This window comes from Strongylocentrotus purpuratus, unplaced genomic scaffold (assembly GCF_000002235.5).
Source record: "Strongylocentrotus purpuratus isolate Spur 01 unplaced genomic scaffold, Spur_5.0 spur5_scaffold_3, whole genome shotgun sequence".
NCBI lineage: Eukaryota > Metazoa > Echinodermata > Echinoidea > Camarodonta > Strongylocentrotidae > Strongylocentrotus > Strongylocentrotus purpuratus.
This window is the reverse complement of record NW_022145609.1, coordinates 11,783,398-11,855,477: the sequence shown is the minus strand read 5'-3', so window position 1 is coordinate 11,855,477 and position 72,080 is coordinate 11,783,398. Positions and strand designations below refer to the sequence as shown.

At 37.7% G+C, this 72,080-nt stretch overlaps 2 protein-coding genes and 1 long non-coding RNA gene across 3 annotated transcripts; 2 read left to right on the top strand and 1 right to left on the bottom strand.

Annotated features, from left to right (window-relative positions):
* Positions 1–11,697: 11,697 nt before the first annotated feature.
* Positions 11,698–29,478, top strand: LOC100888443. The gene is made up of 13 exons (XM_030995724.1): positions 11,698–11,729; positions 12,441–12,656; positions 14,063–14,190; positions 18,193–18,322; positions 21,497–21,657; positions 22,103–22,165; positions 22,694–22,757; positions 23,582–23,836; positions 24,497–24,748; positions 26,460–26,732; positions 27,273–27,437; positions 28,054–28,217; positions 29,269–29,478. Exons 1-13 carry the CDS (start codon positions 11,711–11,713, stop codon positions 29,476–29,478), a joined length of 2,100 nt encoding a protein of 699 aa, XP_030851584.1. The 5' UTR covers positions 11,698–11,710.
* Positions 29,479–37,014: 7,536 nt separating this feature from the next.
* Positions 37,015–37,832, bottom strand: LOC115928902. The gene is made up of 2 exons (XR_004066278.1): positions 37,430–37,832; positions 37,015–37,382 (listed from the first exon to the last, which is right to left on the bottom strand). It is a non-coding gene; the product is annotated as an uncharacterized LOC115928902 (long non-coding RNA).
* Positions 37,833–43,181: 5,349 nt separating this feature from the next.
* Positions 43,182–48,360, top strand: LOC576363 (alpha-1B adrenergic receptor-like). Its single transcript, XM_776679.2, has 3 exons — positions 43,182–44,135; positions 48,170–48,186; positions 48,297–48,360. Exons 1-3 carry the CDS (start codon positions 43,182–43,184, stop codon positions 48,358–48,360), a joined length of 1,035 nt encoding a protein of 344 aa, XP_781772.2.
* The last annotated feature ends 23,720 nt before the right edge of the window (positions 48,361–72,080 follow it).

Here is a 72,080-nt window from a genome sequence, read left to right as displayed (position 1 = left end):
ATTGGTAAAGGTCAATGAAAAAAAATGCATAATTTTTGTATGAAGTATTACTTATTATATTCCTTCTACTGTACTAACCCTCTAACATGCTAACAACTCTGAAAAAAATTCTCAAACCACAAAGATATTTATGGTTTTCTTTCAAGGCGTCACTGTGCAACACCCTCTAACAGTACAATCTCCCAACCATTTTTGAATTTTCCTAACCGTTTTGCCATGAAAATAAGACATAAGACAGGCTTTAACAAATTTTTCAACATATAAATGTCTTGAATTGGTATAAAGAGCCAATTCATTGCTTTGTTACGATTTACATTCACCCAAAATGTATATAAATTGTAATAATATATTTTGGAGAATTAAGGAATCGATCAGATCAGTTTTTCCGAACTTGTATCATTATAATAATGGTTTGTTTTCACTCAAACTTTCAGGTTATCTTTAATTGTACATCTAGCATTGAAGTCACTACCTTAGCACCATTTTCTCTCATCTGAACAATGTAACAAACTCCCTTTAAATGAATAATGAAATGTGTTTCGTTTTCATGCGTGCAAAAGAAAGTCAGATTTTCAGAAAGGTGTTATCGTTTAATTTTTTTTTTTATTAAAGTCACTCTGAAGTTGTTTACATATTTCCTGTTTGTGTGAGTAAAAAATGATAGTTACATACACATGGCTGTATTAATGAAGTGCACATAAACTAACCTTTTCTCTGTATGTACTAAACAGTGCATTTTATGATTTGCAAAACCTGTAACGAAAAGTTATTGACTAGATTTGTGACAACATTATTTGAAAGTCGTCCTCGAAAAAAGAAAGAAGATACCATTGTATTATTAGTGCCCGTATGTGCTCACAAAGCATGTGTACATATTTATTTACTTTCAGTGTTTTCTTTTGTTTTGTTTGCTACTTTCAATCTATTTGTGTTCTCATTTAGCCCAAATGGAGAAATGTTTCAAACTAACGGCAAACTTTGAAACAATTTTGATATCAGTTGTAAAATGAAATTGTTATCCTACTCATTCCAATACTTTTCTTTCATTGTATTCTATAGCTGCTGTGTTGTACATGCTTGTTTGTGATACGAATTCTATCAGCTATTTATTAAATAAAACGTTTATGATCGCTATTATAGTGGCATAGTATGGACAAATAAAGACATGGTGAAGTTATTTATGTATAGTTAGTCATGTTATATGTGTTTCCATTGTCAAAAAGGGCAATCTGCTGTACTTTCTTACTTTTTTGAGAAAAAACAATTATATCATTTCATGAATATGATAATAGTGATTATAAGAAGAATGGTGATGATGATGATAGAAGTGGTAGTACATCGTAGTTGTAGTAATTAAAACAAAATAATTAATAACAGTTATAATAATAACGATGGTGATAATAATTATAATAAAAAGAATGATAATAATGATACGACTAATAATATTGTTAATATTACATATGAGTATTATTAGACCAGTTGCCTTATATGGTGCCAAAAGCTTTCAAAGGAATAAATTCCTACTAGGTATCCATTTAATACACCAAGGAGGAAAGTGACAAATGTCTTGCCAAATGGCATCAGTGCCGTCTACGGTCCGGTGTCTTATCCACTAAACCATGATACCTCTATACTTCAATCATTTCATAAGGGCAACATTACCAGAAAGGAGCTCTAAACAAGCATTACAAATTAAACAACATCTAAAGATCACACCTGAAACCAGTGGCGGCTTGGGGAGGGGGGCACTTCAATTTAAAATTCAATCTGTTTTCAAATTTTTCTTCAACGGCAAAATGTTCTCACTACATATTCTATGAGATTAAAGTTCACATCAAGACTACCCGTTTCTATCTAAGGACAAATACTTTACATTTTTTAAAGCAGGATTGCACTACTTGTAGCTAATTGCGCCCTCTATATAACAAACAACGCCTAAGCGGTACCCGTTGGTCCCCCATGGTCCCCTTTTTCTTGTGTTAATTGAGAGCTAGTTTGATGAGATAACCACCTGTCAGCTGGTGACCACGCACGGAGGTCTAATCCGTCCTGGCCAAACTAGTGCACATAAGCTTTAAAGAATAAACATTTTTCAACAGTCAAATTGTTTGGTCGGATGTTCCGCCCATGATATCATCTCCCTGTGGCTATCTAAATATCGTGTGAGTCAAAAAAAAAGTTTACACTTCGAAAATTATTTTAAAAGTCAGCTATGAACAGTAAATATTGGATAGTTGGAAAGAATTTTAAGTAATTCAATAACAAGACCTTAAATTTTAAATGAGAGAAAATGATAACGATGAAGGTAACAATTATATTTGGTGAAAAAATATTACAGGGAACAATGATTGTAACCCAATTATTATTAAAAAATACTAAAATACAGCAGTTGAAGCGCAGTTGACAAATCTATTTAATAATAATAATAATAATAGTTCGTTCTTTTATAGCGCATTTCAGGACCGAAGGCCCTCTCAAAGCGCTTTGCAATGTACAATGTACGTTTACATAATAATTGCTAGAAGCATTCATCAAAACGGTGGGTTTTCAGCGCTCTAAAACTACATCAATCATGGAGCGTAGCGACACTGGGAGAGCGTTCCCAAGTTTTGGTCCACCACATGCAAATGCCCTGTCACATAGGTTTTTGTGGCTCCATGAGTGAGGGTGAGAAGGTGTTGGGAAGATGACCGCAAACGCCTTGGTGGGATGTACGGTGTGAGCAAATCTCATTTAGGCGAAATCTACACCTCAGGAGAGCACCAAGTTCTTTATGCAATTCTTGTTCTGTCAACTGCAGTACAAAGGATAATAGCAGGAGAATATGAAACGCTTCCAGGGGCGTCGCCAAAGGGGGGGGGGGGTGCGACACCCCCCACCTGTCAGGATATTGTCGGTAAAATTGCGCTGCCGTCGGGAAAAAGAGAAAAGGGGGAGGGAAAAAAGAGAGGGAAAAAAAGAGAGGGAAAAAAGAGAGGGGAAGGGAAAGAAAAGAAAAAAAGAAAAGGAAAAGAAAAGAAAGAAAAGAAAGAAAGGAAAGAAAGGAAAAGAAAGGAAAGAAAGGAGAAGAAAGAAAGAGAAAAAAGAAAAGAGAGGGGGGGGGGGGGGGGGGAGAGGAAAGAAAGGAAAAGAAAGAAAAGAAATAAAAGGAAAAAAGAAGAAAACAGAGTGAAAGGGAAACAAAAGAAACGGGGAATGAAAGAGAGGAGAGAGAGGGGAGGTAAGAGTCTGAGAGTGGAGGAATGGGAGTAAAAGAGAAAAGGGGGTTGTTGGGTGGAGTCGTCTCGTCGAGGGAGCAAGAAAGACACGGGTAAATATGTTGGTGTGTCGGGTCAGCTGTGTCGGTATTCTTGCTCGATCCTCATCAATGCATAAGTTTGAAGTCGGTGAAATGTATATTGTCGGTCGGCCGACAAGTTTTTTTCCCTACGAACTGCGACTTCTTATCCGCTGTGACGACTTCGAGAGTGACTACAACTACAATACTTGTATTTTCTCGAAGTTTCACTTTCCTATAATATCAGCTAAAGAAATCAGAGGTTTAAATTTTCAGGGAAACTAAATTCAAACAAGGTTTAAGAGTCAACAACGGTACGACGAATCATTTTCCTTTCTTTATATTGTGATGAAACGCCAAAAATTCCGCGCTTCGCGCGGAAGGGGAAACTTCATTTAGACGAATCGAGAACGGTACAACGAATCGTCTTCTTTCTCTAATAATTTAAGGAAACGTCAAAGCTTCCGCGCTTCGCGCGAAAGTGGGAAACTGAATTCAGACAAATAGGGCTTACTAAAAGTCGAAAACGTTACAACGAATCGTGTTCTTTCTCTAATAATTTGAGGAAACGTCAAAGCTTTCGCGCTTCGCGCGAGAGGGGGAAACTGAATTCAGATGAATAGGGCTTAATAATAATAAGATTCGAAAAAACGGTATGAGGAATCGTCTTCCTTTCTTTATATTGTGATGAAACGCCAAAAATTTCGCGCTTCGCGCGGAAGGAGAAGGGGAGACGACGAATCGTCTTCTTTCTCTAATAATTTAAGGAAACGTCAAAGCTTCCGCGCTTCGCGCGAGAGGGGGAAACTGAATTCAGACAAAATTAATAGGGCTCATTTAGAGTCGAAAACGGTACAACGAATCGTGTTCTTTCTCTAATAAATTGAGGAAACATCAAAGCTTTCGCGCTTCGCGCGAGAGGGGTAAACTGAATTCAGATGAATAGGGCTTAATAAGATTCGAAAACGGTACGAGGAATCGTCTTCTTTCTCTAATAATTTAATGAAACGTCAAAACTTCCACGCTTCGCGCGGGAGGAGGAAGCTTCATTCAGATTAGGATTAAGAGTCGAGAACAGTACCCCGAATCGTCTGCTTTTTCTAATAATTTAATGAAACGTCAAAGCTTCCGCGCTTTGCGCGGGGGAATACTGAATTTAGAAAAGGATAAACAGTCGAGAATGGTACAGCAAATCGTCTTTTTTTTTTATAATAATTTAATGAAACGTCAAAGCTTTCGCGCTTCGTGCGGGAGGGGGGGGGGGACTTCTTTCAGCCTAGGATTACCAGTCGAAAACGGTACAGTTAATCGTCTTCTTTTTCCTAATAATTTAAGGAAACGTCTAAGCTTCCGCGCTTCGCGCGGGAGGCTCATCACCCACACCCCTTATGAGCGCGCTTTTAAGTGATTCTCTTGCTCACTACCGCCCCTCCCTAAAATAAGATCCTAGCTCCGCGCCTGCATTAAAATATATAGCTATGATGCTAGGAAAATGACCATTTTGCGCATATGCAAGTACTATAGATAGTCCATAGGAAAAACAATTTAGCCTTCGGCCCCAGGTTTATAGGGTTGACTTTGTAGATATTGGAAATTTAATTTTGTCGGTAATTGGTGGCTTCTTTTGTCGGTAACCGTTGGCCTCTACACACCCCCCCCCCCCCCCACCGAAAAAGGTCAAGCGACGCCCCTGAACGCTTCATCACCAAACACACACTGGGATGGAAGCATTCATAAAATGGCGATGCCCATATCTTGCAGAGAAATGTGTACATTTATTATTGCCTTATGGCTCTCCCATACACTTTGGAGGGGAATATTGTAGATTAATGTGCAATAATACAACAAATCTCTCATAAGAACTAACATTATTTCTTGGGGTGAGATTTCCTTTAAACATAAAATCACTCTAAGTGTCCTTTGGAAAGTGGAAACTATAGTATAACTAATACCAATGAACATAATTTTATACCAATGTTTTATTAGTCTCGTAAAGTGACATTTATCGGTCATTTGAGGACTCAATGCAATTGTAGAACATTTACGATTCTCAATGAAAAAAACGAAACAAAACAAAAGCAAAAGATTACAAAGATATAAATTTCCAGTAAACTATGATCCGCCGGGCCAAATCTTATCCAAAATTTAATTACACAGTATAGGAATATATTGAATACATAATCTTATCACTTTCATATTTCACTCTAAACGTTAACTCGAAAGCGTCAACTTAACAATTGATCATGCAACCATTATATTGAATTGAATTGAAATGGCGAGTTATTGGGAATCCACGTGGCAGCCCAAGGACTGAATTGCATGGAGTTTACAAAGTAAAATCAGAAAAACAACACTTCTTACAAATCTATACAATATATCATAGTCGTAAAATATGACAAAGGAGAGAAACAGAGAGAGGGAGAGAGAGAGAGAGAGAGAGAGAGAGAGAGAGAGAGTTGAATCTGGTCTCGTCGAAACGACTGGCCGTCTCCGTGGTCTTCAAAGTGGAGACATTTTTCAACCTTTGCAAAAAGGGAGGACAGCTATGGGTGACCTAGAGAGAGTTAACTACGCACCATTTCACCCATTTTAGTATTAAACAATAATATATATTTTACGCTTTAAAAAAAATTGTTTATCTGTTGATATATAACATTATATTTAATTTGCGTAATGTGTGCTTATCATTCTTAGTAATAAGCACGCGCAGATAGAGAGAGAGAGAGAGAGAAAGAAAGATAGATAGAGAGAGAGAGAGAGAGAGAGAGAGAGATGGGTGGGTTCTAATAATGATTTAGGCGGGAAATGCAATTTGCATGTGGCATGCATGTGGACCTGTGACTTTCGACCTTCCCATGTTCGAAATATAGAATAATAATGATAATATTAATAAATAATAATAATAATAATAATAATAATAACAATAATGATTATAATAATAATAATAATAATGACAAAATAATAGTAATAATAATACCTAAATTCAAATTGCGCACGTAGCCATAATAGGGATAATTATGTTCAAGGCGCCCACAAAGTAATATTTATAACCCCGACTTAAGGAGCCGAAAGCATTCAAGTAATACATTCCTATACCCATTAATGCACCTGACTTGTTTCTGTACCTGTATTAAATCTAAAGATATTCCACATTTGGTAGTAAATTGTTTTTATTTTGTACAGATCTCCTGATGCTGTCAGTCATTTACACACTAATTTAAGGTCAGTAAAGTAAAATATAATAGAACCGGTTACAAAACATATATAAATCATTATGATAACTAACCCACAATAATTTATAAGAGGTCTTAGGTCTGACGAGTTTCTATTTGAAATAAATCATTAATTAAACAAAAGTCAACCCATCTCAACAGAGTTTTGATGCATCGTTAATTACAATTTTTTATTGAGTTGGCCCTGAGTGGGTTTGCTACCATTTTGAAGTAGTCTCCTTTCCATGTATTTGCTTATTTTGCAGTTGTGACATTTTTTTTTGTCCCCCTTTACATTATAATATAAGGGCGCTCGACAGTATTTGCTGAGCAGGTTTTGAAATATATACGAACATTTGGAAATTAGACTTTATTCATTGTGACCTCCCATGATACACAATAAACAATGAAACTCTTATCATACATGAACAAACAAAGATATACAATGTTTACCTCCAATAAAAATAATTCTTTGTGATTCAACGATTATTTGTTATGATTGGCTCATCTTCATCAATAATAGTGTATTGAGCATAGCCAAACTTTACTAGCTTTTGCTAACTGTTGGCTACATTTCCCTAATGCATAACTATTTTAATGCTGAAATAAAATGTATTTGACATTTTGGTAATAACTGAGATGAATGAATGAACGAATGAATGATAATAGGTAGGCATTTTGCACAAGATATTAATTAATAAATAAATATGTTCTTTCTAAGCCCGATTCGCCCCCAAAATACAAATATTAAACATTGATTTTTAATAAATAATTGATATTCAAACATAAAAAAGTGTAAACCTTTCTATTGCATCATTTTTCCCTCTTCCATTCACTATCTTTTCTATCTTATCAACGGTCTGTTATATAAAATGTAATTTTCATAATAATATATAATGTTTTCTCGGTAACTGTGTTAACTTATTATGGGCGTTCCCAACTCAAGCTATACTTTCCGGGTTTTCGCCTCCTTCCGTATCTGAATTGTTTACTGTATACTCTATGTTGAAATAATTGTTACATATATAAATTATATATACATTGTGTTCCATATTGTACTGTTGAGAAGGAAATAAATGTTAATAAATACAATACAAATACAAATATAGAATTGGCTTTGCATGTAGATTAATTTCAAACTGAAAATAATAAAGATGAACGAATGAAGAAAACAAGTTAAAAAGCACTTCGATAGCCCTGCCCTTATGAAAAGTCCCCCCCCCCCCCCACACACACACACCAAACAATTACACGCAAACTAAAGGGCGGACAAGTGATTTAAGCCAGTGTCTATATAGACTGCATAGTAAACCTATTCGGAAATAAAACTATCAATAGAGTATATTTTAACTATTAAAGTCTGCGTATCAGACTACATGACATATCGGACAAAGTTCAGAAATTAGGAACTACATCGTTCTATATTTTTGGTTTGTTTGTTTAATATTTTATATGCACGCGTTATTCTATGAATTGTGAATATGCTTGCGCTCAAGGTTGTTGATATATGCATGACTATAGTTCCCTTTTCATAAATTCGACAGCCCCAGTATACACTTTTGTCAGTCATGAATGATTGTTTAAGTTGATGATCGAGCCGCATTTGACATTGAGAGGACATCGCCCCTGCGTAGAAGATCGAGATCGTGCAAAGATTAATGTCTTCAATGTTTTAATCGACGGCAATGATTTGATTTTGAACATGATTTCAAAGTAGTCATGTGGTATATCTGGTAGATCAGACTAGCTTCTATTTGAGCTCTTTTTCAGTCGCCAAGAACTTCGGGGGTATTTGTTTAAGAACTATCTCTATGTACTAGCTGGTTTGTGCTCTCTGCTACGGGACAATGCGCTCATATTTATTTTGCTTGAAGTATGTCTCATCGATGACTCTTGGAGCTTCCTCATTCTTGCCCTAGGACTAGAAGCGGAATTTCCAGTTTTCTCACGCGGGACAAAACCCCATTTGTGATATTTCATTCATGCCATTTGAAGCATGTACATGAAGGCACACACACACATTATGGAAACCTCACCGAAGGACGAGGACTCCAACGAATTAATGCCATGCCCAATCAACAAGTCCGAATGTCATGACTTGGTTTTGGGACGGCGAGTGGCGAGACGGCGTACGGGGCGGTGGTCGTACGATTACAGCTGTGGAATACGAGAAACTCCAGTGCACCTGCGCCTCTTGCTGTTGATTTTGGTCCTCTTTGTACTGTTGAAGAGTCCGGTGAATTCATGCTGCGTGGATGCACCAAGGCCTACATCTGATTGTTCGTTCCCATCACAGTCAAGGGTAATCATACAATTATTTTTTTTAAATTTCAAATAAACGTAATATGATTGAATGCAGCAGTCCACGCATATCTAGTTCAAATGTTTTGAATGAAAGTTGATTCAAATCTTTTTAAAAGTATTTATTTTGTTTCTAGAGTTGCATACCAACAGATCGACACATAATTATGCATGTATATTATAATGTACTTGTGAGTAGAAAGGATGGGTGTGTGCGCGTGTGTGTATGTATATTTGTATAAAAAAGGAGATATGATGGAAGAAAACATGCAGTGCTAATGACTAGAGTTCAGACAAGATTTTATTGTTGATTAGTTGATATAGTACATGAAAGTTTTACCTAATTAGACTGAAAAACATAATTTACTTCATTGTCAATGTTTCATTAATAACTCGATTATATTCATTCGGTATAACATTTCTAAAAGCGTTTGATATTAACACCACGTACATGAATATATTATTAGCATTACCTACTTTTGGGATAGAAAAGGTTTTCGATCGGCCAAATCGGTTATTTTGCAGCTTCGGTCTGATGAGGACAGACCCAATCATATGGATAATCAATCAACAACAAAAAAAGGGGGTAAACCCTTTGCCTAAAATATTAATATAAACGAAGTAATTTTTTTTTTTTTTTTTTTTTTTTTGGGGGGGGGGGTATTTCCATCAAACTTTGACCTTCCAAACTGTTTTCCTCATTTCCTGACTTTTTGTAAGAGTTTCTTTAAAACACAGAGAATGAAGAGATAGAGTAGTCAAAACCCGAGTATTACCTTTATCATAGGCGATATTTACCCTACTTTGGTGGAGAGAGGTAGTGATCAAGGAGGTGAAATATTTAAATATGCTTCCATTATTGTTGAGATAACTTGGATTACTAAAAGAGCTACCTTATTCTTACTCACGAATTTGATGGTATTGGAAGTAAACGCTTGAACATTAACAATTTTTAATTTTTTTTTTTTTATCTATGGAGTCAAAATTTCATGCGTATTTAAAGAAAGAGACGTAGGCCTACTCATACAAAAAATGTTTCCATTTGTGTGTGACTTGGTGGCTTTGTTCAATTCGAAAATGCAGCAGGGTTTATCTACATCCTATGAAATAAAACTTTATGATCATCTACTTTCGATCAGACTGGTTAATACACTATAAAGGGATCCGGTAACTTTGTCTTAGCTCCTTAAAAAAAAAATCCTTGATTTTGGCTCATGCTGCAATGATAATTATAAACCTTTAGGTCAGTCAGGAACCCTATGACTTTTACAAGCCTATCGCCTGTCTGATTATCAAGATATTTATGATTGAAAATCGAAATCAAATTTTGCGTTTGCCAGACGATTTTCATAACAGTTACAGTCTACTGGGGGAAAACGAGTATGGTAAAAACCGGTCACTCAAAGGTTTTTCCTTTTTTGAGGCACTTCTTGATCATTTTGAAGCGCAGTTTGTTTAGGGCTTCAATATAACACCAAAGTACAGACACTGATAACACGTAGCGCCGTGCATCTCAGATTTAACATTGTTAAACGATCCTATTGAGGTTAAAAGTTGTTCATACCTATTCAAATTCGGGCTATAGGAAATCAGTTTTAATAATGTAGGTGAATAGACGATTTAGCTTATTCAGTATAATTATCATTCAATTCAAATGTGAAAATTAGAAATGAAACAATTAATCATCAATTAAAAACATTACATGAACCAGTACATGAAAACGTGAATAAAATATCTAGGTATACTGCAAATTAAAGTGGGAAACAGCCAAGAAAGGAAAAGCCCTTTATAAAAGGCCTACCCCGAAAATATTTAAATGAAGTAAGGAAATACGATGGTCATAGCTCATAAGAGGAAACGTAAAACTCACACTGCTACATTACACAATGACATTAAAGGGAACACAAGTACACAACATAATATAAAATAACGAGAACAACCACAGCAATGTCACAACTAACGTTTTGTTTGTGAAAATGGCTGCTCCGATATTATTGACGCTGCTTATGTAGAGTTTCCATTTCTGTCTTAAAACAACAGCCATACAAAGAAAAATTTGAAGGCCGAAAGAGACAAAGATTGTGTAAGCCTTGACCGTGAAGTACGACCGTCACATCTTTTTTTGGAATGGATTTTTTTATCGCCGTTTCACACAACCTTACAGTATCAAAACCTGCGAAAGAATAAGACTATGCAAACAATGACAAAGCATATACCTACCACATTGCATGCATGACAATGAATATGTGGTCAGTGAAAATAAGTCAGGCATCAATTAAAAAATATTCTTATATTTTTGGCTGATATACATATTTTCTTACCAAATACAATTTTCGCCACGATGAAGTTCAGCTTATCGTAAACAGGTCTGCACCACGTTTGAAATGTTTTACTGAACATGGTCAAATTATGACGAGGAGGGCCATTAATGGAAAGATAATTATACAAATGAATAAACATGATATGTCACTTATGTATTGAAGAAATCGACAGAGGCTCAATAAATATGATTGTATGTATGTGTATATACACTTCGAAAGATCCCATAAATTATATACCTTAGAAAGATATTTTGAGATGCGGTTTCGAAACAGTCGAATAAATCTCAAAAACCGCCTTATTTCTTGAGTAAACTCAATGAAATATATGAATTTACTTTAGGTATCATTTGAGACACATCTTGGTGTCGTGGTAAATGGACAACATGGTACAGTTCATCATCTTCGGCATACAGAAATAGTTCAACCTCTTTTTTTCAACGTCACGTTTTAGTTTTGAAATATGGAATCTCACAAAACATAAACATGCATGTGTACAATATATCAAAGATTAGGTTCGTAAAATTACAATTGAATATCGCATTTAATATCTTGTTTTGCCTCTTTTCCCATTCGCTCGACAGGGGCTTGTGACATGTACTATGATGGATTACAGAAAAAGTAAGTAGGGCTTAAATGAATAAAATTACATTTATATTGAGGTATAGTCATAATGAATCGGGAGCCTGTGGTTTGTTGGAACTTTGGCTTATACTGTTTAAAAGACTCGTTATATGTGCTACTTTTTCTAAATCTATATTAATTCTATTTTATGAGATGCTACAAGTACTAGATATGATCGATTTCAGGACCTCTAGTAGTAAAGTCGGGAGCTTTCACCAAATTACCGAGAAGGTGGACGGTTCGAGCCCCGGTGTGGCAATGATGCCACGGCCATGGTAACGGCAGGAAAATAGAGATCGTCATATTTATAAGCACAGCTTCAGCTGACGTCGCTCTCATACATAAGATATTCATACAATAAATATGATTAATATGTAAATAATGCATTGTGAAAACTCTATTATTTGTTCATCCTATTGTTAAAAGTGACATATAAGTGTATAATCTATGCTTTAAAGCCCGTCTGTACTAGTTTGGCCAGGGGGCATTATACCTCACTGCAAAATCACTGACAGGTGGTTATCTCATCAAATCAGCTCTCAATTAAAATAAGAAAAAGGGGATCATGGGGTACCAACCGTTTAGGCTGAGAGAAATGAAATGAAATGAAATGAAACAGGCACCGATTAGGCATTATTATAGAGGGCGCAAGTAGCTATAAGTAGTGCAGTGGGGCTTTAATACAACCCACAATTGTACCCTTTTCAGACCTAGTTGGCTGTGATCATGCATACTGGACCAACAATAACGACGAAATACCGGGAAGAGTGAAGGACCTGGATGCGATCTACTACTACACACAATGTAACCGTTCTCTGAGCGAGGAACCAGGCCAGATGTCAGATCGCTGCCCGTCCAGCTGTGATGCAAATAATGGAAAGTCGTACATTGCGATAAACATCACATTTAAGCTTGATTATACCTGTGAGTAAACTATTACATCTGGGCCAATATTCATCAAACCTTAATAAGCCTAGTTCCCCCGGCCTCCCCACTCAGTGTTATTTAGGGTACGCATATGCTTGTTCCCTCTTTTTGAAAGCACCCCCTATATCTGAGGACTGCATGCAACATTTCCGAACCCCCTTTCGCGGGCTTTTCGCGGGCTTTTCCTGCCTTGGAGACCCCCCTAAATCATGAAAAATGCTCAATGTACCCCCCTAAATTCGGAATAATTTCTCAGAAGTCCAAAGAGATGAGAGAAAAAAAGAAACAACACCCCCTTTTTAAAGAAATCTCCGGGTGAAAAGTTAATACACCCCTTTTTTTTTTAACAATTATTGTCGGGCCGGACTTTGTCGCACGAAAAGTACCCCTTTACCGGACATTTTGGTAACACGCATGTGGTCCGTCCGTTCTCGGAGTGGGGGGGGGGGGGGGGGGGGGGACTATACCCTATGTAATTAGTGGACAACTAACTTTGTAAGATGTTATGAATATGGGCCCAAGTTTCTTAATTCATAAATCTCTCCATTAACGGATAACCGAGAAATGAATGTGGTTAAGGAACTAGCGTTTGGTTCTTTAGATGTCATTCAAAGAATTATAAATGTAAGGCAAAATATGAAATAAGCCAAATTTCGGTAAGGGGGGGGGGGCGGTCTCGTCGGGTAAAGTAAATCGTTCCTACCCTGAAAGCGAACTTTATATACCAAACCTCCCTCGAGAGAGAATTTTTTGTGATATTACATGTCTTGAAAGATCACCTGTCTACAGTGGCCACTATCTCTCTTTGGGTGACCTCAATATATTTTTCTGAATGTATATATTGTAAAGATAAATGTGTGTGTATATAATATATTTATATAAACGGTTACGAAAACTTTAGGGTTAAGGTTAGGTTTAAGTGTAATGTTTGGTCCAGCTTTGAATTTCGATTTTGGTAACTGTAGGTCAGTGACCCCGGAGCGATTGTCGCCTTAGAAAATGGCGCCTTTTGTTAGCGACCTCAAAATGAAAGCGTATTGTGACGTCATGATCAAGTTAAGAAAGAAAGCAGTTGATCTTATCTTTTCATACTAAGCTGCAGTTGTCGGGATATCTGTTTATCGCAATGTATTTTACCAGGGAAGCTGGGTTTTTTCTTCATATATTTTATTTTACAGCTGTGCCCGATTAAGTTCTGTCACCATAATAATGTATTATATTATGATTATTGTATTCATTTGTGTAACATTGAATGCTTTTATTCGATGTGTTTTACAAATGTTTCTATACAAGATGGAATTGAGTTGAATTGATTGAAGAGAATTGACTTGGCTATCATATTTATGTTGGACTTATACGACAGTTCATTTCTCTTTGTGTTTTATTTCTCCTTTCGTTCGTAGCTGCAAGCAAACTAACAGCTATTGAGATCAAGCTGTTTGGTCTATACGGAGGGTTCCATGGAGGGAAGACATGGTGTGTACTTTACGAATATGGGAAAGGAAATGTCACCTATAACGATGCAAAGAATGTGAGTTTTGAACGAATACAAGTTTCATTTATAAGTAACAATTCACGTTTTCCTATATTATCAATAAAATAAAATCAAATTTTAACGACACATACATTTTAAAGGCCAATACTTTGTTTCATCTTTTAGATGGTGATTTTCATTCAAATGTCATAATCTTGAAAACAGCATTATGCGCATGAATAAAGGATTGGTAGCTATTCATTTGTGCCTTTAAACGAGGCATTTCGTCTACATTGTTTCTCTCCACCCGAGGTTAGAAGTTGGTACTATAGACAGTGAGGATGCGAACGCTTCTGTGGCTGTAAAATAATATTTTTGTCAAGAGGATTTCAGTATTAGGACACGCTATTTATCAAGTCATGAAAGGCCTAGTATTAGGACAGCATTACAAGTAAAATTAATTACGAATATAAATGGGAATATATTTCAGTTCAGGAATCCTTCGTTTGTTCCATATCCTCTTACGTATGACATAAATTATCAACAAAAAAATATGTCAAATAATGAAGGAAAATAGCGATGCATAATTAATGCAACTTGCGATTTCTGTACGTTAACCGAGGATTAAGATGAAGGATTACAATTTAGCTTGAGGAACTATACTCTAGAGATACAGATGGACGCATACCAGCCCAGTTCTACACAGATTCATGGGTCAATTAAAAAAATGCTCAATTCAAGAGCCACGAAGTGAGATTTCCCGAGAGTTTTCAATTTAGAAAAAAATGTATATTACAGACATTGGAAACTTGATATATTATTTAAACTAATGCGAGGTACTTTCAGAACAGTTGATTTTCCTATCAACCATTCATCAGATTGATAAGGTATCGAATTTCAAATAGCTTCTTTTACAGAATGACTAAACAAATGACCTTTTATGTCATTCCGTTACAATTTATATAAAATTCAACATTTCATAAATGTCATAAATGGTTGATAGACAACCGCAATGTTGCAAAAGTACATCATTTTAGTTAATATATCAATGCATTTTTCGAAGAATTTTGTTAAATGTATGTAATATTCTTCATTCAAAATGAAAAATTCTCTAGTAGGCTAATGTCATTCCATAACGGTTGGTATTTACCATATACATTGACACCCGCGTCACACGAACGAAACCGACGGCAGACCGACGGCAGACCGACAACAGACCTAAAAACGTACATTATATGGCCAGGGGAGTGTTTCACAAAGACTGAGATCGACTTTAAGTTGGACTTAACTATGGCAGGCAGTTCATGCCACTGTTTGCTCTCACCATTTTACTGGCATTTTTCTCTCAAGGGACGTCAAAATCGTGGTCACAAATCTACAGAATTTAACTTTTTGATAGTTTTTTTTATCTAAAGATCATAGATCATAATAATTGAGAGACCAATGGTGAGAGCAACCAGTGGCATGAGCGGTTTGCCATAGTTAAGTCCAACTTAAAGTCGATCGTAATCTTTGTGAACCCACCCCCCCCCCCTAGGAATCGGTCTGTTTGGTGTCGCTTTAGCGACGTGACGAGGGTATACGGTGCCGTATGTGCAAACATCTTTACCCTTTAAGAGGTATACTTTTTTTGATGTTCACACATAGTTACAAAGACAATGACAACATACTGTGTATCCACTGTATTGATTCACTTTATAGCTATTGAATGTGTACTTAGTTATTAAATGATTTCATCACACTGTCTTAGTATGATAAATAGTACTTTGATATGAGGTCTACGTTTACATTATACTCTAAACCTTAATTTGATGAGCAATCTCAGTTAAACTTAATTTTTTGCCCCTCGGCTTTAACGAATCCATCATTACAAGTTGAATTACTTCTCTTTTGGGGGAAAGATTAACTAAATGATCGTCAGCCAGGATTGATAATTTTGAACAGAAATTTCATATCCTCTTTTATTATAATCATCATCACCAATCTACCTTTCACATAATCCCACTTTCCCAGCATGAAATGAATATCCAATATAACATGGAGCGTAGAAAAATTAATTTTTGTGCAAGTAGTCATTATTTTGTATCTACTTCTCCACATTATACAAACGAAGACTAGTACACACATGTCTAGTTTGTTGGCAAATACTAGAATTATATTGCATACTTTATGACCTATGTCAATGGCTCTGCAAATACGGTGCTCGGCTTTAAGGTGATATATTGGGGATTATTACTACAGTATAGTGCATTATTCATTTCAGTTATAAACTTTCTGGAAAGGGAAGGATCGTGATCTGAAGAAGCAAATTTATAAAAGATACATGGAAAAATCGTCAGAAGCATTGCAAGGGGGTTGAAATGAATACGTAACAATGTTCAAGAATATTCTTGCGACACTTCCTTTCGATTTGTCAATTGTTTTATGATTAACTTCGCGTTTTCGTGTGATTGTTATGCTGACAATAATTACGTGAGAATGTCTTTGATTTTAAAAGAAAAATCCAAATTTCACATCAAATTGCTCTGAAAGAAAGCAGAACAAATTTGAGAAGCAGATTGATTACATTATGAACGAAATCAGACCGAATAATAAATAGGAAGGTTATGCATTTAAACAATTTGTAGTCACTATATATATATATAACTGAGTTGACCGAATCGGTATAGTGGCGGACAACAGTTACTTTCTAATTTCATTCCAGCACACACGATTTATACTAAACTGTCATTTTCCAAAATGTATCTCTCGGGGGGGGGGGGGGGGTCTTTCCTGTTTTAGAGGACCTTTAATCATTATGCTATCCAAAATGTATTTCGGGTAGTGCCCTGAAGGAGAAGGTGCTTATGAGAAAAACAGAAATTTGTACTTGACAAAAGGGGGAGTTGTCCGTGACTACGTCACAATCCACTGACCGAATTGCCAATTTGAGATTCGCACAGATGGAGTGATTATATATTCAAACATTCATAACTTTCTTTTCCTTTGATGTAGCCGATTTTGTTAATTTCTTTTGCCAATCTGTTTCTTATTCATTTTCCTGCTTTCATACAAATATACTCACTACAACTGTCACCATATTAATGTATTCTATTATTACTATGTTATTTCAAAATACCAGTATTCACAAATATTACGGTAAAATGGCGGTACTCGGTAAAGGATATAATTTCGAAAACTGCTGAACTATACGAGGAAGTTGCAACGTTAATACTCGAATTCTCCTCCGTGACATGACCAGATAGCAGTTAACAGTATATAGAACTTATAGGTCAAGAGGAAATTAGCATGATTTATGTGGTAATGTAAACATTCTTATCGTTTAATTGAATGATTAACTTTTGTAATAAAGTAATGAATATAAACTGTATGGTGTATAACAAGGTTGTAGAAATCTTCGTAGTGTTTAGTCACAAAACCTTGGACCCGTTTCACAAAGCCTTTTTTCGATGACAAATGACAAAAATCAGTGACAAATCTGTTGATAACCAATTAGAAGCAAGGATTTCAGTAGCTTATAACAAAAACTGTCATTTTTCACTAATGACAAGTTTTGTGAAACATCCCCCTGATGGGAAAGGCTATTGATGACTCTCGTAGGAGAGATTCCGGGTTCGATGCTTTATCGGCATGCAGTTACATGTTTGGACAAAGTGTTTGCTCGTATTTGTTTTGTCCCGCTTCACCCAAGTGTAAATGCATACCTTACAATGGGGCAATAGTAACTGCAGCTTTCCTTTGTCAAACCCACCAGTAACATCCCTTTTCATATTTTTACCTGCTGGGGGGTGTTTCACAAAGATCCTAAGGTGAACTTATTTCTAATTTGGACTTAAAAGTTATGGAAAGCCGTTAGCATCTTTGAAAATATTTTGTAGAAGTTATTTTAAAAGGCATAAAATGATAATTCTTGTTCTTGATCAGGAATTTATGAAAATTAAAAAATACTTAAATTTTTGCTTTTAAATATTGTTCATTTTAATGATACAAATGGCTCTCCATAAAATTATGAAACACCCCCCCCCTGGATTTTTCTTCTTCTTCTTCTTCTTCTTCCAGCATATCTTCTATTACGATGGCTTTATCGGTCTTGTTCCTGGCTATGAGTATGAAGTTGGTATACGAGGTTTACCAACAGCCAGGGTAGATGAGAGCACCTGGAGTAAATTTAAGATCAAAACTCGTCCTTGTAAGTAAACTTGTCGTTTTCCTCAGATTGTTCAATACGTGTAATGATTTGAAAAAACATCATAATAGGTGAAATAATGATAACAATTATAAGCAGGAAAGATAGTACAATCACCCAAAAGAAACAGAAAAAGTGGCCGCTGTAGACAGGTGATCTTTTTAAACAGGTTCTACAACACACATTTCTTTCTCGAGGAAGACAAAAATACATGGCCATTATAGACAGGTGGCCTTTACAGAGAATGGGTCACTGAGAAAAGCTTAACTGAAGTATGACGAATCCAGGATTTAATGATAGGTATAATGCATGTTTCATGTAATTAAAAACTGTCATGGAAATATTACAATGATTATCGTTAACACTATTTGGAAAAGTGCGGTACTTCTAAAGTTACTACACAATAAATTTCATTTAGTATTTCCCTTATTGTCATAAGTCTATGATTTAGGAATTAATTCAATTCAATTCAAATGAACATTTATTTTCTTCCAAACAATACAATTTATAAGTAGGAACATAAATATAATTAAAGAACTTTTATGAATAATAGAATGAATAATGTAAACAATATTTGGAGAAAAACGGTAGTTATACACTACAGGTACTATATATCATTTAGTATTTGCGTTATTGTCATATGACTATGAAGTACACCTTTATGATGATTTTGCTGGATTAACGACAAACCTTTTTTGTTAACGTTGTGTAGAATGGTATTAAAATGTGATACCGTTGTGTCCTACCATTGAGTGTTCTAAAAGAATTTGACAGCATGAAACTGGGGATAAACATTTCATTTCGATCAGCGTATTATGAATTAAAGCATATGATGTCGAAAATAAATAAATAATAGTATTATAGCGATATGTTCCCCGTAACTATACAGAATTGTATATATAAGTACAAATAACGAACTTTTCTCAAATAATGAAATGAAATAAATGAAAACTAATTGAAATAGTCCAATTTCCCACGAATCTTGAATGGCACGTTGGTCAGACTACTAGTTTTTGAAAGGGAATATCATTATGGATACAAGGATATGCAAACAAATGAATAAAGGTATATACACATCAGCTAAAAGAAATATGACATTGGGCCAAAGCAAAGCAAATATGTGTTGTCCTTCTTCAAACAATGATAACAAAAGGGGAACCCCATGGTGCTTTGCAACCGATATTATCAGGATTGCACCTTGACACTATGATAGCGTTTATTTCATCCCCAAATTGTTTTCATACAAGACGAAATATAAGAATATTCACCTGCATACTATATCGAGTAAACTATTTACTTTTGTATGCCTTGTTTGCCTGATTGGTTTTGATACAATACACTGAGGAATGTGAAATACGCAACTACATACACTCACCCACATACGCACACAAAACGTTCTATCCTATAGCTGTACACTGGGAGATGGATATTTTTAAGAAAACGCTCCTTTATTCGCTTTACTTATCATCGTCTCCTCTTTTGTGTCGATCACATCCAACACGATCCATCAGTCTGCTCCACTGTTGATCCATTTCCAAATGATATAAATACATTATATCTATGGCTGTGCACTGGTAGATGGATATTTTTAAGAAAACGCTCCTTTATTATCGCTTTACTTATCATCGACTCCTCTTTTGTGTCGATCACATCCAACACGATCCATCAGTCTGCTCCACTGTTGATCCATTTCCAAATGATATAAATACATTATATCTATGGCTGCATGATTGCAAACTAAAGATGATATTGAAAATAGCCAAATTATCATAATCATCACACTAACCATCAAAATAAGACGGACATAAATACGTTAATGTTATTTCACAACACTTATAATTCGACCGATAGTGTCGTGCTAGTATCTGATTTGATTAATTGATAAGGGTTAAATTAATATGTTAATCCAACTTCCCTTAATTGCAAGGTGTTAAGATATTATTACATTTATAACTCGATGGAGAATGGTTGATTTGATGATTTGATTTAAATCAATATAGTAGCTAAGAGGTACAATTCCTCAAAGTACTGATCTATTAAAGCCCCTATGTACTAGTTTTTTATGGAGGGATTAGACCTCCCTGCAAGGTCACTGGCAGGTGATTATCTCATCGAATCAGCTCTCAATTAACATAAGAAAAGGGCACCATGGGGGACCAACGGGTATCGCTTAGGCATCGTTGGTTGTACAGAAGGCGCAAGTAGCTATAAGTCGTGCAGTGGGGCTTTAATATTAAATGCACTCGCAATGCGAATGGCATATGAATACTTACCATTTTTTTGTTCCAAGTTATATACCCTCATTACAAACAAAACACATTTTAATAAGAAAAAAATGTTGAAGAACTTTTCAATATTTCTATGTCTGCTTTTTACGCGAAAGAATGCGTCATCCTAGATTGCAGTGTGTAATACGTTGGTAAACATGTCTTTCAGAAAGTAGATACATACGCTAAGGTACATCTCATTTTCTTTAGAGACGTTGTGAAGATTCGTCATTCGGAATTTTCATTGTTACATTTATTCAAATTAAGCCCTTCCAGAAAACAAAATTGAACGTATTTACGAATCATCTTTCCTTTAATTAGGCATTTCGAATCGTATTTGATTACGGAATTAAGAACCCCCTTCGGAATGACAACCATCGGACTACTGTTCCAAAAACAAACCCTGTTTGATTTTCAAAATAAAATAACCCCCCTCAGGCTGGTTAATGATAATGTGTGAGTTCGAAATTAGGCATGTATTCAGAATCATGGGCTACCCCTTGAATTTACGACCCATAAGACAAACCTTGTTAGACAAACATAAGATGTATTTACACAAGTACGTGCTTGTGTATACGCAACACAAAGGGGACTTTCGTATTTATGATTGCAGCGGTATAGTTTCGTTTCGTTTTAGAATATTTAATAATATTTGGAGGGTTGTTTTTATGTGTAAAACAAAAGGTCTAAACTTCAATGTGGTAGCTTTTGTTTAGAACACATACTATGAACTTTGGTAGCTTAGTAAAATTACCGTTTGCAGTACTACTGAAAACAATATTAGTCATAGCTATCAAAAACATAATGCATTATGGATAGCGTACCGGGTTGTGACGTCATACTTCTTCTTATTATTATGGCTGTGTGCGTTATCTGCTAATGAACTTCTGCATGTTTATATTTGTTTCAGGTTGGAAACCATTCATAATGTGGCACCTTACTCCCTTCGCTCTCAATTTTACTTTAATCTTGAATAGTCAAGATGATTACAAGGATAGCATTGATGAATACTACATTGCTGTCTATTCATCAGGCAGTTCCTCTTCGATCCACGGCGAACAAATTATACAGGTATTGGATTTAGTATTTACCTTTGTTATTGAACCAAATATTATTTCGTTTAATCATCGTTTTTTTTTTTTTTTTTTTTAAGTCGAGGCGATGAATGGGAAGTAGGATGACAGATGTGGAATTCAGATTCTTTGTTTGACAAAAGATGTTTTGAAAAATGCCTGTTAATATTTATCTTAAAAAGTAAGGCATTTTAAAATCAGTAACTTAATGCCATCTGAATGTTTGAGATTTAATCGGTAATTGCCAAACTCGTTAATGCAATAAATTTGTGCAAAACTTATAATAATCGAACGGCTTCCACACTCAAATTTCAATTTACCCCCTCCCATTTAATTGTTATACTTCATACGATGAACATTTGTTATACGTCCGATATATTAATAACTTGTAAGAGTGTAGTTAGGAAATTATATCTTCTGGTGATCTTATACCCAATTTACAGAATAAATATAACACGACACAAGTTGTATTCGGATGCCTGGAACCACATAACTACACCCTTGAGGTAAAATTACTTCCTAATTTTCTATTAAACTTCATTTACTTCTTCAGCTTATTTGCAAATCTTTCAAGCTCTTTCGTTGAGCCCAAGTGAGACGTATTTGTGTGTATTTCCCATGTTGTCAGCTACGCCCCACCTCCTCACCAGGAAAATGCACTAGTCACATCCAGATCGTCCTTGTTTTATGTGAACATTTATTTACAAAATCTAAATTATTCCTTTAGTTGTAATTTTAGTTATCATAAAATATTCTGTCACAACTATGTAAAGAGTTAGTTTCACCAAACATGGTATTGCAGTAATATTTTCCTTTAAAAACATACATGTTGACACTTGCCAACATTCCAATTCTTTTCTTCCTTACGTCATTATTTTATATATTTCCGATACTATTTTTCAATTCCAATCTCTAAACATTTTGTAATAGTACATGCAGGTGCACATCGATTTTGTATGTAGTGTAATGCAGCTCCTACACTGATTATAATCATTTTCATATTTCTCTTTCATTCCATTCATTTTTCCTCGTAGATTCGTGCGAGGGGAACTTGCGAGTCCTGCCTACCATACGTAAAGGAGAATCTCACTATTTTCAGTAAGATATTATTTTAAACATTAAAATCAGAGGAGAGACTAGGTATTTACAAACTGAGGTGGGGGCATCCTTTATCAGCCCATATGTATTTGTTTATGGAGGTGTTTTGGAGTGTAAAAAAACACACCCTAAAATATAAATGACGAACCAATTTCAAAGTTATTGCCTTCTTTGAAGATGGGAAGGATGGATGCCCTCTGCATAACAGTTTTCCCCTTGCATTTGAGCCACGCAGTATTATATTTGGGCTTTTAAGTCTTGTATCTCCCTCAAATTCACTACGTCTGTTTAACTAAATTTCCAGTTAGAGAGAGAGAGAGAGAGAGAGAGAGAGGGAGAGAGAAGGAGAGAGGGGAAAGGAGGGGGGGGGGGGGTGGGAGGCTGTGAATAAATTGAGCGCATTGCCCTTCTCTCATTAAAACTCATGTAACAAACTGACCATCCATCGTATACCCGCCGCTGCCCTAAAAAAAGAAGAAGACATACAAAACATTTGCTTTCTTCGTTTGCAATTGCTTGTATATATTGCTGATGATAACAAATTATGGATATGGATTCTATGTCAGTAATTTGATTTAATTGGATTTTAGTCGTTTGATTAATATCTTCCCATGGATCAATAAGAGATGTTTAGCTCTCTCTCTCTCTCTTTCTGTGGCAAACCTCTTTTACATACCTCACTCTCCCTTATTGGCTTCAGTGGCTCTACTTTTGCTACATTATTTGGACATAGTAATTATTGTGTGATGATCCAAGTTGATAATGATGATGATATAATGTTCCAGAACATATTCACATAATTATAACGTGTATTAATTACGCAGGTGCCAAGCCTCTGGTCACCGCATGCCCGGACAATATAACGCTGTACACAGAGTTTGGAGGGAATGTTAGTGTTACATGGCCCATCCCATCGGCCAGTTCTCCGTGCCCGAGTCTTGCCCCCATCAAAAGCAAGCAGTCACATCATCCTGGGGATGTTTTCCAGGAAGGAACAATCACTGAAGTCCGATATGATTTCTCGCAATACTACCAGGACGATAATGCAACGTGTTCATTCTTCATTCATATTCTGAGTGGTAAGTTAATTTCCTGTCAATTTCTATCAAAACTTAACGTAATGTAACTTTTCATAACAACAACAATTTTTGTAAAGAGCAGTAACAGCAAGTTTAATATAAATTGCTCCATATGATTACATAAAATTCAATTTATATGTTCAAGTTGGAAATCGCCTTGAAAATTCGTAAGCGAAAACAGTGTCAGCATATTTATTTATGTTATATTCTAAATGTTGAATTTTAACCCCTACCGCGCATATTTGGAAAACAATGGAAAACTAAATGTAATCGAAACAAACTAAACAGAATCGCTTCGAATAGGTCACCTTTCGTTTTTTCACTAATTAACTTTTACAGTTTTTTGTTAAAGTTTATCAGAAAAATAAAATAACGGATTAATTCCGATCTTAATACTGATTATAATTCCCCCCCCCCCCCGAAAAACGAAGGTTCCTATAGTTAATTTAGTGATTTATTTTTCTTTTCCTTTGTGGTGATCATCATAAAAATGATCTTCATCCAGACTGGAACAACTTCTCCATGTAGAAGTTATTTTATGTTTTGAAAATAACATACATTACAAGAATAATCTCCAATTACCTCATAAAGGAATTCTAACTCATGTAATCGAAGAAATCTACCATTAGTCACAATTTCGAAATGTCTATTTCTTCCCAGACACCGATCCCCCAGTTGTGACATGTGCAAACATAACTCTCCCAACCGAATCACCAAACACCTTCAATGGACTGATAGACGGTGAAAGCTACACCTATGCCGATGCCAACCCAGACCCCAAGGGGATAACTTACAATGTCACCCAAGGCATTACGGGAGATCTATTCCCACAGGGGTACACACCTGTGACCCTCGTTGCGAAGGACACATTCGGCAACAAAGCTACATGTGTGTTCTACGTAGAGAATGTTTGTAAGTTTTTTAAAATTGTCAGAAGTAGTTCTCTCTTTATGTTAAACTATCCTTCTAATTTAAAAAAAATCAGTGATACTATTAGGGCAAATCAACTACCACCCAGAGTTCAGGTCTTTGACTGACTACATTGGGTACTAGCAGAACGAAGGTGGACATTCCATACATGCAAAATGGTGAACCATGCATGTACTGAATAATTTTGGCCCATCTTACGTCCCAGAAGGAAAAACCAGTTGCAACTGGTCCAGTTAAACCAGTTAAAGCCAACTGGTAACCCTGGAAATTGAAATGAGCCAGTTGAACCAGACCAGTTGAATTTTAACTGGACCAGTTAGAATTCGACCAGTTGAAATCCAACTGGACCAGTTAGATAGAATTCAACTGGTCAGATTCTAACTGGTCCAGTTGGAACTCAACTGGTCAGATTCTAACTGGTCCACTTAGAATTCAACTGGCCCATTTCAATTTCCAGGATTCAACTGGTCAAATTCTAACTGGTCCAGTTAGAATTCAACTGGTCAAATTCAGACCAGTTATCAACTGGTGCAACTGGAAATATGCCCACAGACCAGTTATCAACTGGCGCAACTGGAAATATGCCATGCACAGACCAGTTATCAACTGGTGCAACTGGAAGTATGCAAACAGACCAGTTATCAACTGGTGTAACTGGTCATTATAAGGACTGGTTCCAGTACTTAAATGAAATGCAGTCGCACCAAATATCCGCTTGATGTGCATCATGGACCAGTTAGAATCAACTGGAACCAGTTGAATCTAACTGGTTCCAGTTGAAGTTAACTGGAACCAGTTGGAAATTTCAACTGGTGGTAACTGGTTTTTCCTTCTGGGGTATCTAATTTGATCACAAGATCCTAGTAACTCCATAATCGTAAAACCCGTAGTGCGTCCAATGTGGGACTTGTACTACCATGCACACGACTCCAATGGGTAAACTTTCATTTCTCATGGAGGTGCCGCACTATGGAACCAGCTGCCCTTAAATGTTAGACAGGCTTAGTCAAAACAGATATTTGCAAATCTATAGTGGAGACCACTACATTTGCAATATTTTTTAACAGCTAGTATTCTTTTTCTCTAAAAACAAAATGAAAAATCACAGAGAATGTTCTTTTCAGTAATAGCAATCAAAACACGTATTTCAGTTTCCCCCTTTAATGTTCTATTAATTGCTTTGAAAGGACGTAGACCTGTATTAAATTGTATTAGCTGGTCAAATATCTATTTTCGTGTTTATATTATGGTGTAATTTGTTTTATTAAATATAAATAAATAATCCATGATATGATATGTATGTATCTAAACTTCGTTCAATTTCTTCTGTATTTGTAACCTAAAATTTGTATAGGGCCTCTAAGGAAAACGGTTTTAATACTGAGTGAGTTACCCTGTTAAAATAAAACGAATAAATAAAAATAGACAAATAAATGTGCCTTGTGGCAGACTACCCTTGGCTCAACAAGTCATCCAATACATACAGACTACAACTACTACTACACCTGCTGCTACTACTACTAGTACTAGTACTTTTTCTACATCAAATGGAAATAAAAATGATTGTTATTTCCATTTGATGTAGAAAAAGTACTACTACTAGTAGTATAGTAGCATATTTGATTTGATGATTATCATCAAATCAAATCATTCAATTTGTTTTGTATCCTTCTGCTCTTCTAATTCTCAATAGTAACGGAGCTCCCGGTCAACTGTCCCAGCCTAGATCACACTGTAACCACAGATCCAGGCAAGGATACATACACTTTTCATCCTAGTTTCGGAGAACACAACATCACCAAATCTGTAGCCGGATACATATATCACGGAGATACTGTAGTTATGGAAATAACACTTGGGGGTTCCCCGGTTGGAACTAGCGTATCCATAGGAGCTCATGAGATAGTCGTGATCATCCATGATGACGTTCTGAACAAAACGTGCAGAGGCCTCTATACTGTTACGGGTAAGTCACCTTTCACAAGGTTCAGGTATTTTACTTTGCCATAGTCCATAGCTCATGCATACTTGCACTGGCAAACATGTGTAAATTTGTAAATTACCCATTAAAACTTCAATCGTGAACTTATTTTTACACCGAGATAAAAAGAAATAAGGACTAATTAAACAAATTGCGCTCTCCTCAACCCTTTTCGTTCGGTTCCTGATGAAACATAAATTATAGAGGTACCATCATGTAGAAAGAGAATAATAATAATAAGAAGAAGCAGAAGATCAAGAAGGACAAGAAGGAGAAGAAAGACGACGACGAGGAGGAGGAGAATGACAAGGAGGAGAAGAAGAGGAAGAAGATGGTGGAGAAGAAGGAGAAGATAAAGAAGAAGACGAAAAAAGTAACATAATGTTTGTTAAATATTGAGTAACTCAATTGACGTACTCTGGAGAATATTTGTTCCTAAAAATGTTCTTTTATCAATTTTATAGATGTATGACTTGCATTTTTTTTCCCGTAAAAGACATGCTCTTTTTTATATTCCTTCTCTAGAAGAACATTTTCCAACTGGATCTGTACCGATTGCTATTATTGTGGGATCTGTTCTCGGAATAGCTCTGGCTATCCTTGCTCTCTTTACGATCAATAACTACTGGCCAAAGGAGCCCGGAGAATCCAGGCTTGGGACTTGCTTGGAAAAGCTTAGAAATTTGACAGGTACGTTGTTATTATTTATTTATATATTTATTGCAACAAACAGGTTGGTTTGTGTGGTCTGTTTGCGATCATTATCTTTTTCTTTTAATTATTTGATTTTTGTCTCTTTGGAATGCATGCAGGTTTAAAAACTTTGATATAGAAAGAAAGCCCTCTTGAAATTCGTATACTATATTTCCTTAGATTCAATTGCTTTGCAAAGCAAAACTTAATCTCAATTCTTTGTTATGACAATAATAATGTTTTTGTGATTATGTAAATTTGATTTGTAGTATTGTTTCTTTGAATGTAACCATGCATATATAATCAATAAATCCTCTGATGAGGCAAAGAAAAAATATATTCCCTTTGATGTGTTGAAAATTAAAACTATTTTGTCAAGGTGAAATTGCAGAGTCTCAGGCAAATCACGAATGAATCAAGCTGCAATTATCTGGGTGTATACAAGTTTGAACCAAAAATCCAAAGTTTTAATACCACTTAGGAGAAAATCTCTCTCACGCACTTTAGCATCTTATATGTATCTTGATTTAGAATTGGATTAGTGTATAAGCCATGAATGTCATTATTAAATATGGATTTTTTTTAAAGAAAAGGTTTGATGTTTTCTTTTCAGCAACGGACCCAGAGAATAAACTACCTGGTGATTACACTTCCGAAGCATTTTATTCTCGCGTTGATCAAGGAAAGACCATTGAACCCGGCATTGATCTTAACATCCTTGTAAATGCACCAGAACCCAGTGAATATTCATCTGCTACGAATATCAACGACATTAAAGTAAGGAATTGGGTTTATGATCAACATGATTCTGGATTTACAGACAGAGAGGAAGAGCAAATTCGGGAAAAGTCTCAAAGTCAGGTGGTGCGTATGAATTTCAGCTCGTATTCAGTTCTGTCCAATTCGTTTATTGATTTCGTTTCCATTAGAAAAAAAAAGTGAACTAAACATAAATACAGGGCACTTACGTAAAGTGCAGTGTAAATCTTTTCACTCGTTAAATGAACAAAGAATATTTAGTTCATTTAAAAACGTAATAATGAGATACGATAACTAGTGAAAATCCTGTCATGCCTGTAATGGCCTTATTGTAAAGTTCCCATGAATTATATTTCTGCTATTATGTAATGAATTATGAGCTGATATGAATTTAAAAAAATAAAAAATAAAAAAAATTAAAATTAAAGCTTATTCTTGCGGGCAGCAGTGTGGTATTTGGTGAAGTTTCTGAGTTCCATATGAGGGGTGTCCCATGTTCGATTCTTATTTGTTGCTTCTTTCCTTGGATAAATATTTACCCACATCATTGTTTCGCTTTCGACTTGGGTGTATGTGTACCTGGCTATCCTTGGGCAATACAAATCCCGGTTCGCGCAGGTATAGCCGTATAGGGATATTACAATCTCCTATTTGTATGTACATAGTTGCGACTGATATCAATCGCAAATAAGTTGCGATTAATAACTCTTTGTAAGACGGGGCCCTGGCCACCATTACAATTAGACTAATTATAAAGAGTCTTTTCATCATCATCAGTATCAAGTGTTCAATATGATATGTCTAATATTATGCTGTTGCAATTTCCATTTTGTTTATTTATTCTTGAACTCCATATTTGTTATAATATTTATCTGAATTAGATGATTATTATACCGAGCGGAAATCAGGTATTTGGTTATGCACTATGGACAAGTTGACCATGAGATGGCCATGTGCATTGCAGTAAGCTGGGATAGAAAGTTCATTGGTTCAGTATCGCTTTCAGGAAGACTTTGTCTCATGAGACGAATTTTAAGTTCTTGCACATTTTATTGCATTCCGTTTTCAGATGCATAAGTGTGAGATTCATCCTGATTCACCCGGAAGCCAACATGATACAGGTTTCGATACGGGGACTGGTGTCGTCTACTCACAAGAACACTTACAACACAGTACAGAAGACGGGGATGTCGACGAGAGAGGAGAATCAAGTGGGGGCACCAGCTGGCCATTATTACAGCATTCGGATACATCTGTAGCGGATTCAGATACCCTCTGACACCTTTCCATTTCCAGCTTTGTATCATTGTTTAGTATTTGGCGTCACACATGCCTGGGAGATGAGGAGCGAATCAAATCACTGTAACCCTCGGGTCTCTCCTCCCGATACAACTGATATGGGATGTGCAGGTGTACGGCATTATATAATGGCATAGCCAGACCTCAACTTTATCTTTAAGTGCTATGTTGTTATGAATTTTAACAAAGCCACAATGAGAAATATGTTTAATTTCTTCTTCTTCAATGGTTTCTGTAATTAAATAATAATAATAATCTTACCAAGATCCATCGATGAATGGTATAAGCTTAAACAGTTTTTTTTGTTCCATTTTGGAAATGCATTAATCAGGTGATGTAAATGGGTAGTCGGTAGGAAGAAATTCCTCGAATACCAGAGCGGCTAATCATGGCCGCTTGGCTGTTACCTGGGTAATGATGGATAGTTAGTTAGTTAGTTAGTTATTTTGTTAAGAAACATTAGTATTAAGCGCTATGCAAATGTTACTGTAGTACTAATGGTATTATTATTATTATTATCATTGCTAGTATTATTATTATCATTGCTATTATTTTTTTTGTTATTATTATTATTAATATTAATATTCTTATTTCAGACATAATTATGTTAACCGTCCTACTCCTCGCCCACTTTTCCACTGTGGATACCAAACAATGCTCACTTAGGGATAGTCGTTTATACTAATTTCAATTGAACATAGTGAAATTTGTGTTTATTACATATATTTAATATTCGTTGTATTCCGGTAGCTTATTTTGGGTAGTTAAATGCAAGAAAGCGTCATTATTTATTATCCATCAATATTAATATATTATTTACTGATGACACGGGCGTGATGTTTCTTGGGTACAAAAAACCAGAAATCATTATGTACGCCTTAACCGAAAGATGACGCAATTGAAATACATTACATCAGTGGATGCGATGTCGGTAAAATTCCCTGCCTTTAAAAGGACACTTTTCTGCTCCTATTGAATCCTATATATGGACATTGCTTGTTTCTTCATGGAAATAGGCTAAAGTGGACAAATATTTAAGATACGTTTGATTTGATTGTAAAATATACAATCAAATATGTTTCATGAAACTAAGTATGGATTCTAAAATATATTTGATCATGTATATTCTGTTTTCTTTCGAAAAGCTGTGTGGAATATTCACCTTGAACCTGTTAAACGTATTTTTCATCATCAACAACAACAAATTATTTGATGAATTTATTGTTAGCTAATACACCAATAGGATACTTTCACTGCGGCAGTATGAAAGACATGTATAGTAGATAAAGATTTCTTACATGTGCTTATATTTTACATTTTTAGATATTGTACAACGATTCAATATGTACTGCATTGATATTACCTGTAAATATAAAGTACTGAATGTTACCGAAATAAAAGCATTTTGTGAGTGATTGTTTTTGTTCTCTTTACAACAGATGCCTGAACGATAAAACTCCTGATAAACAATAACGTAAAACGACACGCATGGAAGCTAATATAAGTCGGACTTCGGTTTACTGCGTGGCCTATTTTATTCGAGGGCGCGTGTGTTATTGGGTTTCTACAGACGTTTATCAATCAGAAATGATTATTTACGTCTGGGGACCGACCTTTAAACGTCACCATCCGAAAGACGTGACTGAGTTTCGAACCTGTGTCCTCGGCTGAATCAGTTTGTAACTTCCATCGTTAGCTTGATTACAGGCGCACGCCACGAGCCCCGTTGACTGGTGCGGCGAGTAGTCTACTCACGAGTTATTTTCTTGTTAATAGTGTATTTAAACTTGCAACATGTATTTACAGAGGTGATATCTAAAACACATATTTTAAATACAGTATTTCGACATGAAACTAACATACAGAACAGGATATTTTTGAGGATCATTTGTTTAACAAATTGACTAATGGACTATAATGGGTCAATAGCAGATGAGCAACCCGCCACATTAAATAATCATTCATTCATTCAATGCAACACACTACCTAATATAGATATATCGACTGCTATGAGAGGCATCGCTGTTCCTATAGGCTCAAGGGGACGTTACATCGTGATATGACCCCTCGGCGCGCCGGTTCCCCGAGAGCCAGTATAGAAACGGCTATGTTTCGAATATTAAAGCAGTCGATATATCTTTTATATACCGAATTCACAATAAATTCTACAAAGAATTCTTACCTTATCCTTTTCTTGAGTAAAGACTGGTCAAAACATCACAACAAATTTGAGACAATGTCTGTAAATCTTCGCTGGAAAGTTGCCCGAATGTTACGATTATTCGGGAATCGCATACAAAATGTTGTTGTTGTTGTGTTTTGAGTTATTGGCGATTAGTCAGTAATTTGACTATTGTCGCCAAAATACTTTACGGCACGTGTTATATCTCTCAATTTTGTATTTTTTATAAATATATTTATTTCATTTTATATTTATCTATCTTTTAAGATAATACCGAAAAATAATATCGTAAGCAAAACATTCATGGGCTTTGTTAGTGTTTCTTAACAGTACGTGCAGATTATTTGTTATATCACATACACACCATACATAAATATGTATATAAGATAGAACCTACACAAGCCTCTATACTCAATAATTTTATTATACCTTTTATCATTGTTGTTACTTTTTCTTATTTTATTTTCTTATTACAATATGTTATTATATTTTTAATGTACTGAGTGACGTAATTTAGCATATTATAATATTTTATAATGTTTTACTATTCTTATTTTATTTTCTTATTACATTATGTTATTATATTTTTAATGTACTGAGTGTAATTTAGCATATTTATAATATTGTATTATGTTTTACTGTTCTTATTTTCTTTTCTTATTACATTGTGTTATTATATTTTTAGTGTACTGAGTGTAATTTAGCATATTATAATATTGTATAATGTTTTACTGTTATTTTATTTTCTTATTACATTATGTTATTATATTTTTAATGTACTGAGTGTAATTTAGCATATTTATAATATTGTATTATATTTTACTGTTCATCAAGGGAGGTATTACTTCCTGATAGGGAACCGTTTCGTTCTGAGAAAGAACCGTGCGATAGCTTTTTGTACACTGGACTCACTCTTTTTTAAGTATTCCATAATTTTTTCCGGTTGGGATTCGTTAATTTCTGTTAAAAACATAGCCCTTTCTATAATATAGTTAGGGCAATGTACTAAAATGTGTTTTACAGTCTCTATTTCACTGGGGCATCTATTACAGAAACCAGTAGCATGAATTCTCAATCTGAGGAGATCCTGGTTAAGTCCAAGGACTCCAAAGCGGAGTCGATGAATAATTGTTGAATGTTGTCTCTCTAATGAACATATATATGGTTTATTAACATATTTTTGATATGTTTTCAAATACGAGTTGGTTTTGTTCCACCTTTCTTGCCAAAGGAGTTTGGAACTTGTAGTAATTAAGCTTTTCATTTCTGACATATTTAGATTATTATTGATTTCTATTTTCTTTACTAATGCGGCCTTTGCGTGGAAATCCGCCATCTCGTTCCCTTTTATTCCACAATGTCCAGGTATCCACTCTACATATATATCAACTCCTTTATTCTTTAAGTGAGTAGTCATGGTGAGAATTTCCAGAATAAAAGATTCGTCCTTCTGTTGTTGTAATGCAATAAGTGCACTCAGTGAATCACTAAAAATAACAACCCCCACATAAATATCTAATTCATCTACCCATCTGAGAGCAAGAATGGTGGCAGCCAATTCAGCCCTGTACGAAGAGGTGAAATTTGCTAACCTTTTGCTCCGATGTACAGAATAGTAAGGAACGTAAAAAGCAGCTGCAGAGGTCCCTCTTTCAGGTACTTTTGATCCATCGGTGTATATATGTAATTGAGTCGCCCATTTAGTATGTATGATTTCCAGGCCCCAGGCTGCTTTGCTTTTGTTGTGTAGGATGATCTGTTTTCTTTATTCGAGTACTTAATTCCGTTGACTCTGCCGGAGGGTAGAATAACCATGGTGGAAATGGGGAGTAGGTTATCGTTTCTATACGTTTCCCCAGCTTGCTTTGTATTCTATATCCAAAAGGTTTGTTTACATTTTTCCCCTTCAAGTATTCAAAATGCCAACATGGTTCAATGTTTTTCAACAACGGATGATTCGCCCATCTTTCGATGTTTTGTCTATATTTACTTGAAAGCATTTGTCTTCTTATATTCAAAGGCATTTCCCCCATTTCCAGCTGTAGTGATTCTAAGGAGGTTAAGGGCAGCCCACCTGCGCATATCCTCAGTACTTGGTATTGGACAGAGTCAATGGCTTTTTTGGTGGTAGCAGCTGCACTGTCATACGCCTCACATCCGTAATCAAAAAGAGACCTTATAAGTGCTCTGTACACCATAATAAGTGATTTCGAGGAACTTCCCCAGATATGTGGTTGCCAAGTTAACCTTTTATTAAATATAACCCCTAAAAAGCGATGAGATATTTCGTAAATTCGCACATTTCCATTCAGTTCTATATCAGGCGGTAGAACGGCATTCCAGCTTTTCGTAAAAAATACGGGCACTGTTTTGACAGGTGAGAGTCGAAACCCCCACTCTTCAAACCAACAAATTAAAAGATTCAAATAGTTCTGTATTTTTTCAGTAATATGTACAATGTTCCTGCCTGATGTCCATATTGCGCAGTCATCTGCATACATAGATATTCTTACATCTTGGTCTGTCGGTATATCACCCATCATTATATATAAAAGAGGACTTAAAACACTCCCTTGTGGTAACCCGTTATGCGTTTTATAAGTTTTAGATTCTGTATTTCCAATTCGTAATTGAAAAGTTCGTGCTCTTAGATAATTTTCTATATACCTCAGCATGTTCCCTTCTATTCCATTTTTTGCTAATTTAAAAACCAGACCCTTTATCCAAACTGTATCGAACGCTTTCTCGACATCCAAGAAAACCGCTATTACATGTTCGTTACAGTTTATGCTCTTTTGGATGTCGTTTTCTAATTGTACAATATTGTCCGTCACACTACCACCTTTCCTAAATCCACTTAAAAAATTGGGTAATAATTCATGCTTTTCAACATACCATTGTAGTCTTTCTTTTATCATTCGTTCAATTATCTTGGCAAAACATGATGTTAAAGAAATTGGTCTATAAGACGATGTATTTCTGGGATCTTTTCCATGTTTGATAATGGGGATTATTATAGAATGCTTTAGCTGAATTGGAATTTCCCCGGTTTTCCATATTAAGTTAATGATATTCAGCATGATTTCCTTGATTGCTTTTGGCAGATTTTCATAAACGACGTAAGGTATATTATCTTTTCCTGGGGCAGTCCTTTTTCGCAATTGCACTGCCTTTTCAAATTCTGTTATAAAAAAGGGTTCATTTATAACATGATCTACATTTAAAATATGAATGTCATTGTTTGGTGCCTTCGGTAATTCCTTATTAGTATCCCTGTCTTTTATTCCTATTTTTTGAAAGTAATTTCCAAAGGCATTTGCTTTCTCCTGATCGGAGACAATATCTTTACTATTTACAATCAATGTTGACATATTTTTAAATTTTTTTTTTAGTACACCATTCAGCCGTTTTATACAAGCCCAGATCTTAGATTCTGGCATATACTGATCAAGCTTCGTGCAAAATGCTCGCCAGTAATTTCGTTCTGCTTGGCGGAGCACACGCTGTGCTTCTGCTTTCTTTTTTAAGTACTCACCTACCTTTTCAAAAGTTATTTTCCGTGACATCTTATTACACATTCTATTTCTCTCTTTGATTTTCTCTGTGCATTCTTTGGTCCACCAAGGCACCGGATTTTTAGAGACATTTCTCCTTTTCGGTACAGTTTCTTTTATACACAGTTTTAAATATTTCATGAAATTATCGTATATTTCCTGTATATCATTATTTATAAGTATGAGATCATTTGTAATCATCTCTTCACATTTCTTAGCAAATTTTTCCAAATTTATATGTTTAAAGGAGATAAAATCATCTGCACTTCTTATTGAAGCATCTTTATATTCAGAGCTTTTCCCGTCTAAAGTTGTTTGGATATTTATTGGGAAGTTATCACTTCCAAAAAGGCTTTCCATGACTCTCCAAGTACTTCTACATGCCAGTGAAGGAGTGGTTATACATAAATCTAAGCATGACCGTTTTCCTGTTCGTGGATCCAGTCTGGTTCCTTCGCCAGCATTCAAAACAGTTAGAGTATGATGATTCACGAATTGTTCTATCACTTGTCCATTCTTGTCTGTTTTGTCATTTCCCCACATGGTACCATGATCGTTAAAATCGCCTACTATAATAACTTTATCATTTTTATTAACGTTTTTTAATAGCACATTCATAGTATATTCATTTAATTTCTTACAAGGATTATAAAAGTTCACAATTGATAACTTTCCATTTCCTGCGTGTATGTTTACTTGCTGTATTTCTAAATTTACATCATTCATTGGACCTTCATACTTGATTTTATTATGAACGTATATCGCACATCCTCCCCTCGCCTGATTTTCCCTATTTCTTGGAAGACATGTGTATTGTGGCGGACACGATTTCGTCCCCTTGGCTTGACACGGAATATTTGTCAGGATGCCCCGTGTCGGCCAGGCGCTCTCCGTCCGTTTGGACAAAATATATGCCCGTAGCTTGATGGCTGAATTTCTTCACTGCTCACGTCACGTCACAGGGCGTATATCAACAATCGTGCATCCTTCGACTGCAATCGGTCACCCCAATCGTTTTGCACAGCAACAGTCAATTGAACATCCTTCGAGCAATCAATCAATCATCTCTTCTTAATCACTCAATGTAATTTCACTGCTCTAAGAAATTAAACCAGAATATTGAATTGTAAGTCAAAAGGCTTTAATGCTCACCTGGTCAACAGGTATGATAACACGAGTGCAAACTTCAGGTTAGCCTCGGTGAGGCTGGCCTGTACAACGGATACAGTGCAGTGGAAAGCCCTAATACACAATCCTGCCCATCTTAAAAATTTCCCTATACATAACCGTATAAAAGAACAATTATGTCCTCGTTAGTAAAACAACACTTCAACACAACATTTCTGCTAATCCCATAAAATCTTCACATATAATCTTCAGTATAACCCCTTATTCCTGATTAGATCACTACTATACAAGTAATATCCCCAAAAGAAACATGATAATTGCACCAACATGATCAAAATATGTAATTTATGCTCATTTTCCTTCAGTTTGGTAATTGCTAAATCAACGATGCACCATATTGCTATAGCGCATGCTCGTACAACAGAAAATGCTTAACCTTCGTCCAATACTAAAGCCCTGATTTGTTACACGATTCCCTTCCCTCCCAAGCTTGGTCCCCAAGCTAACTTATCTCTAACTTATGCAACAACAACAAATCATAACATGTTATCAAAACAAATTAAAACTAAAATCCAAGTCTTTTCTGACAGTTCAAAATGGCTCTTTTCCAAAAGTGTTCAACTGTTCAAAAGTTAGTTCGTTTCCTTTCCTTCTCAGCATCCCTGGGCTCATTGTTCTTTCTCTCCATTGTCGTTCCGCACTTCCGTCAGCTCGACCAGTTGCAACACCGTCAATGCTACCTCCCGTCGTCCCCAAGCTCCGTCAGCTCGACCAGCTGTGACGCAGTCAGTCTTACTGCCCGTTGTCCCCAAGCTCCTTCAGCTCGACCAGCTGTGACGCGGCAGTCTCACTGCACGTCGCCCCCAAGCCTCGTCAGCTCGACCAGCTGTGACGCCGTCCGACCTACTGCCCTTCGTCGTCCCCCAGCTCCGTCAGCTCTACCAGCTTGTGACGCCGTCAGGCCTTCTGCCCGTCGTCCCCCAGCTCCGTCAGCTCTACCAGCTTGTGACACCGTCAGACCTACTGCCCGTCGTCCACCAGCTCAACCAGCTGTGACGCCGTCAGACCTACTGCCCGTCGTCCCCCAGCTCAACCAGCTGTGACGCCGTCAGTCTTACTGCCTGTCGTCCCCCAGCTCCGTCAGCTCTACCAGCTTGTGACGCCTGTCAGACTTACTGCCCATGGTCCCCCAGCTCCGTCAGTGCTACTGCCGTCGTCCCCTAGCTCCGTCAGTTCGACCACTCCACGCCATCAGCTATCCCACTTCTGACACCATGTGTGGCGGACACGATTTCGTCCCCTTGGCTTGACACGGAATATTTGTCAGGATGCCCCGTGTCGGCCAGGCGCTCTCCGTCCGTTTGGACAAAATATATGCCCGTAGCTTGATGGCTGAATTTCTTCACTGCTCACGTCACGTCACAGGGCGTATATCAACAATCGTGCATCCTTCGACTGCAATCGGTCACCCCAATCGTTTTGCACAGCAACAGTCAATTGAACATCCTTCGAGCAATCAATCAATCATCTCTTCTTAATCACTCAATGTAATTTCACTGCTCTAAGAAATTAAACCAGAATATTGAATTGTAAGTCAAAAGGCTTTAATGCTCACCTGGTCAACAGGTATGATAACACGAGTGCAAACTTCAGGTTAGCCTCGGTGAGGCTGGCCTGTACAACGGATACAGTGCAGTGGAAAGCCCTAAATACACAATCCTGCCCATCTTAAAAATTTCCCTATACATAACCGTATAAAAGAACAATTATGTCCTCGTTAGTAAAACAACACTTCAACACAACATTTCTGCTAATCCCATAAAATCTTCACATATAATCTTCAGTATAACCCCTTATTCCTGATTAGATCACTACTATACAAGTAATATCCCCAAAAGAAACATGATAATTGCACCAACATGATCAAAATATGTAATTTATGCTCATTTTCCTTCAGTTTGGTAATTGCTAAATCAACGATGCACCATATTGCTATAGCGCATGCTCGTACAACAGAAAATGCTTAACCTTCGTCCAATACTAAAGCCCTGATTTGTTACAGTATTCAGGAATTTGAAGAACTCTATTTTCCTGAAACCATGTTTCTTGTATACATATCAAATCATAGCAATTTTTATGTGTATTCAAATACTTTATAAGTTCTTTTCCATGCCCTAGTAATCCCTGTGCATTCCATTGTAGTATGAAAAACAGTATCATCAATGTTTTAAGTATTGTTATCAACATTGTTAGCACTACTTATTTGCTGCAGCGATCTTTTCACTGCGACCAGAACTAAATTATTTATTTCTTTGAGAGTTTTGCCCTCTGTGAGTGAGATGATCAATTGACATATAAAGTCAATTATCTGATCATCATTTGCTGTAGCTATAAAGTTCATGGGTACAGAAGGATTTTCTTTCTTTTCATTGTCTTTTTTTGAAGTGATTGTTGTGGAGTTTGTTGATGTTGTTGAAGGATTTTGTGGGATTTTTCGAGGGATTTTCGAAGGATGTTTTGAGGTTGTTCGAGGTGGTAAGACATTTTGATTTTATGGGGTGCTGGTGGCTGCGGGAGGTACGTTTTGTGTGGTTGCAGCGATGGCATATGAGCCAGGTATCGCATCTCTTGGTTAAATTTGTGTGTTTTCTTGTTCCTCTTTCCTCATTTGGGAGGTTTGTGTGACAATGTTAGTTTGAGGGGGATTTTGTTTATTTGTCCATATTTGTGATGCTTGTGCATATGTGATTTTTTCTGTGATTTTGATGTGTTGTACTTGTTTAGCTTTTTTTGCTTGTGTGCAACCATTATAAGCAGCAGAATGCTCGCCTCCGCAGTTTACACATTTCGGGGTGTCTTTTTTGGCGCACTCCTCAAACTTGTGGCTTTCGCCACATCTAACGCATCTCATGTTAGACCGGCACGCTGCTGCCCCATGCCCAAATCTTTGGCACTTGAAGCACCTGACTACTTTTGGAATGTATAATTTTACCAACTTTATTTGGTAGCACATCCTTGTCTATGTTGGTAGAGTGGATGTACTAAAGGTCAGGATGACGCTTGTTAGAGGAATCTGCTTTGATTCGTTTGTTTATTTGATCTTTATCTTCTCCATTCTTCACGCTTTTTGTCATTCTTTTAACCGCTGTTACCTGTTGCGTTCTTAATTCAGACAAAATTTCTTCCTCGGTCGTAAATTACCCCTTTGGCGCCTCCTGCACCCTCGGTCACTTTGACGGGAATATTCCCTTTATTATCCAACTGTAGGATTGCTCGAACTTGTTTTATGTTCTTACACTTAACTAGTAATCCAGAGCTAACAGGTTTTATGAATTCCACGGGACTAACACACACATCTTTAATCGCTCGTGCGATTTTTATGGGACTCATATCTTTTAAAGATTTATTTTTGTCTATTGGGGTAATGAACAGTTTAAAATCTGTTTGCTTTGGATCTTTGCCAGGAGAAGGGGTTTGATAAACCGTGGTGTTTGAGTCTGATTCTGATGTTTTAGTGTTTAAGTTTTCTACCGCTACATTTTCTTCTCGTCTTCTTTTTTGATTAGGTTCTCCTTTCCTAGGTCGATTATGAGTAACTACTCTGAACACGTCATCACTTTCACTTCTCACAGACAGTTCCGGCTCAGAGAGAGCCGAAGCCGTCGCCATGATTGGCCTCCCAGAAAAGGCGGGAAATTTGAATGCCGTCGTACGTGCTATATTAGGTTAGAAGGTGCAGGATTGTGTTAGAAAGCCCACAAAATAATTGTTTACCTACAGAAATAATCCAAATTTATAAATCTTTCCAAATGCTACCATTTGAATTCCAAAGTACGTTTCAAAGATAATTCCAAATATTTCGGTATATTCCGAGAGAGAACCAAAGACACGTCCGTCACACGTGGCAAACGTGTTAGCCCTGTATGATATCCGCGCTCGCACAAAGAAACTTTTTACACGTAAACCAATGGGGATCTCATCAAAACGTATTTATGCGGCCCGTTACCATGGGCAACAGAAATATGTTTTTAAAAAAATTTAAAAAAATATTGCCCGGTATGCGGGCATGCGGGCATCTTTTAAAAAACTATTGACCGGTAGGCGGGCATGGCTAAAATCACGACTCCGATATCGACCAATCAGAAGACTAGATTTATTCAAAATACTAAAGAGAGGTATATAAAAAAAAAACTTAAGCATACACGTCCTTTCGAACAGAGCAATGCTATCGGGATTATGGTTTCTCACCATATGATATTATTTTTTTTCGAATTCAATGCTAGTCTGAGAGGATTTGATGTTGCTGAGGGTGTAATGATAAAAACATTGTAAAACGCATTGATTTTTTAAGCAATATCAATTTACTACATAAATATGTAGTCTATTATACCACTACTATTATTATTATCATTATTAACATTATTATTTTTATTATCATTATTATCATTAGTAGTAGTAGTAGTAGTAGTAGTAATAGTAGTAGTAGTAGAAGTAGTAGTAGTAGTAGTAGTAGTAGAAGTCGTAGTAGAAGTAGTAGTAAAAGTAGTAATAGTTGTGTGATTATTATCTGCTCGTAGAAATATATAAAGAATATATATTCAAGGGTAAGTATAATTACTTTATAGAGCAAGGGCATTCGGGCATGTGGATCGAGACAACCGTAATCTAATAATATATTGCTTTTCTACCTTTACTTTATGAACTTCAAAAATACCGACAAAAATAAAGGTCGAGTAAACCACCGAAAATCAAATTTGAGAATTGCACAAGCTGTACAGATATAAGAAATAAAGAACAAGAGTAACGATGGAATATTATTTAGACAAAGCAAACCGAGGTTGATTTAGAAAATTATTGATATTATGAATATTGTTGAAGTCAAAGAATTGTTCTTTACAGCACGTTTCTTAAAGTCTCTCGTCCTTAAGAGCGAATCGTGATATAATCAATATTGAGATGATCGCTTACTTCGGTCATGATAAAGGTACGAGCTTTGTTACATTGACATTGTAGACGTCTTCACAAATTGTTTTCTTTATACTATTCAGCCCCAAATGATAGTTAACATTTCATTTCCATACCACTGTTTTTCATCTTAGAATATATCTTTTGTTATTGCTATATTGCATGTATCATGTGTATTGATTATATAATTTTCTCCCTATTTTCAACATGAACTTGCATTTTCTTTAATAGTGTATGTTCCTTCATAACACTACGTAGAGTGATGAGATAATACAAAAAACAAAAAAACACATATATAATTATACCTCTATCTGCGGTATTTTACTTTATTTAAGTACTTTACCCGCATAGTGGTCATTAAATAACACCCCCAATCACAAATGGAGAGAGAGGGAGAGAGACAGAATAAGGGAGATAGAATGGGCGATATGGAAAGAGAGAGAGAGAGAGAGAGAGAGAGATAGCGAGATAGAGAGAGAGAGAGAGAGAGAGAACGGGAGAGAGAGAGAGAGAACCTATCAACTGTAAATTATTTAGTAAGCTTGAGAAAAATGTGGGTTTTTTAAAAATAAAATGTTCCGAATTTCATCAGAAATCGGGCAATTTGATTATAATGTATTCATTATTTATTTCATCAGATTTTATATTTCGTAGGAAATGTATGGAGTCGTACGAAAGAGGAAACGTCGAGGAAACGCCTACCTATCGTCGTTCCGATGTTTACCAGACGGCGCGTTGACTGTGACTTGATAATTATTCTTTATCAAGTTGCATATTGCATATCTAGCTGATGGGGTTGTTTCTTTAAATTGATTTTTATAATATTTACCATCATTTTAGTGGCGTTTCCAGGACCGTGGCTTTGGGCGATTAGGTGGAGGAGGGGGGGGGGGGGGGGGGGGCGGCAAAGCTTCTGATAAGCAATAATTTCAGAAGGTCGTGCCATTCTGATGATAGTGGACTTTTAAAGAAAGCAGCTGTAATGCATTTTTTCGTACCACCAACAGTTTTATTGTGTTTTATATGTCACATATTTTTGAAAAATAGATAGTTTTCATTTTCTTCACAAATTGATGTAACTGCCTAACATTCAATTATCCTTCTAACGTGAAATATGACTAAACATTGGCTGAGTGTATTTAAAGGATCATTTTACTCCTCCCGCCGCCCATTTTTTTCAAAGAACTATTTTTGCAATCCGCAAAATGATTTTCGGCTTACTTGTTGGCAGGTCTGGCTGACAGCCTGACACCTACCCTTAATCTCCATTTGAATTGTTCCATAGATTCTCAAATCATGCATTACTACCAGATTAGTTAATCAGTACATTAATTACTATAGCTTGATACATTAGGTATACGATACCTCGCATTCAATGAATGAGATATGGTTTCGAGAAGAAAAAAAGATTGAGAGAAAAACGATTGCAGTTCGTTTCGAGGGCTCTCGGCGGAGAGGCTGGCGATAGATGCATTCTCTCTCTTTCTCTCTCTCTCTCTCTCTTTCACTCGATTTCACTCTCTCTCTCACTATCTCTCTCTCTCCCTCTCTCTCTTCCTCTCTCGCTCTCTCACCTCTCTCTCCCAAGTGTCTTTTAGTCACATGATCAGCGATGCCAGGGCTGTCATATTTTTGCTTGCTGTGTATAGTCTGAGATACTATATAAATGAACGACGCCACCTATTCCAAACCACAAGTCTTATCTTTCTGAACGTCATCTCCTTCTTCATCTCAGAGCAAGATCATCCAGCGAAACTGAATCTTTTTATTTTACTTGCACGTTCTTTTTTTTTGCATGATCAGTTGGCTGTAAGTACAAAGCGATACATCATTATCACAAATTGTTTGAAAGACATGTCGCTTATTAACGTCACCGCATCCATGGCCCAATCTGACACCGTCACTGAGTTTGTAACTTCATTTTATTTCGAGACAACGGATATCGTTTCAAGCGGGGATCTTTCCTCTGGACCAACCATTCCTTACAAACATCGTATCATATGTAGCTCTTTGCTTCTCTTTGTAAGCCTGTTGGGCATAACAGGGAATAGCCTCGTGATCCTTTCTGTCATGCTCTCTAAGAAACTGCAGACGCCCACGAATGTTCTTGTCATCAGTCTCGCCATTGCAGATTTTCTGACATGCATCATCATTCCTCTACAGACGGCTATGCTGCTCAGTCAGTCCGACTGGCCACTACCAGAGGTGGTCTGCAAGGCTGTTGTCTATGTCTCCTATGCGACTCTATGTTGCAGTGTGCTAACCCTGACGGCCATTTCTATCATCCGCTGGTATGTGATCACACACTCCGTCCATGGGTACCATGGTATCAACACTCACCGCAGTATGATCCTCGTCGCCATCATCATCTGGATCGCATCCGTCATTGCTATGGTAACCCCTCCATCTCTTGGTATAGGATCTGTTGGCTATTCCGACTTCTATCGCCTGTGCTCTGTGACGGATGACAACCCATTACGAGCATTCTACGTTCTCATCCAAGCGGTCATATTGATCCTATCTCTCACAGTCACCGCCACCTTCTACATCCTCATCCTGCATTTCGTCATGAGGAGCACGACATCATTCCGCTCCAAATTCAGCGAGGATGAGGCACCGAAAGACCAGCAGGACAGACCGAGGAACACGGCTGGAAAAGGATCATCAACCGCCTCCAGTTTCAACAAGCGCGAGATCGAAATCACCAAAAACCTCTTCGTTGTCGTCTGTGTCTTCGTACTCTGTATTTTTCCACAAGGAGCAAACTTCATCATTCCTGGTGCTAGCATCTTTACCCTCTATTCGGGGGTAATCATGTCTCTTAACAGCTCCCTTAACCCTATCATCTATGGTCTTAAGCATCCCAATTTTAAAGAGGTGTTCCGTTGTCTACTTACTTGCAAGGTATCGGGCATTCCGCAACCTACATTGAAGATAAAAGCAAAGAACATCACACGTACGACCATGCTGACACCGATTAACACCGGTTAAAGTAATATTATTGAATTCATTTATCCTTTAAATGAGCCCTTTCGAAACAGCCACCCCGCATTTTGCGGTTTGGTTCAATAAATTACGACTGAAAGCCCTAAAAAGATATACCAGATGCATGAGAAGAAAAAACAAAAATACCAGCGCGCATGGGAGTCATTTTTGTTGCCTGATTAAAACAATTATCTTTAAAAGAAATTAGTACTGTAGCACGGTTCTGTGTAATTGTTTAAACGGGTCCATTTTTTTAAAATAAAGCCCTAGAAAGATATGCCACATGCATGAGAAGAAAAGGAAAAACATATTTGCGCACATTGGAGCCATTTTTGTTGCCTGAATAAAAAAAATATCTTTAAAAGAAATTTATCACGGTTCTATGTAATTGTTTAAACGGGTACTTTTTTCAATAAAGCCCTAGAAAAATATACCAAATGAATGAGAGGAAAAGGCACAAACATCTGCGCACATTGGAGCCAATTTTGTTTTAAAAATATATTTAAAAGAGATTATTACTGTATCACGGATCCATGTAATTGTTTAAATGGGTACCTTTTTTCAACAAATAGAGAGTCAAAAACAAGAGTGGACTCATGATGGTGACCACACAAAAGTTGCAAAAATGTTGCCATTTGTATTATGATTCTTGATGCGTATTTTCAACAACATAATATTTGGTTTGAACCCCAATAGTCTTTTTGGTTTACATTATTTATGTTACTTGGCGTGTATTCGTACTTTTCATAAGGTCTATGTGGCTTAATTAATCTGTTTCAAAGTATGAAATTCTTGTTTTTACTTAAATCACCCGATCATCCCTTAGAGACAACAATGGGTTATATTACAAATAATTTCACTGATTTTTGTAAAAAAAGAAAATATAATGTGTGGCATAAATATAATGTATGACATCTATATGAAGACAGAAATTAGTAGATATAAATTTAATGATTATCAATTATTATAGAATGCAATCACAATTCTTTCTCACGCACGGAGAATACTAAAGAAACAGTAACAATGTGTTGTCTATTTTGATAAACATTTTGAAAGATGGTCGGATGTAATTCTAATAGCGTGTTATGTTGTGACTTATGGGTCAACATTTGTACATACACTGTGTGGATTTCGACAATATGGACAAAAGTATTGCTTTGGGGAATCAGTCCATATAATTATTATTTCTTATTATAGTGTGTATGTTTGTAGTTTAAACACCATGAAAGTTTATGTTGCCCTATAAAGGCTTGATAATTTGAATGAAGAAAAAATCAGTCGAACAAAATGTATCATTACTAGCAATTCTTAATCTTCGCATTTTCGTGATGTGTTATAAGTATGGTGAGAACACGGGTAGGATCGAATATCAAATAGAATGGTTTGTAATTGTAATGTGGTGTTTACAGTAGTGAGTATTAAATAAGATATAACATAATTATGCCATTAGCGAGCTTGTAATATTGACGATTAATGTCAAGGCTTTATCAATCTAGTACAATTGAGGTATCTTGAATCAGCTGTTTTTCGAGCTAGCTATTTGGATACGTTTATAATATGTATGTAATGTATTATGTTAATAATTGATAAGTAGAATCTAAAATACGGTGTTAGATTTTCCTCATGTGGCTATGTAATATCAACATATAGGCAGTTCACAAAATATAACCAAAACACAAACAAAAAACGATCGCACATGAGGCAGTTCTTCGCACCTTTTTTGTTGTTACAAGTTTACGTCAACTCATAGTTTTCAGTGTTTCAAGCAATTAATGTGAAATAAATTCAAATTTTGCTCAACTCTAAGTTTCTTTGGGTAAGCCCTTTTGTACGACAAATCAATACATCTGTATCATATAAATATGATAATAATAACGTTTTATTTACTCAGGGTAGCCACTTCAGTTATGAAACTGCTCTCACTATGAATATGACTGACAAAGAAAGCGGACAAAATATACAGTTCCTCAGGTAGACAAAGGAACATCCCTTCACTGCTATTATGTAAAAATGTTTCACATGCATATTCACCTGTTCTACACATTTTTACATAATAGCAGAGAAGGGATGTTCTTTTTTCTACCTGAGGAACTGTATATTTTATCCGCTTTCTTTGTCAGTCATGTTCATAGTGTCTTCCAGCGGGCCCTGCATAACATAATATGTTTTTACTACCCTTCTCCAATCTACTATGCTGAGCGCCTAGCTAGAAAGCAGAAGGGTCCAATTATGTTATAAGTCTTTGGTATGACTCGGCCGGGGTTCGAACCCACGACCTCCCGTTCATGAGGAGGGCGCTCTAACCACTGAGCCAACATGAGCCACCATGACCGGTTTAGCTAAGTATTAGTTTGTGGGCACAACACTTGTCAGTCGCTGTGCGTAACAGTAGGGACTTTAAGATTTGCGTAGACTGATACGTGTGACGTCCATTCAAGGCAGTGCATTAAAAGGACGTCGACCGTAGCAATCCCCATCGTCTTCGTGCGAATCTAAAAGTCCCTAGTGTCTGCACTAAGTATGAGACCAGACTGACATACTGCATAGACTGTGTACTCTTAGAGCGTGTTTATGCTCAACTTTTGAAGGCAGAATGAGCGATTTGTAACGCTCATCGTAAACGCTCATCGTAATCGCAGTTCCACTGTTCATGCTCACTTCTCTGGCTCCTCCAGGCAATTCTCCTTGGGTGGCCTTCAGCTGGATTCGCAAACCTGTGTGCGCATGCTACGTAGACCCACTAGAGATCAGTGCGTTGACCCCATTTAAACGCGTTTGCAAATTGTAAACGCATCTTTTTGTGAGTTTACGATCGGCGATCGTGATCGCCGTTTTTCGGTGATTCTACAAAAGTGAGGATGGACGCAACCGTGTTTTAAACTAAACGCGTAACAGATGCCTGATTCAGGTCAGAAAAAGTGAAGCATAAACACGCCCTAAGTGCTCCGGACACAGCCATAGACAGACAAAGCTAGGCTCTGCTCAAAGCTTTAAGAAATGTCAAATTAGAGTATATGCCTCACGACTAGATTAGAAGAAAAACTAATCAGCACAAGAGGAATCGACGTGGAAAGGGCAGAGTAGTAATTATAAAATCCCCCTTGTTATCGTGGTGATTATAAAACTTCCCTTAAATTTCACTCCTTTTCTTTATGAAGATCCCGTGTTGAACAAAATACCTGGAAAGATGGGCGTAGTGTGTGTGGGTAGGTGTGATGCGAGAGAGAGAGAGAAAGAGAGAGAGAGAGAGAGAGAGAAAGAGAGAGAGAGAGAGAGAGAGAGAGACGGCTGGCCATACGATCTGTCATAGTACGCTCGTTTATACTGAGGTTACGGAATGAAATTTCCAGAGAAGTTTCTGTTTGAAATAAACAAAGTTATAGACATTTTAATAAAATTTCTCCAAATTAATAATATGATACATTAACTAATTTAAGGTACTAACACAACATTTCGGTTTCCAAAGGAACCGTTCATCAATGTTATGAAATATTGAATTAAAATAGGCTTGTTACGGAATGACATAGAAAATCAATTTTGAGTAATTCCGTAAAAAAGTTAATTAAACAAATTTGATGAATAGATAACCTTCCCATTCAGGAAAATTAGCGACGTTAATCACAGCGGTAAAGCCACATTGGCACGTATCCCCCTCTCGATCCCAAGGTGAAAAAGGAAGAATTGAAGTTAAAGACAGGAAAGAAACAAATGGACACATACAAAACACTATCTAAACACTTTTTACATTTTTGTAGTTAGGTTTAATCCTATACTTTCATCGATATCTTTTGACACAAAGATCTTTTTATTGGTCATGACGTACATCTATTATCAATTTGTTTTTTTAGAATGTTATTATTCCTTTTATTTTAATGTTTCAGTTTGTTAACGTTAATGTTTTACTTCATGTTATTAATATCATACCGAGTGCATTATCTGTTTTATTCTATAGAGGAATCAATCTGTAGGAATTTGTAAGCATAGCATTGAATTTTGTTTTAGCTGTATAGTTAAGCGCAATGAGAGAATGGTCTATTTTGCGCTTTAAAAGTCCATTTTGATCATTATTATTATTTCCACGAAGCTTATTATTTTTTCAATATGGGAAAAGTGCTTGTCAGGTCTTTCCTTTCATTTTTCTATTACATTGAAGCATTTTTTTGTTTTTACATTCATCACGACTTTTACTTGTAGCAGCCAGTTTTAAAGATTCATATAAAAACATTAACCACCCCTTCCCCTAAACAAAGGACTCGATATCTCTTGTTGGCACGAGTAGACCTTCCACATCAAGCTCAAACAAAATCGATAATTACTGCCAGATGTCTCTGAGCAAATATCTATTCAGGAAGCAATTTTCATGTATGAACGGCTAAATAATTTTCTTATTATTACTGATATTTTGCCTTCCTGTAATCTTTTGATTACAATGGCAGAAGTAATTTCAAAAATATTATTTTCAACATTTGACATTCAATTTACCCGCTCATCTAAAATAATTTAGAAGACAATACTTACAATGTACATGTATAATGTCTCCATAATGATATTCAATAAGGTCTTAGGTCCACACAATATCTTGAAAGGTTCTGATTTCCTGTAACGGGGAAAAGGCAAAACTGATCTATCTTTTTTTCAAATTCGATTTAAGGTGAAAAGAGTTTCTGACCCAAAAGATGAAGGGTAATTTAATTTTGTTTGTAATTCAATAAGGTCTTAGGTCCACACAATTTCTTGAAAGGGTTCTGATTTCCTGTAACGGGGAAAAAGAAAAACCGATCTATCTTTTTTCAAATTCGATTCAAGATGAAAAGAGTTTCTGATGAGTACAAAAGATGAAGGGTAATGTAATTTGTTTCTAACGGCGAAAAATAATTTGTCTTTTTCTTTTTTTTCTCGTCTGATTTCAGGTGAAAGAGTTTCACATTAGTTTTTACGCATGCGCTGTGTGAGGTAGGCCTCAAGCCAGTCTCATAATTATTACTAAATACAAAATGACAGAAACTTTGTTCAAATGTTTCGCTTGCCTCCTTTATAAATCCATGCAGTATCTGGACATGGATTAATACTCATTCGTGCATTTTCATTTATATTAAAAAAAGGTTTGAATTTATATTTTCATACCTTACTTTCATGAAAGTGTTTTTTTTGTATTAGTAAGCTCTTGAAAACTATAAGCAACTTCTCTTTTTAGTCGTCAATGCCAATGGTTTAGATAATTCGCAGTTTTCAACTAATCAATACAAATAGCAAAAAGTTAAAAAGTCGATTTCACTTGTAACCTGTAATACAAAAAAAAAAAAAAATTACTAGTTAAAGCCATACTGTTCTAGAAGCACTACCTTTAGCGCCATCTCAGGTCAGCTGTAGCAGTATGGTCCCGTAACTCGCTGGGCTGTTGGTTCCACTGTACTAGTGTAGAGTTTAGTGGGTTACGTACTGTTGGCCAGTTGACCATGAGATGGCGCTGTGCAATAAAAAAATACGCTAGGGCAGAAAGTTCATCAGTTCAGTATCACCTTCAAATGGCTTCTAAAGAAGTAACTCAACTGTATCATTTCAATTCAAATTTCAATTTAAAATCATTACAGAAAATTTGGTGTAGTGCACTGACGATAAGAATACGACATGAGCATGATGAATCGGCTTTAATACTCTCAAGGCAACATCACCAGACCAGTTGCATCAAGCAGGCGCGGATCCAGGATTTCTTAGGGGGGGGGGGGCCCAAATTTGAAATTTTGCGAGCCAAATATTGGTACGTAATGGTGACCAACAGTGACATAATGCGGGGGGGGGGTCGGTGCAGGGAGGGGCGAGTTTCCCCCTCCCTCCTCCGCGAAACGCGGAAGCTTTGACGTTTTATTAAATTATTAGAGAAAGAAGACGATTCGTTGTACCGTTCTCGAAAAAAATTCTCGTCTGAATTAAGTTTTTCACCTCCCGCGCGAAGCGCGGAAAATTTTACGATTTATTTAACTATTAGAGAAAGAAGACGGTTCGTTGTAGAGTTTTCGACTCTTAATCCTCGTCTGAATTCAGGTTCCCCCCCCTCTGCGCGAAGCGCGAAAGCTTTGACGTTTCATTAAAATATTAAAGAAAGAAGACGATTCGTTGTACCGTTTTTGAAAATAATCCTCGTCTAAATTTAGAATTTCCCCCTTCCGCGCGAAGCGCGGAGGCTTTTACGTTTCATTAAATCATTCGAGAAACAAGACGATTCGTTGTACAGTTCTCGATTCTAAATCCTTGTCTAAATTCAGTCCCCCCCCCTCCCGCTCCTGCGCGAAGCGCGGAAGCTTTGACGTTTCATCAAAATATTAAAGAAAGAAGACGATTCGTTGTACCGTTCTTGACTCTTATTCCTTGTCTGAATTCAGGTCCCCCCTCCCGCGGAAGCTTTTAATTTTCATTAAATCATTAGAGAAAGAAGACGATTCGTTGTACCGTTCTCGACTCTTATTCCTTGTCTGAATTCAGGTCCCCCCTCCCGCGGAAGCTTTTAATTTTCATTAAATCATTAGAGAAAGAAGACGATTCGTTGTACCGTTCTCGAAAATAATCCACGTCGGAATTTAGTTCCCCCTCTATCCCGCGCGAAGCGCGGAAGCTTTTATGTTTCGTTAAATCATTAAAGATTCGTATTATAGTTCTCGCCTCTGGATCCTCGTTTGAATTCAGGTCCCCCCCCCTCCCGCGCGCAAAGCGCGGAAGCTTTGACGTTTCATAAGATTAAGAGAGAAAGAAGACGATTTGCTGTACCGTTCTTGATTCTGAATTTCAAAGATATCCTTTGTCTGCTCCTTTTTCTTCCTACGCCCCCGCCTGGCTACGTGCCTGCGGTCCGATAGACATATTTTGATACCTTGTCCGACCCCGCAAGCTCAGGGGTTTAAGGCAATAACTTACGGTCAGATAAGCATTCAGGGGCCCGCCTTAGGGCCCCTGGTGGGGTCGAGACGGCGGAGCCGGCCCCGGAAGCTCAGGGTTTTAGGCGTTTAACTAAGGTCCGATGAGCTTTTTTTTTGTATACCTTATTTTTTTTGTGACACTGGCAGGACACTATTGGCGTGGGGTACAGGGGGCAGAGCCCCCCCCCCAAATCAGGGGTTTTAGGCATTAAATTACCGTCAGATAAGCATCTATGGGCCCCCGTAGGGCCCTATAGGTGGAGTCCATAGGGCCAGAGCCCCCGGAAGCTTAGGGTTTTAGGCATTTAATCCAGTTCAGATGAGCATATTTTAATGCCTCATTATTTTTTAACACGGGCAGTTAACTATTCTCTCATTTGCTCTCATTCTATTTTATTTCTCTTTATTACACTTTTTCAAAAAAAGTGTAGGGGGGTGGAGGGAGCTCGAGGCTCCCGATTCCTGCCGTACCTCGGGCCCTGACATGTAGGAATCTCAAGAATCATATTTCTTGCCTGGCTGTAAATTTAGGAATTTGTCATTTTCCAACAAACACATACAAACGTATAATTTACTAAAAAGTGAGAAAAAATCTCGGAAATTAAGTAATTTCAGCATTATTTGTAATCCACGGTTGTGGAATTAGAAATAACCACGTTTGAATTTGATTTCCCCCAAGCCCCCCCCCCCCATCAGTACGCAAGTATCTCCTCTTTTCCTTTTTTCTTTCCCTTTCCTTCCTTCTCTCTTATTTTTTTGATTGGGGGGGGGGGGGGGGGGGGGTCAACAGCCTAGGAGGCAAGGCTCTTTCGGCCCCCTCCCCCCCCCGATCTCCTTCTTTCCCCTTTTCTTTTTTCTTCCACTTTTTTCTTTCCCTTTCTCTCTTCTTTCCCTTTCCCTTCTTTTCCTTTCTTCTCTCTCTTTTTTTTTTTTTTTTTTTTTTTTTTGCGGGGGGGGGGGGGCCAAGGCCCGCTCGCCCCCCCCCCTGGATCCGCGCCTGGCATCAAGTAAGGGGTACACGTAGTAGAAATAAGCCCTCTCCCCAGCTCTGCCATTCCATCAATTTAGTGTTTTCTTTCTTTCTTTTGTATGTCATATCTGGCAGCCAACTGATTTTCATTAATTTATTTGTACCTCCTAACATACATTATTTTCTTTAAATATCCCCGAACAGAAAAGCTTCCTTAACCATTCAATTCTTTCACTTATCTCATAATGAGGAAATGCAGATTTAAAAAAAAATCAAACGTCAGTTCCTATTAAAAAAAAATTGAAATACGTGCACTAATAATAAATATATACCGAAATCTGAACTGGTTTCGTTGCACTCAAATGAATGTGCTATACCTAGTTTACATACTTCTCAGTTTAAGAACTTGTTTACATTAGAACCGAGAAGAGTATTTATAGTTAGACCTTTGAACTGTACCAATATCAATTTCAATCATTACATCTCACGCAAATACGAAAAGGCTTTAAAATATGTTTGGCCTGCAAAACAAGCCCCCGTCTAATAACATGGTTCATACCTCTGATTATATTTTAAATTAATAAATTGAGATTCATGATCAGGCTTTTCAAAGTAACATAGTTTTCATCCATGTTTAAATTAGATTTAAACAACATGTATTTCCTTCATCAAAAAATGAAAAGATCATGAAATATATATTTACAATGCTATGTAGGCAGGAAGTGAAATTTCCCTAAAAGCACGGGGCTCGTGGTGGGGTCGCCATAACAAAACAGCGACATACATGCAGTGAAAACATTCATATACCTTCCACTATTCCTTAATTCAGTGGCGGATCCAGGGGGGGGGGGGGGCTTGGGGGCCCGCCCCCCCCCCCCTTGAGAAAAAAATAATGTAAAATCACGTGATTTTTACCTTTTTTTTGGGAGGGGAGGTGCAAATTGAAATTTTTTTGAGGATAAAAAAAAAAAAATGTGCTCACTACCTCCCTCCCCCCCCCCCCCCCCCCCCCCACTGAGCGAATTTTTGGCCGGCGCGTTTTTCAAATTTTCGGGAGCAAAAAAAAAAAATTGTGCTCTGTACCCCCCCCCCCCCCCCCCCCCCCCCCCCCCCCCCCCCCCCCCCCCCAGTGAGCGACTTTTCGGCGGCCGGCGCGATTTTCAAATTTTCGGGAGCAAAAAAAAAAAAGTTGGGCCCCCTCCCCTAAGAAATCCTGGATCCGCGCCTGCCTTAAATAACAATGGGGAGGGGGATAAATCAAGAGGGGGAAATTATTATATTACTTTTTGATCAACAGGCTCTCAGAGTATGAATTGTCGGGTCCTCGAGCAAAATTTTGAGCGGCTCGTGAGGAAGCCCCGCGAATTTTCCGACGGTCACTCTCCCCCTGGTACTATCAATTCGCAAGTATGTACATTTTTTCGACTGGAAGAGTGATTATATATATTTATTTCAAATACTTAATACCTTTTCTCCTCTTCTTTATTTTTTTTTTTTTTCAATTTTCATTTTTTTCATTTTCCTTCTATATCAATACATATTTTCTCATTTCCTGATTATCTCCCGTCCACTGACTTTTACTCTACCCCCCCGGTCGTTGCTACTTTTCCTCTTTTTGCTTTCACCTTGTTATCTGTTATGTTCTCTCTCAGCATACCTTTCTCTCTTTTAGCCTCCCCCCCCCCCTTTCCACGCCCCGTCGTTCAGCTATGACTTGGTAAACCGCCGCAAACGACTAGTTTTTTAACCTAGAAATTAATGAAAACTGCGCGCAACAAAGATCATTTGCGTATTCACTGAACACTGTGTCATAAGATAAGACATTGGACGCGTATTACACAATAAAACGCCGCTGTTTTGCCGCCTCATATCACAACGAAACCTTAGTCATTTTCTATGGGTTTTTTTGCGCACTCTTCCTCTCTTTCTCCCTCCTTTATTTTGCCTATTCATTTGTTTCTTCTTTATTCTATACTTTTCTTTTTCTCTCACTCTCTTTTTCCACTTTGGTTTGCACTTATCTACTCTTTTGCATTGTCTTGTCATCTTTTGTTTTGTTTCAGCAGACTTCCCGTTCTTCTTTATTGAATTGTGTGCACTTGATATAGTTAGTAGTGCGCCGTTTCAAATTTTGAAGAATTAACGCTGGTTTTTTAAGAAAGTTTTTCATTACTTGACAAAGACTTATAGCTGAAAATGTGTACATATTTGTATACCCTTACACACACCCTTACATACATAGATGCATACACCCGTACATAAATGTGTAATATGTAATATAGGACAGAGATATCCACTGCATCTTGTGTCCAATTTCCATGAATTTCAACCCAACAGATACATCACTCCAAGTTAAGATTCAAAAGGCACTCCTTTAGTAATAGATTACCTCGACAAAAGATTGACATACAAATATTGTCAAAATCTCCCTTTCCTACTAATAATGAATCGCCAGAGTGGGAAAGAGAGAGGGAGAGACCCATGCACATACGCACAAGCTTATTTTAATGTACACACGTCGGAACATTGCACAAAAAGATGCACCTACCAGGCCATGCCCTGTTCAATAGACAGATAAAGAGGGGGGAAGGAGGAGGGGGAGGGGAGTGGGATTTACTTGTAGACGACGTAGGAAAGTTTTCACGCTAATTTTTCTAATCCTTTCTAATTCCCAATAATTTATCATCGTCTGAACCATATTGCTCCGGTTGTCTCATTTTCGCTCGCTGGACGTATATAGCAGACGACAATCGGCGGATTAGACGACACTTGGTAGTGAATTTGTATGTGAGATTGCTTTGCTAAATATAAAATACAAGAACATTTTCCATATCTTTAAACTATCATTGATATCTGATAATTAAACAGTCATTAAAATAAACCTACCAAACTACATAATACAATTAAATACTTGACTCAAAGTAGGGGAGTTTGATGTGGTGCACAATTGCAGCCCTCTGTAAATAATCGAATAGTCCATGGTGATCATGAATATTCATATTTTTGCTTACCTCGGCAAAATGTTTGCTTTTACTAAATGGAAAAATTACGGTGGGGGGGGGGGGGGGTTGGATGAAATGGACATAATGAACCAAGCAGAAGTGATCTATGATAATTCATGCTTCTTATCCTTCGTGTGCTTGACCTATGATTTTACAATCGCTTGGCAAACTGAGTCCAAAGTTCGACTTGTTTCACAAGTGTTATATAGGCAATGGCGAGCTTGCAACCTATTTTGATCAAATTATGGTGGGTGAACTTTCAAAAGTCAAAGGGACATGAGGGTTCCAATGAAAGAGCTAATGATAACGTACGTCGGGGTCAATTTTCGTTTAAACAAAAAATGAATTTTTAACGATCGTTTGGGGGGTAAAATTCCATATTCTAACATGTTAGGCTGCTGACTCTGACGATAGGGGGCATTGTTAAATGAGACTAAACGGAGCTATATGCCTATACCGTCATGCGACTTTGACTTCTGTTGCCTTGTAACCCGATGAAGATGAAAATGATGAAGAGAGAGAGAGAGAGAGAGAGAGAGGGAGAGAGAGAGAGAGAAACGCGCGAGCGCACACACAAATACATATACATGATTTGCACATTTTAAAGCATACCCGTCCAGACATTGCAAAATGAGTTGCACTCACCATCCCCTGCCAAAGAGACGGATAATGACAAGAGAGAGAGAGAGAGAGAGAGAGAGAGAGAGGGGGCGGTGTAGAGTGTGTAGGCTACATACTTGTGAGGTTTGCGACTGGCGCTCCTTAGTTAATGGTATAAATGCCGACCTGTGTCCTCTTCCCCTTTTTAGTAACATTATTTTAAACTCCAATAAGCATTTTCCCTCCAGAAAATTCGATATTAATATGAATTTATTTAAAATCTAGTTTTAGGTTTTCCTAATATAGCCTTATTTTTACAAAACAATAATACCAATCCTTTTTTTTTCAGTGAAGATAATAGTATACACAACATAATGTATGTGAGTTTTTACACAAACGGTTGTCATAGAACTGGATTATAAGATAAATGCATTATTGGTAAAATGTTAATTGAAATATTTGATATCGTCATATTTGAATCGTCATCCTCAAGTAGAAGGAATTTACATTTCTGAAATTCAATAAAACCCAACTAGGTATGTCAATGTAATTTATGTTTGTATTTCACTTTGTAAAAAATCTTTATTTCAATTCTTCATAGGTCGTAAGGTGAGTGACGGTCATATATTGAAGAAAAAAAACCTACTTCTAGCGGAATAGACACCTTCTCCAAGGATGTGGATAACGAGCGAGGATCGAATCCGGAACCTCTCATATGATCGCGAGTCAGAGCCTTTACTAATATACCACAGTGCTCCTATAAAATACGTTATTGATGTACTCTTCATTGAAAATTAATAATCATTTATATGTGATGTACACTTTAACCATACACCGTATATAAGCAAACAAAATTGTTTCCTTGTTCTTTAGTTCTTAGCCACAGCTTTTCTAGATTTACAAGTATTGTATTATCCTCTGGAGCCTTTAACCAGGAAGCTGTAAGTACATGTGATTTTATATATTGTATGTAGTTACGCTTATTTAATATACCTTTGTATTGTTATAAACATTGTATTTCTTGTAAACAAATTGACGCATGAAATGTAAATTATGAAATAAACCGTGATGAACTTAACTAAATTAAAACATTTTGACGACGGTTTAATTATTCAATTTGAGGGTCGACGCTTGATATAGGCCTATTTCTATTCCCCATGCAAATGATCGCAACAGAGCGCAGGGGAAAATGTCGCTTTCCCCGTTTATTGTTTGGATTAGTTCATTTTTCTTTCTATACTTCCGCTTCTGTGGAAGGAGTGCAAAGCGTCATGTATAATTGATTTCTTGACTTCCAAGAGAAAATTGAGTTCTGGAAAAGGGCCAAAACCAATATTGCAAAAAAGGGAGTGAGTGAGAGAGAGAGAGAGAGAGAGAGAGAGAGAGAAAGAGAGAAAGAGGGGTAAGAGTAGAGTGTGTAGGCTACATAAGTGTGAGGTTTCCACTCTAAGTGAGTCTATAGGCCGACCAGTGTTCTTTCCACCCTTTTTAGTAACAGAGATAAATGCCTTGAAACATTGGTAATTTGTTTTTGTAAGATACGTAATATTTCAAAATTTCTAATCACCTATCAAAGTCGTTAGAATCGGAATCATCCTCGAGTAGAAGGAATTTACATTTCTGAAATTCAATAAAGAAAACTAGCTATGTCAATGTCATTCATATCTGTATTTCACTTTGTTAAAAATCTTTATTTCATTTCATCAAAGGTCGTAAGATGAATGATGTCCTTATATGGAAAAACCAAAACCTACTTCTAACGGAATAGACACCTTGTCCAAGGATGTGAGCAACGAGCGAGGATCGAATCCAGAACCCCTCATATGATTGAGAATAAAGAGCCTTCATCAATATACCTCTGTAATGTAATAACATTTACATTTATTGTAAAGATATTGACACGTGAAATATAAAATATGAAAAAAGGGTATTGAACTGAACTAAACTAAGATATTCGAATGACGGCCTTTTCAACTTGAGGGTCGCTTGTTATATTTGTTTTTCCCACGCAAAGTCTCTCAGCCGAGCGCAGTGGAAAAATGTGGGTTTCCTCCTTTTATTGTTTCGGCTCTTTTATTTTACTTTCTGTAATTCCTCTTCTGTGGAAGGAATGCATAGCGTCATGCATTGGTCTCCTGGCTTGTAAGAGAAATTGAGTTGTTGCAAAAGTTCAAAATCAATTTTACAAAAAAGGGAGTGAGAGAGAGAGAGAGAGAGAGAGGGATGAGGGTAGAGTGTGTAGGCTACATACGTGTGAGGTTTGCGACTGTCGCTTTTAAATGAGTAGTCTATAGGCCGACCTATGTCCTTCCCACCTTTTTAGTAACATTTTTCCAAACTCCACAAAAACTAAACCTTTGTTTAGGATATTTCTCAAATCAAGTTTTAGGATTTGCTTGCATAGGCTAATTTAGAAGAAAATGATACCATTGCTTTTTTTTTTACGTGATGATAATACACACAACATTTTGTAAATTAATTTATACACAAACGGATGTCATAGAACTGGTTGATGAGATTAATGCCTTGAAACATTGGTAATTTGTTTTTGTAAGATACGTAATTTTTCAAAATTTCTAATCACCTATCAAAGTCATTAGAATCGAAATCATCCTCGAGTAGAAGGAATTTACATTTCTGACATTCAATAAAGAAAACTAGCTATGTCAATTTCATTCATATCTGTATTTCACTTTGTTAAAAATCTTTATTTCAATTCATCATAGGTCGTAAGGTGAGTAATGGACTTATATGGAAAACACAAAACCTACTTCTAGCGGAATAGACACCTTGTCCAAGGATGTGAGCAACGAGCGAGGATCGAATCCAGAACCTCTCATATGATTGAGAATAAAGAGCCCCCATCAATATACCATAGTGCTCCTACAAAATACGTTATTGATGTACTCTTCGTTAAATAATGATTTATCATTTAAAATGTGATGGGGTGCAATCGACAAACACAAATGGGAAAGTATTGTGACCAATCTTCAGAGGTCCCCTCCCGATTGTCCTGTACTAATAAACATCCAAAATCTATATATTTTCAATCATTTTTGTTCATTCTTACATAATATTACTATTGCATATCAAGCGCGTAGCCAGGATTTCATTTTAGGGGGGGGGGCGGTAGTGAGCACGCGAAGCGTGCGAATCACTTACAGAGCGCGCGTAGTGCGCTCCCTAGGGGGGTGGGTGCAGGGAAGCTTTAAATTATTAGAGAAAGAAGACGATTCGTTAGACCGTCCTCGACTGTTAATCCGTGTTTGAATTCAGCCCCCCCTCCCGCACGAAGCGCGGAAGCTTTGACGTTTCATTAAATTTTTAGAGAAAGAAGACGATTCGTTGTACCGCTCTCGACTCTTAATCCTTTTTCTTCCTACGTCCCCTTTCTTTCTTCTTTTTATCTCTCTTTTTTTTTTTTTGGCCGGCGTTTGTTTTTTTTTTTTTTTTTAATGGGGGGGGGGGGGGCGACCGCCCCCACCGCCCCCTGGCTACGTGCCTGTTGCATATATGTTTTTCTAGAATCCCTGTGTTAAACAAATCTTTTCCGTCATCAATAACTAACAAAATGAAAATGTTGCCAATTTGTGTTTTCACTGATAACTTGAAAAAATTCATAACATTCCTATGTTTAATCGTATATTGCTCAAAATCCCACTAATTTAAGTCGATCATCTTCTGCCTTTATTAAAAACAACTTATTATACGGGTAGACATCTCCATTAATAATGTTGATTTAGAAGTAAATACAAACAAAACAACGTGATTTAATATTTCTCACGTAGTTATGTGTATTCAATATACCTCTGTAATGTTATGACAATCACATTTCTTGTAAAGAAATTTACACGTGAAATATAAAATATGAATAAAACGTGTTGAACTGAAAAAAGCTGAAATATTCGAATGACGGCCTATTCGACTTGAGGATCGCTTGATATATTTGTTTTTCCCATGCAAAGTGTGTCAACCGAGCGCAGTGAAAAAATGTGGCCTCCCCCTTTATTGTTTGTACTGTTTTATTTGTCTTTCTATATTTCCTCTTCTGTGGAAGGATTGCATAGCGTCATGCATAATTGTTCTCCTTGCTTGTAAGAGAAAATTGAAGTAAAGGTACAACATTCATTTGCTGAGCTTTTACTTTTTGGGCTTTGTGGGAAGCCGGGCGTCAGAAAACGATTGTACACTGAAAGGGACTGCTTTTCAAATGAAACTCGCTGATATTCGAAATAATTTAAAGAAATAGCTCGGAAGACTGAACCAAACTTTTAGTCCAATAATAATAATAATAATAATAATTATCCTTGCTTATATAGCGCCTAACACTTCCTATGCAGAAATCTCTAAAGCGTTGGTCACATCCCAACGTGCGTGTTTTTAGTCCGTACGGTTTTTTGGGAGGCCACGGCCGCCACGTTTTTCTGAAAACGTAGGGAGAGAGTGGCAAAGGCAGGGAGGGAGTACCGGCAACGCGCATCACACGCACTGTGTAAGTACGTGGCCCGCACGCCACGCCTGGCCGTGAACGGTTGCGTGCATCGTACGTTGCGCACGTGGTAAGTGCGTTGTACGTGCTTACAACGTGCTTACAACGTACGGTCTTCGTGCGGTTGCCACGTTATCGTACGGAGGCCGTACTTACAAGTGCTGCTCATGTACGGTGTCCTTACTCACTCGCACGTTGTAAGTGCGTGCACGTGCGATGAACTCGGTGTTTATATAGGACGACATTCCGATGTTCTCCAGAAGTCCAAGCTGTTGCTGCCTCAAGATGCCGCCCATTCCACCGAAGAGACTATATACTGCATAAATCAGTGCGACCAACGTGCGTTGTAAGTGCTTACTCGGTACGGTCCACTTGAGTTCTACGTGCTCATTGGATAGCTGAACTGGGGAAGTGGCGAGTAAGCACGGACCACGCACTTATCACGTGCGCCTTTAAAAGACGCACGGAGTCAGTGCGTTGCGCGCTCGTTGGAAGTACCGGGCACGCACGTCACACGCACTGGGATGAATCGGTAGCCCGAACGCAGCCCGAACGCAGCGAAAGTTCCTCGTGCACTAAAAGTGCTACGGTGTGTCTGCGTGCTCCCAAATCCGTACGGAGGCGGTACTCATCACGTACGGATACCCACATTTTGCCCACGTTTTTGCACGTAGACAGCACACACTTGCAAGTACGGCGGGATGTGATCACCGCATAAGCGCTCTACAATAATGCAGCATAATTACCCTGGCTTTAGCAGTGCAGCTGTTAAGTGTTGGTCACATCCCACCGTGCGTGTTTTTAGTCCGTACGGTTTTTGGGAAGGCCACGGCCGCCACGTTTTTCTGAAAACGTAGGGAGGGAGTGGCATAGGCAGGGAGGGAGTACCGGCAACGCACGTCACACGCAAGGTGTAAGTACGTGGCCCGCACGCCACGCCTGTCCGTGAGCGGTTTCGTGCATCGTACGTTCCGCACGTGGTAAGTGCATTGTACGTGCTTACAACGTGCTTACAACGTACGGTCTCCACGCGGTTGCCACGTTATCGTACGGAGGCCGTACGTACACGTACTGCTCACGTACAGTGTCCTTACTCACTCTCACGTTGTAAGTGCGTGTACGTGCGATGAACTCGGTGAGTTTTTCCGCCCAATGTCTGGTTATATATAGGACGACATTCCGATGTTCTCCAGAAGTCCCAGCTGCTGCTGCCTCAATTCCACCATCAATTGCCAACCATTCCACCGCAGAGACTTTATACTGCATAAATCAGTGCGCACACCGTGCGTTGTAAGTGCGGAGCACGTGCTTACTCGGTACGGTCCACTTGAGTTCTGCGTGCTCATTGGACAGTTGAACTGGGGAAGTGGCGAGTAAGCACGGACCTCGCACTTATCACGTGCGCAGCACGCACGTGCTAAGTGCGCCTTCCATAGAGCAAGCGACCGTGGGAAACAAATTTAAAAGTGCTTTGTGCGCTCGTTGGCAGTACCGGGCACGTGCGTCACACGTACTGGGGTGAATCGGTAGCCGGACCGCAGCCCGAACGCAGCGAAAGTTCCTCGTGCACTAAAAGTACTACGGTGTGTCTGCGTGCTCCCAAATCCGTACGGAGGCGGTACTCACCACGTACGGATACCCAAATTTTGCCCACACTGTCCAACGACGTGTATGTCCCACATACACATTTCTCTGGGCATTGCTGCTCATTGTATAGCCTAGTAGAATTGCCCCCGGAAAATTACCATCATGACTTTTACTCCCCCCCCCCCAAAAAAAAGAAGACAACCAGGCCTGACGTAAATGTCACCCGAAAAACGGTCCTCGGATAATTACACCCTGGGCAACTACCCACTAGGACATTTAATAAATACCCTACACACAGAGAAAAGTAGGTGTAAATTGACTCCCTGTAGGGAGTAACTGCTTGTCACATAAGTGACACCCCTCAGGGAGTAAATTTACTCCCCAATGTAGGGAGTAAATTTGCACCCCAAGGTTATGATTGTACTCCCTTTAAGGAGTGAAACTTGCACCCAATGGTGCTCATTTAACACCTTTTGGTTCCATTTTCATGAAAAATGGGTACAAATTTACTCCCGTGGGGTTGAATTTTATACCCTTTATGATCAATTCCACACCCTGTGTGGAGTAAATCTACACCCTTTTTATGCACAGCATCAACCAATTGATCATCCCTCGAGCAATCAATCATCCATGCTTCGTAATCACCTAACAGTCACTGATTCTCATATGATGAAAGGCTTTAATGCTTACCTAAACAACAATTAGTGTGAACTCATCACAAGTGCAGACTGTAAGAACTAACTTATGGCTGGACGTATCGGTTCAAATGTAATGGAATTACCGAAATACACAATCCTGCCTTCCTGAATATCTCTCCCTTACTTACACGTATAAGAAGACAATTATGTACTAGTTAGTAAAACAACACTTCTGCTAATTTCATTAAATTATCGAATATAACCTTCGGTACAGAACCCCTTATTCTTGATCGGATGACTTTCACACAAATAATATGCCCAAATGAAACGTGATAATTCCCCTGACATGACTAAAATATGTGAATTATGCTAATTTTTCTTCATTTGGCAGTACCTATATTGACACGATGCGCCATTGCTGTAGCGCATGCGCATATGCACTGACCAACCAGAGCTCGTCTGACTAAAATAGGGTGTAAAATCACATCCCTCAAATATACACCCTTGCGTATTTCCGTGTTTTACTTCCTAAATGGTGTAATAGAGGCGCCCTTTTTTCCAATTTCGTTTTACTCCCCAAGAACACCTTTTATTTCTCTGTGTGTAGGACAATAACTTCCTTAGAATAAGTCATTAGTCATTATCATGTCCCCTTTGGACAATTACCCCCTTTGACGATTATCCCACGGACAGTAGAATTATTGGGGTGGTTGCCCAGGAGTAATTGCCTTACTGTTAAAATTCCGGGGATTAATGTCCCGCTGCTAATTTCCCGGGGATGATTGTCCAAGGGGTAATTGTCCCGATACGGATTATAGTGATGGAAGTAGTTATTTTTACATGTGATTAGAATAATGAGATTAGGTATAATCGTAAGGGTAGCAACAAGAGACATGTAGTATGTCATATATGAACATATATCATATGTCATATATATATATATATACATAGGCCTATATCACATAAAGAACAGTGCAAGCCGGCTAGATGGCGATCATACACATTCAGATGTATTTACCTTCATGATTATTAGTTACCAATTATCACCCAGGTTCATGGTAATTGTGACGATTGGTAAGCTTCTATCCGGGAGATAATCTGGAGAAGGTACTATCATCTAAGGGTGATTTTCTAGGATAATTGCCTCCCGGAAAATAAATTACCCCCCTAGGACAATTACACTCTGAGAATAATAATTGCCTAGCATGATTGCCCTCTGGTCGCATATAATCTAGAAAATCACCCTCGGACCAATAGTACCTTTTCCAGATTATCTCCCGGATAGGGGGTATTCGAACCGCTGGTAATTGCTCAGGGGGTCATTGGCCTAGAAGCCTATTACCGCGCTTTTTCACGTGTTATGGAATTATTTATTTGTGCTTTGTTCGTGATGTTGCTCCTGTAATATCGATAGATAATGCTAGTCTTAATGCTAATCGATTGCAATAGCTATATCATTACATGTAGTCATTAGTATTTGCATTTTAAGTCTTGCCTAATTTTTTTATTTTTATGAATATTCTTCACCACTGGAAGAAATAATATCTACTTTAATCATGTATCATTCATATATGTTTTATATGTTTTACGTTTTATATATTTTGATATCAATATTTTCCAAACTCTAGATAAATAATAAAAAGTGAGTTGAACGAGATCAACTATCTGCTGGAGTTGGCAGCCAGCGAGAACAGGTGGGGCCTCATCATCAAAAATTATATTAGCGAGCAGCATCTCGGCCGTGATGGCGTTCACCTCAATAGAGCCGGTCAACGAATCTTCGGCAGGCAGGCAGGCAACATGAAACGCCTCATCAACCGTGCTGACCAACCAACAACACGAGACCAGGACTGGACTTAGCGGTCTTCCGATCAGGATACAGGCAGTCGACCTGGAGCGAGGCAGGCATCAAGCAATCTACCGATAAAACCAGAGTCTTCATTCTAAAGAGCAAAAAAGCAGTCCCCTAAGATCCTACAACGAAGTGTAGTGGGAGATCTTTGGATTTCAGCGCAGTCGGTCAGAGGTCACGAATGAAAACCAGCCTTAAGATCGACCATCCACGGTGGACATGAACGACTGGAAGAAATGTCTTCAATTTGTAAGAAGGGTAATGAATTAAGTGAAAGTCTGACAAAATCAAGTGATGATCCGGAAAAAAAAATAGTTGATGGTCGGAAATATAAGTTCCCGTGTGGGAAACGTGTTGTAAAGTTACTCTCATCACCAAATCAATCATCAATTATTCCGGATCACTCATCTGACAGTGAACTTGCCAACAGGTTTGCTAGGTTCTTCAGCGAGAAGGTATCCAGTGTTGTATCTTCCTTTCCTGACTCAGTTCCGGTGCCAGCAATCACACATTGCGCTCTTCCGTCTGATCACGAACTTCCCAATTCTGTATTTTATATGATTCGGAAGTCAGGAAGCTCATCAAATCACTACCATCTAAACACTGTAAATTAGATCCAATTCCTATGTGGCTCTTGAAGGACACCCTTGACGAATTCCTCCCTGTCATCACCAAGATTTTTAATCTCTCCTTGTCCTCTGGCCATGTTCCGGAATAATTTAAAACGTCCCTACTCCTTCCTCTTCTCAAGAAAGCCGAACCTTGATCCGAATGGACTGAACAACTACAGACCCATTGCAAATCTACCTTTCTTAGATAAAGTCTTGGAGAGGATTGTGGCTGCTCAGCTGAATGCCCACCTCGAGAGATTTGGCATGCTTCCTGTCCATCAATCTGTTTACAGGAACCACCATTCAACAGCAACTACTTCGGTTAAAGTCTTAAACGATCTTCTCCTGGCCATATAAAATGGTAATGAAGCTGTGCTCATCCTCCTGGATTACACGGCTGCATTTTATACCATCGACCATACTCTGTTACTTCATCGCCTGGAAAATCGACCAAATAGCGAAAGAAATACATTATTCATTAATTTGAATGAAACATACATAATTCTAACGAAAACTTCATAGATTTGAAAACTAGAAAAAGGAATATAAACCCGAGATATATCTCACAGCACTAAAATCGTCGAATTTGAACGCAAGACAAATTAATTTAAATGACAAACTCGCGAATTTGGCCGGAAAATCCTATACTAAACTATATCAGAAGTTTCATTTGAATTTGAATTTATTTTCATTTTTTTCATATTCTTCCTCCTTTGTGACAAAACAATAAACAAATAGTGAGCTTATTCGATAAGTTTGCTCTGTTTGAACGCCGTAGTTGTGCGATTTTTTTTTTGCTGATCATATATCTATGCAACGCATTGCCACCTATACGTCACTCTCCTCGTCGCCTGATTCGAGAACAGTCGTGTTTGCAGAATTGTGCTTGCTATATAAATTCATGATGGATAGCTCCGTGGAAGCTTAGTTTCCATCATTTAAAAGCTGCATTTCCTTCATAGAATTAAGGTAAGATAACACAACAGAAGAGGGATGTTGGGAGCTTTTCAGCTATCTTTTTAACACACCAAAATGCTAATTTCAGGCGTATGCAAAACTTTTGGTTCACCCCATCGGAATACGTGTGCATTTTTCAGCAAGGGGGCTGAGGCCTCTTGCTGGACTATTTACAGACTGTTCAAAACCTATTCCTCAGTCTGTTGTCAACGTTTCACCAAGTAGTGTAATGGTCGCTACACATTTTGCCCCATTTGGCGTAATGTCGCTGACTGTTCTTTCAGTTTGTCAACAATTCGTCTATTCGTGTTTATTTGTTCAACAACCTTTGGCGAATATGAATTTTCCCCAAAATGGTCTGTCAATGTACACCACTGTCGTAAACTTTCATTCAGTCAAGTGGTTTGAGAACCTTTTTTTTAATCGAAAACTATTATTCAATTATTCGCCCCCCTTAACTAATCTGTAACTATTCTGTTCGTATTGTTCAACCATTCGGTGTATTCGCTAACTATTCTGTTATTATTCTTTACGTCACGTTGTGGAGGGGGGGGGGGGGGGGGGGGGGAAGGGTGAATAATTATTGAATAACAATTGTCGATTAAAAAGAAGGTTTGCATACCCCTTGACTGAAGAATAGTTTATGACAGTGGTGCACATTTCCGGAACTTTTTTGGGGAAAAGTCATATTTGCCAAAGGATGTGGAAATTTTTTAATATAGGATTTCCCAGCAAAATTCGCGAGTTTTTCATTCAAATTAATTTGTCTTGCGTTCAAATTCGACGGTTTTAGTGCAGTCAGGAATATCTCGGATTTATATTCCCTTTTCTAGTTTTCAAATCTATGGAATTATCGTTAGAATCTACGTATGTTTCATTCAAATTAATGAACAATGTGCTTCTTTCGCTATTTGGTCATTCGATTTGGCGCAACACGATTTTCTGACAACGCGACGGTGTGCTTCTAGCATTCGAATTCATTTGATGCATTCAAATTAGCACTTTGTGCACTTAAATTGATGGTCAATATACATTTCTCGTTTATTACACAATTTTTATAGCTCCTTCATTTTCTTTCAAGATTGTTTTTTCATGTGTATTTCATCATATTTCATTTTCGTGCATTTTTACACTTATACTTATTAGATTTATCTGATATTCATCAGCATTTAAGTTTGATTGTTAAGAAGAAAAAAAACGACTTGCATTTATACGGACCTGATGGTCTCAGTATATTTGTAAATGTTCATGTAAGGAAGTTGTTTGTCTTATGTTTCATCATAAATTTATCATAATTTCATCATAATTTCATCATGGAAGAAGGGTACAATATTGTGACTGGGGTAGGGACTAGAGTCAACAATCTGAACATGATTCATTATTTAGCCATGTCTTTAGCCATCGATCTGCTGGCGGGCAAGTAAACTATGAAACTCTTTAAGAAAAACAGAGGGGTGTGCTGGGTATAAGAGACGATGTGAATTACTTTTGTAAAATTCCGAGTCTGTAGTAAAAAGGGGCGATTGAGGGTATCCCCACCTTTCCCGGGTATATGAACATGTCCGTGCAGAAATGCCATATCCCTTGATTTCGCCCTTCTTTACTTTATGTCTGACTACACCCATCTGCATTGTCCTCAAAATAAATAAATGGAATAACAGCTTAGACCCCAATGGCAAATCATGCATTTTAACTGCATTATTTAAAAACTGTAAAAGTTTGTTGCAAATCTTCCCCCTAACATTCCTTACTTAAATAAAAATATTACGAATACGAATGACAGGTGTTAATTTGAATGATAAAAATTACGCTTCGACAAGTGAATATTAACTTGAATGCTAGTTGAGCAGTTTCTAAATTGAATGACAGATCTATGAAACCCTTCGACCAAAATCCTAAATTAAATACAAAAACTGGAAAATTGAATGATAATTGGCATGGCAAAGCCGATCTGCGCTAACTTAAATGCAAAGTAAATGAATTCGAATGACAAACACGCGAATTTGGCCGGGAAATCCTATATGTTCACAGTTTTCTCGGAATGTCTGATAATACATATTTACCGCTTTCACCAACATTTGCAAACCACGCGACTTTCCCACTTTAGCATCTTACTGCCCGAAGAAAAAAATTAGAGCTCCTCAAAAGGAGTACATGTATATCAAATGGCTCATTGTCTGAGGTATAACTAGCAACGCCACATAACATAGCTTGCATAATTTATCCATATCATAAAACGTTTTTGACTCTCTTCTCTATAGAGTAATGTGTATACTGTATACATATAAGTTTATTACAATATTAGAATGCCACTTTGTTAGAATAGCAGAAAATCAAAACAATACATATTCTAGAAAATTCCCAATTTCGAAACTGGGCCTTCATTTCTAGCGTAGTGCAAACATTACTAAAGGATATGTACGTATTTTGAAACGATTTATGCAACTGTGCGTCACGAAATTTGTGTAAATACATAAATCTGGCATGTAATGTTAATGTGCACTGGTTGATTTGCATAGCTCCCATACAAAAACAAAATTAAACAAAAAATGAAATTATCATTGTTTGATTAGACAGTCTGGTTTATTGCATTATTATTATCATCATCTTAATGTTAAATTCCAGTACACGGATTTGCTCGTTTGTACAACCATACGTGACTCCCGATGTTGGTAAATATTGACCCAAATTCACAAGGAAGGTACTGTTTGTCAACCAACCTAGATTTTCGTGCGTCATGTATGACATGTTTCGACGCGTTTTTACAAACCAGGTTCGTAAAAAACGCGTAAAAACGCGTCATATGACGCACATCGTCGTAGTTTTAAACTTCTAATACAAATTCAAAACAACGACCTAATACCAAAGACACGGGCTTACATTTGACAAAAACTACGAGCGTTTGACGTTTCAAACTTCGAGCTGAGCAAGCAATCTTTGAAGGACAAGGCTGCGAAACGTTGAGGTTAATTGCGTCCTCACGGCACGCCATTGAGGACCCACAACCAGGCGCGGATCCAGGATTTCTTAGGGGGGGGGGGGGGCCCAAATTTCAAATTATGTGAGCCAAATATTAGTACGTAATGGTGACCAGCAGTGACGTAATGTGGGGGGGGGGGGTAGGTGAAACGCGGAAGCTTTGACGTTGTATTAAATTATTAGAGAAAGAAGACGATTCGTTGTACCGTTTTCGAAAATAATCCTCGTCTGAATTCAGTTTTTACCCTCCCGCGCGAAGCGCGGAAGCTTTTACAATTCATTAAATCATTCGAGAAGGAAGACGATTCGTTGTACAGTTCTCGACTCTTAATCCATTCTTGAATTCAGTTTTCCCCCTCCCGCGCGAAGCGCGGAAGCTTTTACGATTCATTAAATCTTTAGAGAAAGAAGACGATTCGTTGTATTGTTTTCGACTCTTAATCCTCGTCTGAATTCAGTTCCCCCCCTCCCGAAGCCTCACGGTAGCTTTTTAGTTTCATTAAAATCATTAGAGAAAGAAGACAATTAGTTGTACAGTTCTCGACTCTTAATCCTCGTCTGAATACAGTTCCCTCTCCCCTCCCACGCGAAACGCGGAAGCTTCTACGTTTTATTAAATGATTAGAGAAACAAGACGATTCGTTGTACAGTTCTCGACACTTAATCGTCGTCTGAATTCAGGTTCTGCCCTCCCGCGCGAAGCGCGGAAGCTTTTAAGTTTCATTAAAATCATTAGAGAAAGAAGACGATTCAATGTACCGTTCTAGAAAATAATCCTCGTCTGAATTTAGTTTCTCGCCACCCCCCCCTCCCGCGCGAAGCGCGGAAGCTTTTACGGTTCATTAAATCATTGGAGAAAGAAGACGATTGGTATTACCGTTCTCGACTCTTAATCCACGTCTGAATTCAGTTTTTCCCCCTCCCGCGCGAAGCGCGGAAGCTTTTACGATTCTTTAAATCTTTGGAGAAAGATGACGATTCGTTGTACTGTTTTTTACTCTTAATCCTTGTCTGAATTCAGGTTCCCCCTCCCGCGTGAAGCGCGGAAGCTTTTAAGTTTCATTAAATCATTAGAGAAAGAAGACGATTCGTTTTACCGTTCTCGAAAATAATCCTCGTCTGAATTTAGTTTCCCACCCCCTCCCGCGCGAAGCGCGGAAGCTTTTACGTTTCATTAAGTCATTGGAGAAAGAAGACGATTGGTATTACCGTTCTCGACTCTGAATCCTTTTATAATTGATAAATTATCATTATCATTATTATATTAGAAATAATTGTATCGTATTAAATCTTCAGTTTCTTTTCTTTAAATTCCAGTGGCATGAACGGAATGAAAATGAAGAAGTGTTTCGGAAAAACTCACTCAGTTGTCCAGCTTCTCCTCATTCTTTGGATGACATTCCTCATCCACATTGCAGATGGGGGCAAGTAACCGTCAACAAAAAAAAAAACATGTACCGGTTTATAGTCGGTTACGAATGTTTATCAGTATTTATTAGCCTATATCTTTGGAGAATTTTTCATCTATCACTGTAGTAGTAGTAGGGGTTATTTTACCTGACAGCTAAGAAAGCATAAATGCTTGTTGGTAAGCAACCAGAGGACCGACGGCTTTAGGTACTCTCCGAGGAACCTGGTAATGAGGATTAATGCCTTACCAAAGGGCACTAGCGCATCGGCTTGGTTTCGAACCGTGGTCATCGGATTACGAGACCACTGCTCTACCAACTAAAGCCATGGTCACAACCCCCAAAAGTAGCCTGCTCGGCAGCCGGGAGGCGAGTTTTTAGCCAATTTCGCCGGGGCACCGAGCGGCGGCCACCCAGGCACCGCATAATTTTTGGGCATCGCTCAGTCGCCGGTGAATTTTAAGCACGGAGTTTAAATACGGCGGCGCCTGCTCACTTTTCATTCGCCGCCCAAAATACGCTCGGTGCCCGGGCGGTCGCCGCCCAGGCACCGACCTAATCGAGCGTTCACCGTCGAGCGATTTAGTTCGAAAATCGAAGCCGCTAGGTCAAAGGCTGCCTATAGCGGTTGCCGCCCGGTCCCCGCATGGTCGCTGCTAGGAGATCAATCGGTCACTGGGCATCGAATTCAAAATCGGTTGCAGCCTTTTACCTAGCGGCTTCGATTTTTGACCTAAATCGCTCGACGACAAATGCTCGATTAGGTCCGTGCCTGGGCGGTGACCGCCCGCGCGTCGAGCGGATTTTGGTGCCACGCCGATCACCGGCCGGCCGCCGGGCAATTTCTTTAAAATCAGCCTGTGGCCGGTGGGAGACCGCTCAGGAATCGGTGGGTCATCAGTCGATTACTACCGGGACACAGCCCAGAGAAGCTCTCCGATTTCGCCCAGCTTTGACCTACAATCGACCGGCGACCGACGGGAAATCGAAAAGGCACCGCCCGAGCATCACTCGGGCTCTACAGCCTGCTCGACTTCACCAAAAACGTTGGGCGCTGCCTAACTTTCAGCGGCGACCTAGCAGGCTACACATCGGTCGGTCGCCGCTCTGAGTTGTGACCATCGCTTTAGCTCTCGTGCCTACTATTATAATCCATGAATGAAATGTGAATAAATGAAATATCTTACATTGGAGTAAAAAGGAGTAGTCAGTGGTTTAAAGATTTTCGACAAGATCTTTGGATTATTGTTGATTTTTCCCGTAACTGGTCGTGTAGGTCTCGGGTAAAGGCACAGAGGAACGTAAACTCTAAACGCTATGCTTTTTTTAATTTATTTTTATTAAGTTCCCTTTTTCACATGTTATTTCGAAATTATCTAGTGTAAATGCAATACAAACTTTTGCTGTGTAGATGTCTTTATTCCTCATGAATGTCAATTTCGTTTATGCTATGTTTTTTGTTGATGTATTGTTTTTCATGTAAAATAAAAGAAACTAAACTGAAAACTGAAAGGGATTACACTGTATGTACCCGTAGACTTAGATTACATTTGGTACATGGTTATGATATTTATCAATACTTGTCAATATTGATAGAATTTCGTAACTTTTGTAAAACATTTTTTGTGTGGAAAAAACAGGGTGTATGAACCAAAATTAGAATACATATTGCATTTCTTAAAACATACCATAAAGAATGAAAGTAGTAATAATAATAAGAAGTGAGTAAATAATAACATTCATTATTCTCTTTGTGGTTTTAG

Excerpts from the sequence above, each read along its gene's own strand:
- LOC576363 (XM_776679.2), top strand. The coding sequence starts at position 43,182 with ATGTCGCTTATTAACGTCACCGCATCCATGGCCCAATCTGACACCGTC.
- LOC100888443 (XM_030995724.1), top strand. Across the intron at positions 23,837-24,496 it reads CTTCATTCATATTCTGAGTG|ACACCGATCCCCCAGTTGTG; the intron begins GTAAGTTAATTT and ends ATTTCTTCCCAG. Across the intron at positions 24,749-26,459 it reads GTTCTACGTAGAGAATGTTT|TAACGGAGCTCCCGGTCAAC; the intron begins GTAAGTTTTTTA and ends AATTCTCAATAG.